The sequence below is a fragment of the Eutrema salsugineum genome, unplaced genomic scaffold (assembly GCF_000478725.1).
Source record: "Eutrema salsugineum unplaced genomic scaffold, Eutsalg1_0 scaffold_12, whole genome shotgun sequence".
Taxonomy (NCBI): domain Eukaryota; kingdom Viridiplantae; phylum Streptophyta; class Magnoliopsida; order Brassicales; family Brassicaceae; genus Eutrema; species Eutrema salsugineum.
Window position 1 is genome coordinate 5,917,239 of NW_006256895.1, and position 72,089 is coordinate 5,989,327.

Here is a 72,089-nt window from a genome sequence, read left to right on the forward strand (position 1 = left end):
GGCTCCTTATAACTTGGGTCCTTCTTGGTGCACATACTTACTGTTTCGTGCATTCTTTTGTTGCGTCCTTAAAGAATTTCGAATTGCTGCTTTCGTGGATTCATATTGTTCGTCTATATTCTCCATCTCTGCTTCATTCACTACGAAATCAGTGGAGCGGTGTAAAGCTTCTTGGATCGTCAATGGTGAATGCCATCTCCCTTTGAAATTCGGGCTTGTCATTGATAACACTATATTTTTACCGATTTTCAATCAGCATTTCTTATGCTATTTCAATGGTTTTAATTAGTTTTAATTATTTTTATAAAAAAAAACTAAGATCTTCTCACTGTGTGATCCAGCTCAAATTTGGAAAATTTCCAGAGGACCTAGCTGACTTTCGATTGCACTTGACGTGAGGACTATCTAACGGTTCAATCAAAAGATACATGAAGATGAAGATGTCTCGTCAACCAGCCTGACATTTAGCTGATCTGCCGCAAACACCTGTTTGGCTGCACCTCACGCCTCTCACCCAGTGGACATTCACTCCACCAGTCCCGGAAGACTCTCACCCGCGACAAAACCCATCTCGGCCCTGAGGCCCAACATCAAGCCCATTTCTTAATTCTCTTCAAAGAAAGCCATAAGGACGACCTAACAGACTTGAATTCCTATAGTTAGTTGTTTAAGCAGTCCTATTTTGGGTGTGTACTCTTGTAATGAGTTTTTGACGCACCAAACTTTTATTTCTTAGGTTTAGGTCTGGGAGATAGGAATTCTTCCCTTTAACCCATGTTTTCCTTTTTTGTATCTATCTATTTCAGTTATGCATTTATCCATTATGCATTTGTGTTTCTTGCATTGTGTTAAAGTAGTTTAGTAGTTGGGTTTAGAAGATCCATCGATGGGGATCAACATGTTCGATTAGTATTGTTATTTTCTTAGTCAAAGAATCTCTTCTAAGTTGTATTTAATGCATGGGATTAGAGTCATGAATTAATCTCTGAACCTAGGTTTAATCAGAGCCACAACAGTGATGTATCAGATTACCATAAATAGCTTCAAAAGAACATAGTTGTTGTAAGAAATGAAAACAACCTATAGAGAAGATGTGAGCATGATCTTAAGTTTAGTTAATGCATGATCTTACTCACGGCCGGAGACGAAAGCTACTGGTCGAGTTTGAGTTATTAGTTGGTTAGGGTGACGACATTTGGCTAGTCATATTAGTGTATTCTAATTCCATGCAGATACTTAGAAATTGAGTTGACATACAATCATAGGCTAATTATAAGTTACTTAAATATCCATAAGGAAATTTGGGAGTCGGTTAAATAAACCCCCCCCCTATGAGCTTGAAAACCTTACATTAATCGAGTATCCCCTAGATATCTTTGTCAGCCCAGTTTTTCTTTTATTTTTAAGCCCATATCAATTAGGTGTAGGAATATTCTTATTTTTGTTTTACTTTTTTTTTTTGTGACACCAAAAAAACCCTATAAAAACCCCCTGAGTTGATTATTACATTTACTAAGAACTACACCGCACAGCTGTGCGCTTGCAAGAAACTAGTGTTTAGACATTTAAAACTTCATCTGTGACCTATAACTCTATCAGCATCAGTGATAACACCGTATTTTTACCCATTTCATTAATGATTTCTTATGCTATTTCAAAAGTTTTAATTAGTTTTAAGTATTTTTTATTATGAATATTTTATATTTGTAGTTTCAAAATTCTTTCAGGTTACTTAGACAAAAACAATACAAATTTTGACGAGAAAGTTGTCAAACGTTTGACTAATCACATGGTCAAAATGGTTCGGTCAAAACTGGGTTAAACAGTTTAACCTATTTTGGAAAACTTGTTTTCAAATTTTTACCAAAGAAATAAAGGAAATAAATTATCAAAAAATAAAAATTACAATAGAAAATAGCTCCAAATTTATGAAAATTTGATTTAAAATTAAAATAGGCGAAATAAAATAAATATATGAAAACTTTTTTATATAAAAAAAAATTACCCATCCAAAAACACACAAGAAACATACACTATTCCTCAGCATCAGAATTATCATCAGATTGAGTAACTAAATCTGGAAATTGCTTGAATAATATATTCTCAAAAAGGTTGAGCTTTTTTGCCCGTTTAGCTTGATACTTTCGCCTCCTCAGCCAAGGACTTCTCCATCTCAGCAACTTTTAATTTTTACGGGTTAGCAACTCTTTCTTCAGTTCTCATCTATAGTAGAAACTATATAAATTAATATTCGATAAATTAATAAATATTATAAATTAATAATTTTTCATGCTCCTGAGTTGAGTTGAGTCAGTTCAAAATATGACACAATTCAATAAGATAATAAAATAATAATTTAAACAAAACTCTTATGTAAATATATGGTCTCATTAATAATTACTATAAATGTACACTACTCCTCTTACTAAAATAGGAGTTGAGTGATATTTTTTTATTCATTTTAAATTATATTTTTGTTGTAATTCATTTTTAATTTTAGAAACATTTTTTTTAAAAAAAAATATAATCTCTTAAAAAATTCTTTTAAAGTTAATAAGAAAATAATTAAAAAATTATATAAAATTAATAAATTAATAACTTTATAAATTAATAAAATATTAAAATCGTAACATTATTAATTTATAGAGTTTTTACTATAGAAGTGTCAGCAGAAGAAATGTCAAAGCCTTGAAGAGATCCGAGACCAAAACGACCTCCTTTTAACAAGTGGGACCTCCTTGAAGTTAAAAATAAATCAAATATGCTGAACAAAACACGTAAACATTATCAATAAGAACACAAAGAGGAAAATTTATCAGTCCGAAATGTTAGAAAAGAATAGTAGTAGTTACCTTCAAAAACAGCAAGTTCAGTTCGGTTTGAGAGAGAGAGAGTGAGACTCTACTGATTTATCTTGTGTCTCCTGTGAAAGTAAATTTTGGTCTATCTCTAACAACGTTTCGACAATTCCCTCAATCTTTTGTCCACAAACGCCTTTGGTTTTTTGCTTTCACTTATAAAAGCCACTCTTTTTGGAGGTTCTTCAGCTTCCTTTGTTAGGTGGAGGTTTTTCTTTTCAATTTTTTCAAAATTTTTTTTAATATTTTTATAAAAGTTAATACAATCATTATTTGTTACTTAATTACTTGTTAATATTTTCTTATAAAAAAATAAAATATTAATTTAAAATACATATTGAATAAAGTTTAATAATTTAAAATTATATTAAAATTAATAAATATTATTCAATATTTTAAATTAGTTATAACATAAATTTTTGTTTAACATTTCCACAAATATTAATTAATAGTCAATTAATAAAAAAATTAAAATTAATATAATCATCATTTCATTTGTTACTTGTTAGTATTTATTATAAATAATCTTAAAAAATAAATTTAAAATACATCTTGAATATTATTAAGTAATCTACAGTTATATAAAAACTAAATACATATTTATCAATATTTGTAATTAGTTATAACATAATTTTTTGTTTAATATTAATATAAATGTTAGTTAATAGTTAATTAATAAAACAAACTTTTCATATTGTTTAAGTGTTTTAAAATTTAATATTAAAATTTAATAATTAAAATTTAAGTGACACGTGTCAGCCTTTCCAATACTGATGTGTCAAGTATATGGAGAAAGTTGAGCAAGTTTATATATAAGATGATGGCAAAGTTACTCGACAATTCCGTCTGCCTTTTTGTCCACAAACGCCTTTGTTTTTTTTTGCTTTTGTGTGTTTCACTAATAAAAGCCACTATTTTTGGAGGCTCTCCAGCTTCCTTTGTCTACAAATTATGGCAAAATTACTAGGTGTTTTACTAATGACGTTAGACAAGAATGAAGATTATCAAATAATCAAATTAGATAATACCATTTCCTCAAAACCCGTTGCATAAGACTTGGAGCCTGTGGTGTGTGCAGCTTCCCCATCTCCTCCATCTGCTCCATGATCAGTTGGACTATTTTCCCTAAACGAATCAGTAACCATCTCAAAAGTATCAACGTTTTCCCTAGGTTGTTCAGACCTTTCCCCATATATTCACTACTTTTTGCCATATATCCACTACTTTCACCCATGTATGCACTAGTAATAGGTAAAGTATATGAATCTTCCTCATGCAAAAACCATACATAATAATTCAGCATAAACCCTCTATTATATATGTGATTCCATTCCATACTTCTGACACCTCTCAAAATTTTCTATTATTGCAACAAGTACGAGGAAAAATGATCTTACCAGATTCTAATGATAAGTCACGAGTTGTAGCAACTCGTATAAATTCGGTAAGCACTTCTCCAAACTCTTTTGTAACATTGCCGGTTTCTGGATCTCGATGTCTATACATCCATTCTCGAGAATTATGATAACTAGAAGACATTTTTGATGGGTTTTTTTGTTTCTACATTTAGATATTGAGGAGAATGGGAGATATATTTTTTTTAAAAAAATTGACTGATTTTGACTGGTCGTCAAGGAGAGCTAGTGTTTCTTGGGTATTTAGGTTTGACACAATTTTAAACCCAAAGCCCATGAGCTTATTTTCGTGGGTTGGAACAAGTTGATAGGATCCCCCATGGCCCTTTCTTCTGGCGGCATGGGGGGTAAAAAAGAGGCTCTCTTTTTTGTGGAAAACTCGTCAGTAATTTTGACCATTTTTCATCAGAAAAATATTGTCAAAAGTGTTTGACCAATAATCACCAAATATAGAATTGTTTAAATTTAGTCGAATATATCCAACAAATTTTTGACCAATATGAAACACCTACAAATAGTTATAAACGGCTCTATTATTCGTCAATAATTGGTCAGTAAATTCGATTAATTGTCATCCAATATAACTTGTCATAAAATATCAACTAATATTTGAGTTTGTCAATTGTCACAAAAAGGTTTTACCAAATATAAAGGGCTCTATTATTCGTCGATAATTGGTTAATAAATTTTGACTAATGTTCGTTGGAGAAAGGTTGTCGTAAATTATTGACTAATATTTGACCCAATTTGTGAACAGAAATAAAATGGTCAAAAAAGTTTGACCAAATATAAACGATATGTTTGGTCAAATTCAAATTTCGGACAGATTTTAGTCAAATGAAAAAAATATCAAAGTCAAAATTAGCTTTGTTTTCTTGTAGTGGTGTCTGTTTTCAGATTATACCAAGTAATATTTATCGTCTTCCGTATTCTCTAAGACTTTCTCATGACGCTGAAGTTATCTCTGTCTTGATCCTTGAGTAGTTTGTGTCTAGTGGTGGAGGCATGTATAAGGAGATTGGGGCAACTTCCCCCAATAAAAAAATCTGATTACTCTAAATTGCTAACAATAATAATAATTGCTCCCACACTAAACAATATATATATACTCCTATTATTTTTGCCTCTAATAGAAAAAATTTCTAGTTCCGCCACTGGTGTCTTGACTTTTGAGCAGTATGTGTCTTAACTCTTAAGGATTGATTTTAGTTTTGTCATTTGAGTTTCCTTCGATTAAATTTTTTTAAATTTTGGGTATATTAAAAAGCTGAAATTTTGAAATGTGCTTTTAAGTTTATGTTATACCTTATATATTTTGGTTCTGCTCTCTGAATTGTTTTCACTTCTCAGAGTTTGAAAATTTTGAATCTCAAGACAGCTTTGAAAACTGAAGTTTTGGTTATAACTTATCAGGTAATGTTTTTTTCCTTCACAATTTTTTATGAATTGTGTTTGATTGTTTAGAAACGTAATTTACTTGTTTGGTTCTAATAACTTACTTGATTAGTTTGAATTGTGTTTGATTGTTTTTCTTTGTCATTGTGTTTGATTGTCTGGCTAGTAGGTGTATAGTTTGTAGTTGACTATACTAGAGGTGTGTGTATAGTTGTTTATAATAGATGTATATAGTTGATTATACTAGAGGTGTATAGTTTACTATACTAAAGGTTGAATTGAGTTTGATTGTTTGTCGTTGTAGAAGTGTCAAAAGATAGTAAGTCAGTAAATATTGTCTCTCCTGTTGTATACAGGCAAGAAGACTTAGAACTGAGTTTGAAAGGAAGCCCGAATGAGATTCATGATTATTGATGTTCTTCCTTGTCTTTTGTTTTCAGTTTTTTGGATTTAGATTTGGAACTGATCTTGATGTTGAATATTTTGTTGTGGAGTCTATGTGTTTGTGTCTTGTACTTTGTCATACTTTCTATTTTGAGTGAGACACCCTAATCCCGGAAAATTTCTACCGAATAGCTTGACTTGCACTCTAATCCGTCTTTAAACCTTATCTAGAAAAGGAAGGAAAAAGGGGGTGAGTAACATAGTTACTCAGCGGCATGAGTACCCACGAGATTCATAATACGATATTTTATTTATTAAAAACATAATATGCTAGCCAAAAAAAAAATTTATATTTTTAATAAATAAATTCGAATGCTATATTAATTCACTCAAAAACTGACTCTTCACGTTCCTGAGGAACCACATCCAAGGTGCTCATTCTCTGCCACCACCCATAAATGACTTAACAACAATCCTTTGCCATCACCCACACAGGGTTTGACGGCCACAGCTGGGTAATATCATGCAGAACTCAAACAAGACCGACTCTTCACATTAACACATTCTCCAAGACCCTCATGTTCCAGATATTCATTCTCTGCCACCATCCATTCCAGTCTTGACAAGTTACCAGTGCCACCACCCTCAACATGGATTAACTATGGCTCGTCAGCCATTTCTCGATCACTACAACTTCATAATGTTCAGCCCATTCTCGATCAGTACAAGTCCATAATGTTCAGTCCCTTGTGGTAGGCTGTTAGAAACAATCATACAGTCACATTCCATCTATACTGATTAATTACTATCATTCCTCACTAGCTTCCATCTTAATTATTATGACTTTTCAAACATTACTTATTTCCATCTTAATAAATTCACATATTAATTTTTAATTCATAATATAAATAGAAATGAATAACCAATTATAAATGATGCACATGATCAACTACTTAGGCAACAAAAACGCAAGTACCGCCTATCATCACACATTCATTCAATGTACTAAACACCTTACGCGTATTAATAAATTAAATACAGTATTAAATGAATACTCAAAACAACTGCCCACATGGTGTGTCTCAAACCAGCGGATCGTGTCTTAATCTTTGTTGCATTGCGCCCCATCCTGAAGTTGATGTGTGACTTTAGAACTAAAAATGGAAAAAGAAAGAACTAGAAATAAAAATGAAGTCTCCAGAAATATAACTTTTCAAAAATATAAATTTCCAAAAATAAGAACTTTTCAAAAATAGAAATTTTCTAAAAATAGAAGTTTTCATAATTTTACTTTCCTAAAATCAATCAACATAAATGAATTTTCTTAATTAGATCATCATAAATGGCTTCCCATAAATGGATCGCCATAAATGGTTTTCCTTTTTCAGAAGAGGGAGGTTTCTTAGCCGGAAAGGAACATCAATAACATTTGAAGGTTATCTCAGAATCTGAATCTGAAAGTTGATCTGGAAATAAGAATCCGAGATCTACAGATTAGTATGTGGATCGCTATCTGGGTCCTTCTGGATCGATGGCAAAACCTCTCTCAAGTTAGCTCTACAAAACTGGAAATATCAAATTTACCAAAATAAATGATTTTTCGCTAACTTTCAGCTCACGTAAAAACGGAACTTACCTAGGATCTGCAAATCGCTATGGATTCCTTGCAGCTATATGTTTCCAGAGGTATGAAGATCAGCTCGATCTGAGTTGCTGGCAAATGACACAGCAAAACCCTCACTCAGACAAATATTAAATTGATGCTGCAGAGGTGTTTATAGAATTTCATTGCATTAACTCTGTGTCTCTCAAAAGAATGTGGCTGGCCTTTATATAGGGAGTGAGTCAAGCTCATTAGGTCTAGGATGAAGAAAAAATAACCAAATTACCCTTACTCACACTTAGGACTTTCCTTATAGTTTTTGTGCTGAACTTAGATAGTTGGGCCGAAAATTAGAGAGATGTTTTTAAGTGTTGGGCTGCTGGAAAAAAAATGAACATAAACTTAAACTTGGGATGTCACATTCAGGAACTTAGAATTTGGATTTCAACTTGTATTGTGTTTGATATCTTGGTTTATTTCAGATAATAGGTTTTTTTGGTTATTTAAGTAATTTTTATGAAACCCGAATAATAATTATTATTTTCTAGGTTTTTCAGGTTCTTCGATTTGTGAATTGAAATTTCTTTCAATCATAGAACCGACCTGAACCTGACAAGACCCTGACCAAATACTTCCTTCGATCCTATTTGGGTCTAGACCTCTCTACACGGAGGACTCGACCCCAATCCGAATTGTGGACCATAATGCCCATGCCAACCTCACCGTCTTCATAAATGTAACTGACATTAACATAACTTGTCAACTTTTTTATTTTTAATGGGTGTGACGTATCAAAAGACAGGCACACATAAAAGCATCTTCATCCCTCATTTTCTCATAGGGTTCTTAAGATTTTTAAAATAATAAATTTTCTGTCTCTTTCTCTCTCTAATTTTATGTCTCTCTCTAATTTCCATCTATCATTGGCCCAGAAAAACTTTTAAAACATACACCAATAAAACAAGGACAAGTGTCTTTAAAAACTCTTAAGGAGAGGTTCTTATTTTAGAAATCTAAGCAGCGGTTCTTAAAGATTTTAACCTTTTTGATTTATTTTAAATGCCACTTTAATACTAAGAACACCTCCAACAGCAGGATGAGGAGGGGTTCTAGTTTGAGTTTTATGTGAAAAAAAATATTTAATGGCTAATATTAGGAGAACCAGGTCAAATTTAGTGATCTGCAGAGCCTCACTAGAGACCCTAACGTGTCAAATGGTGATTGGTCATTGGGTTTTTGTTTTTATTTTGTTTTTTATTGAAACCCTCTACATGTTTTAGAGTCTTTGCATAAGAGAATTCATTTTGTCCGATATCTCCTTCTTCGATATCTCTGATGCTTTCCTTCGATATCTCCTCCTTCGATATTTCCGGCGGCGAGTCCTGTCCATTCATCGTAGGCGTCGTCTTCTGCTCCTCTCCAATTTTCCGAGACTGCGGCTTTACTTCTACAACTCGGCGGCGAGCAAATGATCGAGCAAATCGGCGGCTTTACTTTTACAAATCGGCGGCGGCTTTACTTCTTCAAAACGGCGGCGAGCAATTTTCTTATTGATGATCGACTTTACTTCTACAAATCGGCGGCTTTTGGTCTATATACAAGTGGTGGCGTGCAATTGATCGAGCAAGCAAACGTAAGAGTCAATTATCGACATATGATCGAGCAAACAAAGCAAAGTCGAGCAAGTGATCGAGCAAGCAAAATTTTTTTAGAGCTTTCTTAAGATTCCACTACTGGACACTAAAACAATGAAAAAATTTAAAAGATGTTCTAGTGCATTAAAGTGAACAAATTATTAGAATATAAGATTAGAATCCCTCATTATAGACTATGGTTGGAGGGGGTCTAAGAACCCCCTGCAAGATCATGGATGGAGATGTTCTTAGACTCATATAAAGCCAAGAAGACGGCTAAGACACATTATAAGAAAATATATATTTTGCCACCCTAGATAACTAATACACCTGTTTTAGAAATAACTCAAAGCGCACAGTTATTTCTATTATTTTGTTATATAAAAATTAGATTTTTATATGAAGACGAATTTGTATCAAGAATTGTGTTAAATCCAATTATCATACGGGAATGAAGTAATGCCCAACCCACTATCGCCGATGATAAACTCCGTTGCCGTGAAGTTAAACGCATCTTCATAATCCATAATGTGGTAACCCGACCAGTTGACCCGCTTACCCGTTTCAGAACCCGATCCGTTATTATTATACTCTCCATAATAAAGACTATCAATTTCTTACCCACCGTTCCATTTGGTCCAACCAAAACCGTCAATAAATGACTCCATTAGAACTGTTCTTGAATATTCTCTCCATGGGCGTCCCAAAAAGCTTTTAACTCTATTGGAGCTGTTAAATAGATCCTCTGTTGCAAGGATGGAGTAGTTCTGAATCGAGATCCCGGTGTCTTCGTTCGGACTATCTCGTGACTGTGCTGTTATAACTTAGAATTGTCCCGGCATAGGCAACTTTGAAACAATGTTGCAGCCTTGGAAACATTCTTTTTGAGAGAATCTTCTAAAATCGGGTCGTACTCGTCATACCCGTCACTGGAATCCTCTAAAAACCTGCGATCTTTTTGAGAGACCTAGTCGGGAAACCCAAGTAACCAGCGGTTTTTAGTCTTGTTGCTACCGTTGGCTTTTCTCTGTTTCGGAAGAGCAGACAGAGAGTTGCTTACGTGTTTGCAAGTGGTCGTGAAGGAGGTCACGAGCTTCGTCTTTAGTGGACCAGAGGTAGATTCAAGACCATCGAAGCAAGTATTTTTTGTTGGTGAGAGCGGCGCTCAAGTAAGCTCTAGCGTCTGCTAGCTTTCGTGAATCCTTAGAACTATTTTTTTGATCAAAACCCTAAAGTGTTAACCATAAAACTTGTCGCCGAAAAAACCATAATCATAGCTTATTGAAAAAGAAATCCATAGCTTGCAAAGCCCAAGAGTGAAAGAAAGTATTTAAGCTAATTGTTAAGAGTTTCTGAAGCCTCTAGAGCCTAATTTTCGTGGCCCTGATATAAGGAGAAGGAAAACCCAATGTTAGAAGCCCAATCGGATCAATAAGGGCAATTCTGACTTTCTGTGAGCAGACATAGGGTTCTCTTTTTTTACTTTATAAATAGGTGTGAGCTCGTGATAGTGCAGAAGGGAGAGAGTTTCTGCTGCGAAGCCCTGTTGAAATCATTTTCGATCATCCACCATCAAACACCTCGAAGGAGAAGCCATTGCAGGCACTAGAAGATAGATCAGACCAGTCATGGCGCAGAAGAGAAACGAACAGTCAAACAAAATTGGATCGACCTAAAAATTGGTTCGAATGTTCCTGACCCTTATATCTAGCTATAGCCCAAAGCCGTTTATTATTTGGAGCTACGGTTTGAAAGTCATGAGTGTTTTCCCGAGTCATACCTGTGCAGATCCGATCCGCGAGCAGCCAAATTGCGATGCGTTTTGCCGGCGATCTAGGAAGTTCCAGAGGACGATCTACATACCGGCGTGAAGATCTTTAACCCATCTTTCCATATCAGTCTTCAGATATCTATTCCGAGCTGTGACCAGAAAGTTATGACCATTTTTCTGCCACATATCAAATCTATCCGAATGTGAACTGAGTTTGCTAATCTTCTTCAAATGGCAAAGGTGAGGACAAATTTGTAGATTTCTAAGATATATTAGTTGATTTAGTAATGTGTGTATGCTTAGTGTAGTAAACATGATTGATGATGGGTATTTGATAATGGTGTTTGATATGTGTTATTGATTGGTTATTGTTGATAATTAATAATGAGAAGTACAGGAATATGATAACAATAAAATTTATTTGGTTACAATATTGTTTGACGGCCTACAACGAAAAACTGAGATTGTGAAGTTGTAGTGATTGATAAATTGTTTGACGGCCTACAGTGAAGGACTGAATATTGTGAAGCTGTAGTGATCGAGAAATGGCTGACGAGCCATAGTCAACTCTGTTGAGGGTGGTGGCACCGGTAACTTGTCAAGCCCAGAACGGGTGGTAGCAGAAATGAGTACCATTGACGGAAGTTCTTTGGGAATGTGTTAGAGAATCTCTAGGTTGATTGATTGGAATGGTTAAATGATTGGATTTATTTATTAATATTAGAATCATATATATTATATAATAATATTAGTTATTCTAGGTTGATTGTTGCTTGAGTTTGATGTCTATATTATGTATATACATTATTGCTTATTTTAAATAATATGTCAAATAATCTTGTGTGTTCTAAGAACACACCCTCACTAAGTATTTTTTCCCGAATACTAATCCCTCTCTTCTTTTTCAGGTGAGATCAAAGAGTAGTACTTGTGGCAGTTGTTGTGGTGTTATGTTCGGGAGTCAAAGGCGCATTTTGTAATTATTTTTAAGAATAATTTTAATTAAATTATTTCTAGTTTCTCCAAATATTTAAGATTTTTTTATATTTATATTTTTAATAAAAGATTTTTGATAATAAATGATTATTTAATGTGTTTTTATTCTTTTAAAAAAGCTGTTAAATGAGTGTACGAGCAAATGGAAGGAGTGAAGAGGAGAAAATGGAAGGAGTGAAGAGGAGAAAATGGAAGGAGTGAAGAGGAGAAAGAATAAAACAGAGAAATTTAGAGAGGAGAGAGCCACTGGAGAAGAACAAAGTTGAAACAAGTGGAGAAGAGAGTGGTATGTTTTTAAATGTTGAGAGGAATGGGTATGTACTTCGAGTCTTCTCAAAGCGACAAATCAAATATCTTTAACTTAGGCATTTTTCGATACAATTGTGGTTAAATAATGTGAAGAATACAAAAAAAAAATGATGTGTCTGATTGCCATTTAATTTGTGGATATATTTTGTTAGAAATCAATTATCATATACCATCGGTTACTACTTTAATAAAATCAGTAGTCCTGGAATAATCTCTCTGATATAGAATTTTTTTTTTATGAGGGAGAGCATTTTGAATAAAAAACATATTTCTTTTATAATAAGAGACAATTTTTCTATAAAGTTATTAAAATAATATATTAAATCATATTTATTTAGGTTATTAAATTAATATATTAAAAAATATTTATTTAGGTTTTATTATAAACCCCATACCGGGACACCTGCATCCGCCTGCTAATACCAACAATATTTACGAGGAATTACAGCTCAAATTCAATGGAAAGGCTTATCGAAAATACTCAACCTAGATTTTAAACAGTATATTTTAACGTGCATACTTATGACTATTATGTAGTGCATATTTTAAAACGAACTAAGTAGTAACAATCACTTTGGACGGGATGAGATATTTATAAAGTATTTTGGTTGATATTTTTTATTAATTCAAGAGATGAAAATAATTTAACAGGTTTTAGGTATAACCTACATAGTTGTGATTAGATTTGAAAAGCTTAATTTAATATGACTTGAATTTGAATATGCAAAATAATCGAATCTCAAAACAATTTAATCTATTTTGAATTCAGATATGCAATTCATACAAAAAATTTTTACAATGATTACGTCTTTTGTTTGATATTTTTTGAGGAAATTTTCATACACATTCATCTTTAGAAGGCTTCATCGCGAGTAGCAAACCACTCTGTAAGTGCTTCCTCGTATTCGTGAAACCCTACTGTGCAAAGGATAAGATATGGTTGCACGGAATCTTGTGAGAGAATGAGCACAACGATGGTGAATTTTCTGTGTGTCTTATTGAGATGAAACCTTACAATATATATACAATCAAAACGATCGCTTAATCTAAACGCAGACCAATAACTCTCTTATCAATTGCTATTTTAAATTACCAAAACAGAGTATAATAATATATACAGATATACAGGTCGTATTACTCACATCTCTGTAAGATATTCCCCCCCCCCCGCGCTGAAGTGTTCCCAACTTGGACATGAGTAACCTAAACCGAAGGGACCCCATGTCCGAATGACATCTAGGTTTTTAGGAAGAGGATTTCAATTTTTAACATGATTCTCCCATTCATCCAAATCTCAAAGCGGTAATTCTGGATTGATCACCCAGAATCTGATCCTAGGTTTAATCCAAGCCACAAGAGTCTTGTATCTGGGTTGCCTGAACTAGATCTTATGGACGTCACCGTCGTAGGAGACGAAAGCTACCTACGGAGAATACGTAGGTCGAGATGGATTCCGATCTACAAAGCATGATCTTGTTCTGGCATGAGAGCGAGAGTTAATTAATGGTGAAAAGCGGTCAAAATCGGGTGTTATCAACTCCCGGAGACTTAAGCCTTTGTTTGTCCTCAAACAAAACAAGATCAAATATGGAAAAATATTATTCAACAAAAATGAGAGGGAACTCAAAATTATCAGCAACCATACTTCTAGACATTAATTATGGACAATGCATCAATCAGATCAAATCTAGAAAATTGTCACCAAAATTCAAACATAACTAGTCCGTTAATCCATCATGCGAAATCCACACACTTAGAACTAACTTCCAGTCAACTAGCTCTTAACATTCATTAAAGGTTTCAGTGATTCTCATTAAAAGGATATTAAACAAGGCATTCAAGGTTAGGTATCAAAAGGCTTTCTAATGGTAAGGCTTGATGTGTTTAGGTTACCTTTTTCTGGAGAGACAGGACATTATGCAAAACAGCAAGAGATGATGGAACTGTAAATGCACCCACAGTTTCAGTCACATTCTTCTTGCTTCAAGATTTCTGATCTCATTTCTTCAGGTTTTCCTTATAGTTCCCCCAGACTTGGATTTTTGTCTAGGTTGTAATCCATAACTTCTTAAGTGAATACCTAATGCCTTTGTTCTAGTGTTTTCAGCTTCTAAGACTCTTTTAGGCTTTTAGTTTCCTTTCCTTTCTTTCGTTTTCTCTTTTTTTTGTTTTTTTTTTTCGTTTTAGAAAAGGGGAAACTGCCTTTTGATTTGGAGTCTTAGGGAGCACGAAATTTACCTTTTAGAATGAGCTTTTCTGAGGCATCATATGATTTCTGACCCACTCCCTTCTGGTCTCTTTCAGTCTTTCTCTTGAGTGACTGAAAACTATGTTGTTCCTCCCTCTCCGGCGTTTTTGCAGATATCTGTCAATTTAGACTTAAAAGAATGCAGGAGGTTAGAACATAAAGTTTTGGGTTAAGGGTGTGGTACCAGCTAAAGATGAACTGGCCATCTAGGACAACAAAGAGTGATAACAATAAGGTAAAGATGTCCTATATGTATATCATGATGCCTTCTTAAAACCATTGATAAGAAAATTAGATGAGTCACAAAGATTGCGTGAGACGATGCCTTTACAGTCTGATTTAGTTGCCGGGGCCCTTCATCAAGATTCAAGGTTTTTGAGTTTTCTTTCTATAACATCTGAGGTCGTCCAGTTTGGAGCTATGTGCAGCAAGATACCGTCTCCGGAGTGAACACTGGTCCAAGAGCTTCTTTTTGATCGTTTCAATGCACTGCAGAGATGAGCCGTCCGGGGAACCTTCCACTCACCGAGCACCAAAGGTTTCTTCAGAAAATTTCGATCTTGATGAGTCATATTTCTCGTGGACTTTGTTTGGTCTCATTTGGAGTTGTGAGCTGTGAGTTCCGGAAGGCGGAAAATAGACATGTCAATCAGGCGTTTAAGAGTTGAAATTACGCTAAGTGTCATACTCTGACACGGTCCTAATGCCACGGTCCATACTTGACCGTGGCAATGCTTTGCCAACCTTCGGCGATTGAGACGGAGAGAATGCCACGGTCAACACCAGACCGTGGAAAGGTATTACTTCTGAGTGCCAACCTTCGGGAATTGACATGGTCTTGAGACACGGTCCATGCTTGACCACGGCAAACACTAAAGACCTTTGACACGACCATGATGCCACGACCAGTCATCAGGCCGTGGCAATCACCGAATGCTCAACACTTTGCCACGCTCAACATGACACGGTCAAGACAAGGCCGTGGCAAACCAAGCAGCTTATGATCCAAACCCAGAAAGGAAGAGGCACGGCCATGCATCACGGTCCAAATCAAGCCATGGCAACCTTGTTCTTGAAGAATCTGCTCTTGATCTTTGACACGGTTCGAATGACACGGTCTGTCCAAGGACCATCTAAATCCTTTCCTTAGTTAGCTGCTCTTAAAGCTAGATCCTTGAGAATCACTTGGGTCTAGATCATAGGCATTTCATGCACAAAAAGTGTTTGATGAAATGCCTGAAAGAGCTAACTTAAGGGTTTATGCCTTTTTCATCATGAGAGTGATAGTTAAACGCATGAATAACATATTAGAACTGTTTCTTAATGCTCATTAATTCATATTTCACAAATGATGATTTGGTTTGAAAATGGATTAGTGTAGAGGTTAATGCCTTCATGAGAGGATTAGTCTAGATTAGAGTTCTAAGTTGAAATATTTTGAGATCATGTGATTGCTTGCTATGTCTTTCTGTATAAGATTCAGTATTTCTTTGTAGAGATTGTTTGGTCACTTATTGGGCTTGGTACATTATGCTTGTTGATTGCTTGGTTATATCTAATGGTTGTTAGACTTGATTAAGTGATTGCAAAGGGATTTCTGTCATAAGAGTGGGTTAATCTGATTAAGAAGCCTAGACTAAAGAGTAGCAAGTGTTGCATTATGTTCTTAGCATCATAAAGCAATATCTAAAGCACCCTAATCAATGACCACATCTAGAGGTTTATCTTTCATCATTTGCTTTATCATCATCTTGTTTGTTTGCTTGCTTGTTTAGTAGTTAATCATCTTGCTTTGCTTGTTTCTTGTTTCATGCTTTCTTGTTTCTTGTCACCAGAAATCTTTCTCGTCTCACTTGACTTGAGAACTTGTCACATAAACTAGTGCATAACTACCACACATTTGGATTGATACACTTTATGCTGCAACATCAAAGGGATTGATAACCCTTTAAGAACCTAAAAAATTCTTAGTTATCAATTGGCGTTGTTAACATATTGTGTGGAGATTGTTAGCATTAATTTCTGATATAGTTTTTGAGATCAAGTTTATTTTGTTATACTGATCACCTTTCAAGTTCTGTCTTTGTTTTCAGGTTTATGATCACAAGAAGCCAAGCAAGAAGACAGAGAGAAAGAGCAGTTCACTTGGAAAGGTTAGGAATGGATCAGCAAGTTGGGAATGAGCATCAGGCTAAAGAAGCTGATCACGGTCAAAGAGCTGGTAATGGGATTAGAATTCAGGTTCAACAAGCTCAGGTCCATCAGGGACAAGCTCAGGGTAACCAGAACCAAGACCAACCTCAGGTTAATCCACCACAGCCCCACCCAAACCCACCCAGACATCTTCAGACACAACCGGTCTATGTTGGAGAGAATGACCAAGCCAATGCACATCAGCATCGTGTAGGAATTCAAGTTCCACCGGTTGAAGCCAAAAACTTTGAGGTTAAGGCATCACTCCACACCATGGTTCAAAACTCTAAATGTCATGGAGTCCTCATGGAAGATCCACTTGATCATCTAGAGCAGTTTGATAGGGTGTGCAACTTAACTAAGATAAATGGAGTCTCTGAAGATGGTTTCAAGCTAAGGCTGTTTCCTTTTAGCTTGGGAGACAAAGCTCATCAGTGGGAGAAGAATCTACCTCCAGGTTCAATCCACACTTGGGAACAATGCAAGCAGGAATTTGTCTCTAAGTTCTTCTCCACTTCAAGGACTGCCAAGCTAAGGAACCAGATTTCAAGCTTCACTCAGCTTTCTAATGAAACCTTTGGAGAAGCTTGGGACAGGTTTAGAAGCTACACAAATCAGTGTCCACGTAATGGCTTTTCAAAAGCCTCTTTCCTTAGAACTTTGTATAGAGGAGCTGCTCCCAAGATCAGGAATCAGTTGGACACAGCATCAAATGGGAATTTCTTGGCAAAAGAAATCAATGCAGCTATGGAATTTGTTGAGAACTTAGCAATGAGCCAAGACACCTATGGAGAGGACTTTGATAAAGCTTACAGATGTGAGGCCTCTAGTACACAACAAAGCGTGGAAGAGAATATCAAAGCGCTGCATATCAAGCTTGACAAAGCCCTAGTTGCCATTCAAAAGCCTATAAACTATTTGAGCGAGGAGAAGGGATGCTTTACCAATATCAATGAAGAGGGTTTCCCTCAAGAGGAGTTGCACTTCATTGGGAATCAGAACAATTTCAATGGGTACAACAACTTTAACAAACACCAGAACTTATCCTATAGGAGCAACAATATGGCCAACACCCAAGACCAAGTCTACCCTCCTCAAAGCCTTGTTCAACAGAATCAGTACCAAGGTCACTTCCAAGGTCAACAGGGTTTTCAGCTACTAGCGGTTCAGTATCAAGGGAATAGTTTCACAAATCAAGTCAGCTTACAGCCAAAGGCTCCTCCACCAGGTTTTGGTCCACCACCTGTTCAACAAAGTCCTGATCTCAATGTTATTCACCAACAGCTCTTATTAGGACAACAGAAGATGGAATCCAAGTGTCTTGAACTGAGTTCTGAACTTAAGACACTAAGATCTGATATTAAGACTCTTCAGAAGAACAAGGGCATTTGCATTTCAGAACCTCAAGGCTCTCTTCCTGGTAAAGCTGTTCAAAACCCAAAGAATTATTGCAATGCCATCTACTCCAATGATGACCATTCAGCAGCTGTGCAAGATATTGAAGACCTTCTTTATAGTCCAGTTTCTAGTGAAACTGCACAAACTCATGTGGATGAGGACGCCATTATAGATGATTTCATGGGCTTCTTACATGAATTCAATGAGGACATTGAGGAACAAAGTGTGGGGGCAGCCAGTTCAGTTTTTTCTGTTCAGCAAGGGAATGCTTCAAGGTCTATTGCAACAACAGAGCTGCCAAGTGGTCAAGCAAAGCCAACAGATAGTGCCTCCACCTCTGAATCAACTCAGATAAAGCCCAACTCCCTCACAAAGCTAGGCAACCCAGGGAAGTTCACCATCTCTTGCACTCTTGGCAACTTTAAAGTGGAGAATGCTTTGTGTGACTCAGGGTCAAGTGTTAGCATAATGTCGAAGGACATGATGGAGAAGCTGTCAAGTCTATAACGTCCTACCCTTCTTCTATCACCTTGGAGATTCCTACTCCAAGAAACCATATGGGTTTTTGGAAAACTATCCACTACAGGTTGGTGAATGTGTAATTCCCACTGATTTTGGGATCATGAAGATGAAGAAGACCAAAGAGCTCTCCCTATTGCTTGGAACTTCATTGCTCAACACCACTGGTGCAATGATTGACTTTGATACACAAAGAGTGGTTCTCACAAAGGTGGATAAAGATGTCTCTTACCCAGTTACACCTCCTTTGGCTGAATTTTGTGGATCAGTTGTTCAAGAGATAGAACCGCCTAAGGTACTTGAGATGTAGTATGTGGGCACTGCTGGAATTCTAGGTGGATGCCAATCTCTTTCAGCTTTGGAAAAGGAGAAAGACACTCACCCCAATGGTTATAAGTATGAGACTGGAGGGCCATTGATCAGAGAAGAAGACATCTTGCTCTGATGGTCTCCTACACTTGATGATCTAAAGCTGATGAACACCATGAGTGATGGCTCAACATCAAAAGACAAGAGCATTGAATCTGATCCTTCTTCTCAAGAATTTTCTGTGACTCCTTGGGCTGATGATGATGGATCTCTGAAGTATAAGCTTGATTGCAATGGGAAATCAGGACTGTTTGCTGAGGTCAGGGCAGGTCTCACAAAGGCAATACTTGATAAGGACCCAGATGGTATTCAGGAGCTGGTGAACAAAGTCTGAGAAAGGGAGTTCAGGCCAAGCAAAACCCATCTCTAGTGATGTCTAGCCTCATCTGGTGCAGATACTCACTCCACCTTTTCATAAGAACCACACCAGGTATCACTCCAAACACTTGTAAATGAGCATTCAGCATTTTTCATTTGTCATTTGCATTTTGAATTTGATTTTTCCTCTTTCTCATGCTTTTATAACACAGGGGACTGTGTTATCTAAGGGTGGGGGAGAGGTTTTGTGTTTACTAATCATGTTTTGTCTTGTTCTTATTTTGATTTGAATCTTGAGTCTGCATCTAACTGCATATGAAAACCAAAAAAATAAAAAAATCAGAAAATTTTTCACAAAAAATGTTCATTCTAGTTGCATTTCACATTTTTAGATTGAGTCTAGTTGCATCATATAGCTTGCATCTTGCAGGGAGTAATGATAGGTTTTTTCCTTGAGAGTACATCACTTTGAGAATTTGGATGAAATATGCTTTTGAAATGACTTATGTGCTTGCAAGGCTTGAAATGATTTGAATCTGAGAAGCAAGTTTGAATTGAACTCAACTCTAATAGGTGAAAACCTTGAACTTGACCTGAAATTATATTTTCATGCATTGTTTGAATAAGCTTGTGGATACCAATATACATATTTGAGCTAGAATCCTGTTTTTACCACCTTCTTCCTTAGCTCAAATAGCTGAATCCGCATCAGGATCAGTTTTCCTCACCCTGAACCCATCCTTCCTTCAAGCCAATTGTTTGTGTGTGATTGAAAGGCCTCCTTGGATCAAACTTAGTTGAAAGTGTTAGGTTTAGAGCGACAAGGGCAAGTCTCATTAAGTGTTAAGTTCCATCATCAAGGAGCTGAGAGATTTGGAAAGGACTAAGTGTGGGGGAGTGCTTGTTGGTTAGTGGAAAAAGGAGAGATGTGAAAACTAGGGGATAGAAAAGAAAAGAAATCAGTCTTGGAGTTTTGAGTTAAAGAATGTGAGCTCAAATGTTTTAAAAAGAAAGAAAAAGAGGCCAGAGGTTTTAAAAGAAAAAGAGCTGTGTAAAGTTTGAACTCCAAGACTTGAGTGTGAAAATAAAAAGTAAATTCCCCTAGTGAGAGGAAAATGAGTGTGAAAAGTGAGGTTCTTGAAAGAGTGAGCAAGTGAGAAAGCTTTGAGTAGAGTGTGGGGTGAGATGAGTCCTAGCCCTTGTATGCATAAGTTGCTTTTTACCTTTAGCATTCTGCCAAAGTTTGATCATTTCATAGAGAGATCCCCTTCCTGCATTGAACACACTCAGGCATCAATGAGATCATTTTAATCTCATATCCTCTCCCTAGCCAAACCTGCTTGTTTAAACATTGCATCATTTGAGCCACTTGGTTGAAAGCTTAATGAATGTCAAAGAGTTGAGGAATAGGAGAACTTGTGGAGATACTGTTGAGTTGATACATCAGAGTATGGTCTTGCATTGCATATTGAGCATGAACTTGAATTCTCTTAGTGGTCACTTCTCTCTTTCAATGGAAATATGAACTCCCAATGCATTCAACCTCTTTCTCTCATTTTTCTTTTTGCTTGAGGACAAGCAAATGACAAGTGTGGGGGAGTTGATATATTCAAAAATTCTTAGTAGATCGTCTTATGTCCAAAATCTCTGTTTCTGGATGTATCGAGTGATAATTTGTATTTTGGTTGCAAACATCTGTAAAATGTGCTCAGCAGGCTTGATCCAGGAAATCCATGGTGAGGGCAGTCACGTTCATACTCTTTAAAACGCTCTCGGGCTTCATAAAAAGGTTCAGCCGGTGAAAACTTGAGATCTTGGTTCTTAGTAAGTTCGACCTTGTTTTAGTATAGAAGTGGTTCAGGAAAGCGGTTTTACATTCTTCCCAATTAGTGATCGATCCTGCAGGCAAAGATTTCAACCAACGGTGAGCTTTATCTGCTAATGAAAAAGGGAACAAATTACACTTTAGATAGTCTGCTGGAACTTGGTTTGTCCTCATCATGCTGCAGATTTCTTCAAAGAGTTCAATGTGATCCATTGGATGTTCGGAAGGAACTCCATGGAACTGGTTTTGTTTCACCAAAGAGATGATTTGAGGCTTGACTTCAAACTCATTCCAGTTCGGGGATGGTACTTGGATTGCAGATCGATTTTGAAAATTCTGAGTAGGTGCGTCGAAATCAGCTATGCGATGGTGCCTGGCTTCTCTCCGGTGTTGATTTGTTTGCTAAACAGGGCGGTTATTGCGCCCATTCGGCTGCATCTCCTGGTTGTTACCGTTGGCTGCTTTGATAGGTGCATCGAGGTCTTCACATTCTTCTCCCTCTCGGTTTTGAGGATTTCTTGGAGGGATCTCATTCTCTTCTCCATCTTGTCGAGCATGATCACCTTCTCTGTGATCATCTTCTCCTTTTTCACCATGTTCGGACCCATCTTGGTCCATGTGTAAATTTCGGTTAACAGGATCTCCAGGCTGGTCGTCATCGGCCATTCCTTGCATTCGTTTAAGTCTTCGAAGTTCTCTTTCATGTCCGTCTATCTCGTATAGAATTGGAATGTTTTCTACAGGTCTGCGCATGGTATTCATGCAATTCAGAGAAAAGACAAAAGAATGGAAATATAATTCAGCAACTTAAGAAGGAACTAGAGATCAGATGTCTTGAACAGAAATTAGAAAGAGAAAAATAATCCCCGGCAACGGCGCCAAAAAACTTGATGTGTTACGAGGTGAGGGAACAAGTTTTACTCTTAATAAAAACAAATGAAAGCCGCAAGTGCACAGCTAATCAGTTGTAGTACTTAGGGATCGAATCCACAGGGATTTGTGTGCCTAGTATTTTTCCACGGTTTCTAAGTTTATGTCTAGACTAAATCGGTTTTAAGGGTTGTTATTTGTCACGGATTAAACTAAAACTAAAGGAAGCAAATGAATCTATCCTAGAAAGCAAGTAGGAAATCGAATGGAAGCAAATGAAGCAAGTATAAATTCGAACTAAAGCAAATAATATGCAGATGGTAACTAAAGTTTTTAAAGCCTTAGATGGGTTATCAATCCCCTTGTCAAAGTAGTATAAGGGGTGTCAATCCATATGTGTGGTAGTTAGGCACTAGTTTATGTGATAGGTTCTTAAGTCAAGTTATCAAAGATGAGTTTTGTGAAACCAGCAACAAGAAAGCATAAAACAAGAAACAAACAAGCTATGATTAATGAACTAAGCAAGCAAACAAAACAAGATGATGGTGATTAAGCAAATGATAAAAACTAAACCTCTAGATGTGATCATTGATTAGGGTGCTTTAGATATTGAATCATGATGCTAAGAACATAATGCAACACTTGCTACTCTTTAGTCTAGGCTTCTTAATCAGATTAATTCATTCCCATGACAATAATCCCTTTGCAAATCACTTAATCAAGTCTAACAACCATTAGATATAATCAAGCAATCAGCAAGCATAATGCATCAAGCCTAATAAGTGACCAAACAATCTCTCAACCAAGAAGACTGAATCTTATACAGAAAGACATAACAAGCAATCACATGATCTCAAACATTTCAACTTAGAACTCTAATCTAGACTAATCCTCTCATGAAGGCATTAATCTCTACACTAATCCACTTTCAAACCAAATCATCATTTGTGAAATATGAATCAATGAGCATTAAGAAACAGTTCTAATATGTCATTCATGCATTTAACAAATCATTCCCATGATGAAAAAGGCATAAACCCTTAAGTTAGCTCATTCAGGCATTTCATCAAACACTTTTGGTGCATGAAATGCCTATGAACCCAGATTTCACTTTCCCAAGGAAATCTGGCATTAGGAGCAACTAACTAAGGAAATGGAATGAGAATCTAAACCCTAAACATCACCAATCAAACATCTAAGCACCCTAATCTACACACCTAGAAGTTTAAAAGATGACTACTCACTAATCATGAAGAACACATCTAATCTTTTGCAAGAGATGATGTTAATCATGATTAGAAGCAGAAATGAGATGATGAGATGATGAGAAACAGACTTAGATTGATTAAATCCTTGAGATCTCTCTTAATCAAAAACGTTTTTACACTAAAAAGGAAAGAAAACTAGAGAGAAAACTAAGAGAGAAGATAACATACTTGGGTTTTTCTCCCAAAAAACTATATATACCTAGTGCTAATGGACCGGGTCAGCCCAGGACAAACTGGGTACTGACCCGGCTCAGTTGGGTCAAGTGGAAATCCTGCGGGTCAGTCCAGTATGTCCCAGGTCGCACACCTAAGTCGCAGTAGATGAAGACTTGTCTTGTGAAGCCTGAATCGCCTTGTCTTAGCCGCACGCCTAAGTAGGAGTGTTTTGCGAGTGTTGCTGCGGCTTGGTCTCCTTCCTCTCCAACTCGCAGGGCTAAGGCGGTTTCTGGGGAATGTACAAACTGTGCGGGTTGGTCTCTATTGCACCTAGGTCGCAGGCTCAAGTCGGAGTGATTTGCGAGTGTTGCTGCGGCTTGGTCTCCTTCCTCTCCAACTCGCAGCATCCAGAGCAGCTTAGACCACTTCGCATTCCGGAGAGTGTAACTCCTATGAGACTTGTCCGAATTGAATGATTTCGGTTGCAGAAGACAGATGACTCATTTATCTCCAACTTTTGTGAAGAAAGCTTCGGTGCTTGGGAAGTGTAAGGCTTCCTGGAGGGCACATCTTTGCAGTGCATGTACACGACCAGAGAGAGGCGTCTAGACATGTGTTCATTCCGGAGACTGTATCTTTCTGCTCATAGATCCGAATTGAATGATCTTGGACGTTCTGGAAAGAAGGCTCAAATGTCTATGGTTCTCATGAAGGACCCGGAAACTAAATCGGCCTGGAAGTGCACCGTCCTTCGCATCCTTCAGAACTGATCTGCTCGGTCCGGAACACCTGCGAGATAGGGGTTTCTTCCGACGAGCTTATCTCTCTGCTCACGCGTCCGAATTCCACGATTCTACTTGCTAAGAGACCGTGATGCAAGGCTCTCCAACTTCTATGAAGCACCCGCCGTCTGAATCGGACCGGAAGGCTCCCCGGACAGGCGATCATTCAGGGGTATCGGATTGCTCCGGAATGAGTGCGAGACCTGTTCGTCTTCCGATTACCATATCTTTCAGTTCTGTGGTCCAAATGCCTTGATTCCAACTGTTATGAACTCTTCACTCAATTATCTCCAACCTTTATGAAGACTCCGATAGCTGAATCTGACCGGAAGGTTCCCCGGACGGGCGATTTCGGAAACGTGTCTGCACCCGGAGATTTTGGCCGAGAGACTTGATTCGCGGTACATGAAAATGGCCGGTAAAGCTTCCCGCGGTACATGGAAGTGGCCGGTAAAACCTTCCTGGCCAGCGAGAATGGCCGGTAATCTCCCAGGACCCAATTTTCCACTTTTTTCAAGCTTTGCTCACCATTCCACCTCCTGGATTCATCTTTTCAGCTCCATATTCACCTGATAGACACTCAAAACATGCAATATACTCATTGGGACCTAATGCATCTCCTAAGTTCTAAAACAAACCCTAAGGACCTAAAATGCATGAAATAAAACATAATTTGGAATGATTTATGCAACCTAAATGATGCAAATTATGAACATATCAGCAGATCTAAGAAAGCAATTAAATAGCGATTGGTTTGTAAACAGTGATTAAAAACGCTGGACTTTCGGGAACTCTACAGGGATCATAATCGGTTTCAACACTAGGGATTTAAGATTGGAATTGACGGATATCGAAATTTTAGGGTTCTAGAGCTAGAGTTCAACGGTATGCATACATGCATTAAATCAGATACGAGGTGATCAATCAAGCATACATGCAGTAAAGATGAGAATAAACAGAGAACATAGTTAAAATTCCAGATCTAAAAACCTAGATGTCTTAATCGATTATAAAAGCCCCTTTCGGGAACCCTATGCCCAACTCGGTATCTATTCAGCGCTGGCTGAGGTCGACATCACCATTGGTTATAATAGAACCAATCAAAAACAGTAAAGAATAGACATGAAAGAAAGCTTCTCTATTGATGAACTCAGAGTTGAACAATCCTCTCTAAACATCGCATAAACGGCTGGGAAAAAGGGTTTTTCTAAAAGTATGAAAGGTGATGTCTAAAAACGACCTAAATGACAAGTATTTATAATCTTCAATACTCCAAGGCTTCTAGGGTTCCGGAATTGAGGCTGGGAAATTACTTGCGCTTCAAAAATGGGCTTTTAAGTCGGAGATGTCTGGCCGCGGTCGCGTGAGCTGTGACCGTGGGGAATGAAGGCTTGGCCGCGGTCGCATGGCTTGCCAGCCATCTTCGAATGTCTCTGGGGAAAATAGAATATCTTGAGATCCAACCGTAGGAATGTTTCCAGATCAAATGCATTTGAAAGCTTGTTGAGTCTTCTATTAATTTTCCATCTTTGAGGGTGATCAGACGGTGAGAAGGTCATCGTCTCTCCATGAGAGGTTTGACGGTCTTAATTTATCCAAAAGAGTTTTGACGGTCTGAATATCTTCAGCTGTGACTGTTGGGAATGAAGGCTTGGCCGCGGTCGCGTGGCTTGCCAGCCATCTTCGAATGTCTCTGGGGCAAATGGAATATCTTGAGATCCAACCGTAGGAATGTTTCCAGATCAAATGCATTTGAAAGCTGGTTGAGTCTTCTATTAATTGTCCAATTTTGAGGGTGATCAGAAAGTGAGAAGGTCCTCGTCTCTCCATGAGAGTTTTGACGGTCTGAATTTATCCAAAATAGTCTTTTTGTTCCAATTTGCACATCTTTCTCCCAAATTACATGAAAAGTCTTTTAAAATCTGAAAACATAGAAATCCTTTGAAAACCTTTGAAAATGGAGTAAAAACACCTGCAAAAGATATTAAACTGATCGGCATGCCAAGGCTCGCCAATACCCTCCACAGCGGTGACTACTGTGGGCTCCTATAGGCACCACCTAGCCCGAGCAAACAAGCCCGCGCCACAGGGGTTGTCTATGTTGGGTACCTAACTCGATACTATTTCAAGCTATGCCGCTTTACTCATACCAAAGAAACATTCATTTAGGTTAAAAATTCGCACACCGGAGGATAACAACTTCTACTACTAAGATTGAAAAATCATAGAGTTAATCACCAATCCTCAATCACCAATAAAAGGTCATAACTCCACAACAACACAACCCATCAACAAACTTAATAGATTTGGTTTAAGAATAGTCTAATCATATCATAAAATATAGTATGAAGGATAATGATATGTAATAGCCCTCACATTGGCTCTAGAGGAGGCGGAGGTGATGGAAGATGATGCCGTGGCGTGAATGGTTTGTCCTCGTAGGAGCTAGGAGATGGTGGTCACGGCTAGAACATATCATGGCTACTTGGTGGCTTCACGGTGAGGAGGAGACATGCGGAGGCAGAGAGGAGTCATCACGGCTGATCACGGGTGCATGAGGAAGCTTTACGGCAAGGGAGGGATGGTGAGAGGAAGCAGCAGCAGTGGAGAAAACTCGGAGCCGAGAGGCTTCACCCCGAGAGTAGGAGCAGAGAGAGAGAGAGAAATATATATATACTGAGAGAGAAGAAGAAGGCGTGGCGAGGAGAGAGGGTCACGCGACCAAGAGGGAGGAAGAGGAAGAAGGTGGTCACAACAGAGAGAGAAGGAGAGAGAGATCACAAGGGAGAGAGAGAGAAAAGAGACTAGGGTTTCTTTATTTCTTCTGTAGAGATTCTAGGTGGCTAGATTTAGAAGAAAGGAATTAGAAGAGTACTTATAGGGAGTTTTATCTAGGGATTTTGCGGTTAAATTAGGAAACTGATGAAACCAGGAAAACGAAATATACCGATTTCGAAACCAGAAATTGGAATATCTCATATTATTGTTTTATTATAAACTATGAAAATTATTACATTATATTCTTTTAAATTGTTTCCATTGATCTATATAAATGATGATTAATTGCATTTATAAGTTTCGAAGCATACATCGTATAAAAGTATTAGTGAACTTTTGATCAATAATTAGACCAAGTAGGTTTCTATATTTCTGGGTGATTTATGTGACTAGGGGATGAACTCCATGCTTCGCACGAACTTATTTATATCCATGTTTTATATATTTTATTATATGTTATTTTTTAGAAAACAATTAGTTTTTTTTTTTTGTCAATGTATTTCATTCCATCATAAAATTACAACGGCCACTTGAGTACATGAGTTTGTATCATTCTTCTAGCTTGTTTTGCCAATCTATCTCCAACAGTATTAACATTGCGCCTAATCTTCTTAAAAGTGAAACCATGTCTAGATGCAACCCTTCGTATATCATTTAAGAACTATTGCTAAGGGAAGACGTCGTTGCTCCTTTGGTTCCACAAGGACTCGATCATGTTGAAGAGGGCCATATACATCTGCTGAGTCTCCAAAAAGTTGAATGTTCCTATAACCAAGCCTTCCCAGATCAATGATTGCAATACGTAGGGCTTCAACTTCAGCATCATGCGATGATTGGATTGGCGGTATGGCCGATGATCCCTCCAGAGTTATCCTTCCCCCATTATCATGTAATACCCAAACCACTCCAGCTTCTTGAGCACAAGAGATCCAGGAAGCATCTGTGAAGCAACAATATTGGCTTTCTTCTTGAGTTGTTTGCTGCTTGATAGACAAGACTTTTTAGGGTCTCAGGGCTATCAATCCCCTTGTCAAAGTAGCACAAAGAGGTTAATCATCCAAGAATGTGGTGATAGACACTAAACTATGTGATCAAGTTCTTAATTCAAGCAAACAAGAGTGATTTTGGTTAACTAATGACAACTAACAACTTAAACAGGTTTAAAGACAAATGACAATGACAAATGGTGTGAATATGATATGATGGAGGCATGAGATTCTAGACATGATAGATGGTTAGGGTGCTTTGGTGTTAAACTAGAAATGCTAATGACAATGATGAGACATGATTCAAGTGATTAAGAACTCTAGTCTAGGTTAATCCTCTCATGAAGGTATTAACCCCTATACTAATCCATTTTCAAACCAAATTCCCATTTGTGAAATATGAATCAATATGCATTAATAAACAGTTCTCAATGATCATTCAAGCATTTAACAAATCATTCCCATGATGAAAATTTACTTAAACCTCTAACACAACTCTTTCAAGAATTTCATCAAACACTTTTGGTGCATGAAATTCCCAGAATCTAGATCTCAAGTGATTATCAAGGATCTAGCATAGAGAACAGTTGTTTAGAGAGATGAACCAATGAATCTAGCCCTAAGCACTCCTAATCTAACACTTTAGCACCCTAACCTACACATCTAGAACCTCATTAAGGTAACTACTCACTAATCATGATCAACATACTAGATCCTTTGCAAGATGTGTTGTTAATCATGATTAGAAGTTGATTTTGATGAATAGAAATGATGAACAAGATGGAAAGAAACTTCAAAACGATTTCAAACTCTCTAAAACAAAGTGTATTAAGTGGTTTTTCACAAAAGGGGAAAGGAAGTCTAAAACTAGATTAAGTCTTCTCCACAAATTAGGTCTAAAAACCTTATAAAGGAGGCTTGGGCGAACCGGGTCAACCAGGAACAAACCGGGTACTGACCCGGCCTTGATGGGCAAAGAAGGGTTTGCCACGGTCTGGTGCATCCTTGGTGTGACCGTGGCATTCCTGACCGTGTCAAAGTCTTTACTTGTGTTCTTGGTTCCTTTTGATGCCACGGTCTGATCAAGCTTCATCTGGGACTCGTGGCAAGTTAACCGTGTCAAAAGCCGAAGATGTGTAAAGGTTGCCACGGTCAAGCCCCCAGACCGTGGCATTCAGACCGTGCCAAAACCCGCATGCATGTGAAGACCTTCCCAGCCAAGTATATGCTTGCCACGGCCAAGTCTCAGGCCGTGGCATTGAGATCGTGTCAAAGGCCGAAACTGTGTAAAAGTTATCTCCAGCCACTTGCTCATTTGCCACGGTCAAATCCCAGACCGTGGCATTAAGCTCGTGCCAATCGCCGAAGGTTTCAAGATGTTGCCACGGCCAAGCCTCATACCGTGGCATTTAGGCCGTGTCAATCGCCGAACGGTTGCTAAGTTCCTCTCAGCCAAGTGTGTGTTTGCCACGGTCAAATGTAGACCATGGCATGAAGATCGTGTCATTGGCCGAGGGTGCACAAAAGTTGCCACGGCCAAGTGTGGACCGTGGCATTGAAATCGCGGCATGTTTAACTTAGTCATCCTGGGCTGTCTGGACCATCTCGCATTCCGGAGAGTGTAAGTTCCTGGAGACCTGTCCGAATTGAGTGATTCCGGTTGAAGAAGACAGAGAACTCATTTATCTCCAACTTTGCTGAAGGAAGTTTCAGTGCTTGGGAAGTGTAAGGTTTCCTGGAGGGCATATCTTTGAAGTACATTTACACGACCAGAGAGAGGCGTCTAAACATGTGTCCATTCCGGAGACCGTATCTTTCTGCTCAAAGCTCCGAATTGACTGATCTCGAATGTTCTGGAAAGAAGACTCAAATGTCTCTGGTTCTCATGAAGGACCCGGAAACTAAATCGGCCTGGAAGTGCACCGTCCTTCGCATCCTTTAGGACTGATCTGCTCGGTCCGGAATACCTACGAGACTGGGGTTCCTTCCGACAAGCTTATCTCTCTGCTCACGCGTCCGAATTCCACGATTCCACTTGCTAAGAGACCGTGATGCAATGCTCTCCAACTTCTATGAAGCACCCGCCGTCTGAATCGGACCGGAAGGCTCCCCGGACAGGCGATTTCTGAGACACGTTCATACCCGGAGATTTTGGCCGATACACTTCATTCGCGGTACATGAAAATGGCCGGTAAAGCTTCCCGCGGTACATGGAAATGGCCGGTAAAACCTTCCTGGCCAGCGAGAATGGCCGATAATCTCCCAGGACCCAATTTTTCCACTTTTTCAAGCTTTGCTCACCATTCCACCTCCTGGATTCATCTTTTCAGCTCCACATTCACCTGATAGACACTCAAAACATGCAATAGACTGATTGGGACCTAATGCATCTCCTAAGTTCTAAAACAACCCTAAGGACCTAAAATGCATGAAATAAAACATGATTTGGAATGATTTATGCAACCTAAATGATGCAAATTATGAACATATCAACTCCCCCACACTTGTCTTTTGCTTGTCCTCAAGCAAAAAGAGCAAATGAGAGAAAGAGGTTGTATGCAATGAGAGTTCACATTTTCTTTTTCAGAGAAGTGATCACAATGAGAACTCAAGTTCATGCTCAATTATGCAATGCAAAGTCATACTCAGATATATGTCAACTCAGCAAGGAATCTCCACAAGTTCTTCTCTCTCTCAACCCTTTCACATTCATTAAGCTTTTATCAGGTGGATCTCATGATGCAAGGTTTAAACAAGCTGGTTTGGATAGGGAGAGGCTATGAGATTAAAATGATCTCAATCAGTGGGTTTAATGCAGCAAAGGGATCTCTCTATGAATGATCAAACTTTGGCAGAATGCTAAAGGTAAAAAGCAACCTATGCATACAAGGGCAAAGACTCATCACACCCCACCCTCTACTCAAAGCTTCCTCACTTGCTCAAAAATCCTCACTTTTCACTCTCATTTTCCTCTCACTAGGGGATTTACTTTTCACTTTTCCTCTCAAGTCTTGGAACTCAAACTTTACACAGCTCTTTTTCTTTTACAACTTCTAGCCTCTTCTTTCTTTCTTAACAAAACATTTGAGCCTTTGGCTTCTTTTCTTCCCTTTTTTTTTTTTTTTTTACTTAGAGGCTAGACTCTTTCTTTTCAACAAACCAGAGCTCACTTTCTCAAAACACCAAGACTGATTTCTTTTTCTTTCATTCCCCTAGCTATTTTCCCTCTCTCTTTCCCACTCATCTCACCTTTTTCCACTCACCAAAAGGTCTTTTCCCCCACACTTATTCCTCGCCAAAACTCTCAGTTCCTTGATGTTGGAACACAACACTCAATGAGACCTGCCCTTGTCGCTCTAAACCTAACACTTTCTGCTAAGTTTGATCCAAGGTGGCCTTTCAATTCACACACAAACATTGGCTTGAAAGAAGGATGGGTTCAAGGTGTGGGAACTGATCCATGATGTGGATTCAGCTACTTGAGCTAAGGAAAAGAGTGGTAAAAACATTGGTTCTAGCTCAAGTATGTATATTGGTATCCACAAGCTTTTTCAAACAATGCATCACAAGATATTTACAAGTCAAGTTCAAGGTTCCCACTTAATTAGAGTTGAGTTCAATTCAAACTTGCTTCTCAGATTCAAATCATTTCAGACTTTGCAAGCACAGAAAAAGATTCACAAGCATATTCAATTCAAATTCTCAAAGTGATGTACTCTCTAGAAAACCTATCATTACTCCTTGCAAGATGCAACCTACATGCAAATGCAATCTAGACTCAATCCTAAAAATGAGAATGCAACTACATGATCATTTTTTTTTTTTTTTTTTTTTGTGTAAAATTTTCAGATTTTTCCATTTTTTTGGTTTTTATATGCACTTAGATGAATATGCAACTAGAATGTGACTCAAGACTCAAAGTGTAAAATAGGAAAATAGAAAACATGATTAGTAAAGGATAAAACTCTTCCCCCACACTTAAATAACACAGTCCCTTGTGTTATAAAAGTATGAGAAAGAAGTGAAACCAAAGCAAACAGGCAAAATGCAAAAGAAAAAGAAAGTCTACATGCTATTTACAAGGTTTTGAGTGTTTACCTCAATCGCTGAGGTCTGATCCCAAGTAATGGGATGGATTGGAGGTTGAACATGATGGGGTGGAATATCTGGGTGGGCTGCTCTCAGGTGAGTCTGGTTGGAACGCTGTGGCCGGATTCACCCAATCTTCTTTTCCTGGTGGTAGCACAAGGTCATTGGCAGCTGAGCTTTCTCCCACCTCTTCTCTTGTATCTCGTTTGGGTGAGGTGGCTGGAGCTGTGAGCTTTTTAACCTTCTTCTTAAGCTGCCTAACACAGTCAACCAGCTTGTGGATCGTTTTGTCTTGCCATTTGCACCATTTCTGAAGGGTGTTAACTCTGGAATACAGCTTCCTTGTGTGATAGTCAGGCTCACCCCAAAAGTAAGGATCAAAGTGATACCTGCCTGCACCCATCCTTCTTTCAAAATCTCTTGGCCCCTCATTCTCACAACCAGCGGTCTTAGTTATGTCTTCCTCTTCAACTGGCTCTTTACCCTTAGAACTGATTGGCTTCTTACATTTGGGGATTGGAGGGTGAATGGCTGAGTTGTAGAGATGATCTTTTAGGACAATAAAGGAGACATTGTGCCTTTCTGTGAGAGTGGTGATGGCTGGGTTTGGCAGCAGAACATGAACTTTTTCATCTTGCAAGAGCTTGAAAGTGTACAAGAAGTGTACACCATTGCTTTCTTTTAGAAACCCAACCTTGGTGAGGGTGACTTCATCAATCAACCCAGGTCTGACTGCAACATTATCAAAGACAAAACCTCTTGCTTTCAGAATCCTTGTCACTAGCCATCCATTGTGCAACTTAGTGAGCTTCTTTCTTTTACCCTCACTCCAAGCAATGTCCTTGTAAATCAGCATTTGGCGTGCCAAGAATGCACCACTAGAAGGGATGTAATGTGGAAGGTGAAACTCTCTCTTGCTCTTCAAGTGACTGATGAGAGGATGAAGACCCATACCCAATAGCTCCATGTCAGCTAGATGCACCACTCCATCATTGTGCTTGGTAAAGAACATTTGGCAAAGCACCTTGTGAGCATAGCGGATTGCTGGGTTTCTTATCCATGAACTCTTGCATCTTCCTCCTCTGAAGCTCCCAAAAGCAATTGTATCCCACAAGTCAGTGATCATGTGATCAGGGTATGTGAACTTCACTGTCTCTTCTTGTGCAGGTCTTGTAAAAGCAAAGATCTCATCAAGTTCTTTGAAGCTTACATGGTGTTGTGCACCATCTATTGTGAATTCTATGTGCCCAAGACCATTGCCCTCTTTGATTCTTGCATCTCTTGGGCCATATCCACAAACTTGAAGGGATGCAAGAAATTCTTGTGTAACACCATCATGAGCCACATCTCTAATCTCAAAGAATCCACCAAACCCCATGTTGTTGAAAATGAGCTGAACTTCTTCAAGAATACCCATCTTCCTCAGCAGCTCCATATCAGGGAACTTGGTTTGCTGCACTTTTGCATCTCTGAACATGTCAAAGTAGTCATCAAAAGTTGGCTCTCTTTCCTCAGAACCCGGCTTTGCTTTCTTGGCCCGCTTCAATGCTGTTTCAGGGTCACTCTCTGTTCCTTCTTCATCCTCAGCCACAACCACCTCTTTTCCTGCTCTGTGAACGACCTCAACCAATGCCAGCTCTGTACCAGAAGTTTTTGAAGTGGAGGCCTTTGTTTTCTTTGGTGCAGCAATCTTCTTTGTTTTCTTCTCAGCTGAATCCTTTGGCTTTCTCCTCCTTTTCTGTTTCTCGAAAACTTTGTGCCCAAAAGGCAAAATCTGCTCCTCTGATTTCTCTTTTTTAGATTTCTCCATGGCTGCTTGTCTTTTTGTTCCTCCCATCCTGCATTTTCTCAAACCGTTGTAAGCACCAAAGCAAGAGAACAACAAAAGTTTTTCAAAAATTCACCAAGTTCATGAGCAGCACCAGTCGATTTTTCTTTAAAAGAAGGTATTGCAAGCTGATTAAAAACTCATTAAACTCAAAGCAATGGCAAGAAGCAATGCACACAAAGAGTTCAGCTTGAAACACAATTTCTTAAAAAAAATCTATTCACATGGTGATTTTCAAGAAAATTTCTCAAAAATTCCAAGAACAGGTCATTCTCAAGCAAGATTCATGAAATCCCTATCCATTCTACTTGCACAACACTCACAAAATGATTCCAAGGTATCAAGAAACCCATTAAAATCGATTCCATTTGTTTTTCTCTGTTCATGAACAGTACTCTAAAGCATGGAAAAGGTGAGTTTTAACAGATTAAATACCTTAGAATCTTCAAGTTTCGAGTGTAAAACGGATGTGCAACAAGAAACTAGACAGGATTACGAGTTCAATGCAGTTGGAATCACTCAATTTGATGCAGCAACGAGAGAGATATGAAAGTTTAGAGTTCAAGAATGGAGAAGAGAGAGCAAACTCGCGATGAAGAAGAAAGAGTGGTGGGGAACAGCTGGCCTGGCGCGTCTGTTGACCGGTCAACGTCCGTACAGTCAACTGGAATTCAAATTTTGGATCGCGCCTCTTTGACCGTGTCACATGCCCGTGTCTACCACTCGAGGATGCTGCCTCTTTGCCGCGGTCTCGACTTGGTCGTGTCTTCAGGCCGTGGCAAACCCCGAGCATTGTCCTTCTTCTTTCTTCCTGCCACGGTATGATTGTGTCCCCGTGGCAAACCCCTCGTGGCTGTGCTCACTCTTCGGTCAAACCCTCAAAAACTTTGCCACGGTCAGGCTTTTAGCCCGTGTCTTGTAGACCGTGGCAAACAACGAACCTTGGCCGCTTCACTTTTGCTTTGCCACGGCCTAGTCTTTATCCCGTGGCACTCCTCTCGTGGCAACCTAATCGTGGCATTGTCCGAATGTTGCCTGGTCCCCTTATGTTCTTGCCTCGGCCTTGGTGTGTCTTGTGTCATTCCCACCGTGGCAATCACCGAACGTTTGTGATTTTTGTGTACTTTGCCAGGGCCTGACTCCTTCCCGTGGCAACCCCAACCGTGGCATTGTCCGAGCCTAGTCCCTTCTTCTTTTCTCTTTTGCCACGGCCGCTTAGGTTCCATGTTACAAGGCCGTGGCATTCACCGAACATATGCCTCCTTTGCCACGGTCTGGCCTTGAGACCGTGATTATCTCCCCGTGGCAGCACAAAGAGACTTGCCATGCCTTGTTTTTGACCGCGGCCGGCCCCCATGTCAAAGGCTGAGCACGAGCTTGTCTCCATTCCTTCATCTCTGTTCATTCTGCATTCACTTTCCAAAGGTTCAGACTCACACCTAACACCTGTAAACACTCAACAGACCCATCAAAACATCCTAAAACATATTTACCAGAATCAGAAGATCAAAAGCATATTTACAAAGGATAAGCTTGGGGTGTCTCCCAAGAGCACTTTCTTTAATGTCTATAAGTTTGACTTTGGGAACCTGATTAACAGGCTGGTGGATCAAGAAGGGGAACTGATGTAGCTTCCTCCTTCCCTTGTGAAACTAAGTAATGCTTGATTCTCTGTCCATTCACCACAAATTCCTGACCATTCTTCCCTTCCAAGACAATGGCACCATAAGGCCTCACTTCAAGAACTTTGAAAGGTCCAGACCACCTAGACTTAAGCTTTCCTGGAAACAACTTAAGTCTGGAGTTGAAAAGCAAGACCAAATCACCAGACTTGAACTCCCTTTTTAGAATCTTCTGGTCATGCAGGGCCTTGGTCTTCTCCTTATAGATTTTTGAGCTTTCAAAAGCTTCAAGCCTGATCTCCTCAAGTTCATGAAGTTGCATGATCCTTTTCTCTTGAGCTGTCTTGATATCAAAGTTTAGAAACTTCACAGCCCACATAGCTTTGTACTCCAACTCAACAGGAAGGTGACAGCTCTTCCCATATAGCAAACTGAATGGTGATGTTCCAATTGGAGTTTTAAAGGCAGTCCTGTAAGCCCATAATGCATCATCTAGCCTTTTGCTCCAATCTTTTCTGCTTGAGCTAACAGTCCTCTCAAGAATGGCCTTGATCTGTCTATTGGATACTTCAACCTGGCCACTAGTTTGAGGATGATATGGAGTAGCTATCTTGTGTTTAACTCCATGCTTTCTCAATAAACCTTCCAGAGTCTTGTTCAAAAAATGGGATCCTCCATCAGAGATGACAACCCTTGGAACTCCAAACCTTGGGAAGATGATGCTCTTGAACAGCTTCACTACAACCTTGGAATCATTGGTAGGGGAAGCAATGGCCTCAACCCATTTGGACACATAGTCCACAGCAACAAGTATGTACTGATTTCCATAGGATGAAATGAAAGGTCCCATAAAGTCAATTCCCCAGCAATCAAAGATCTCAACTTCTAAAATGGGGTTTTGAGGCATCTCACTTCTCTTAGATATGTTACCATGCCTCTGACAGGCATCACATGCTGAAACTACCAACTGGGCATCCTTGAACATTGTAGGCCACCAAAACCCACTTTGAAGAACCTTTGCCACAGTTTTGAATGCCCCCATGTGGCCTCCAAAAGCAGAACCATGACATTCTTGCAACACAGGTTGCATCTCCTCTTCAGCAAGGCATCTTCTATATAGCTGATCCTTGTTCAGAACATAGAGGTAGGGCTCATCCCAATAGTATCTCTGGACATCTCTGAAGAACTTTTTCCTCTTGTAAGCATCCAATTCAGGAGGCTCCACCCCACATGCAAGATAGTTCACTATGTCTGCAAACCAAGGCATCCTCCTTTCTTGAATGCTCTCTACTTCCTCAAATTCCAAGTAGGAATGGAGCACCATCAGAGACTCTTCAGGCAAAGCATCATCTATGGGGACTTTTTCTTCAATCCTCAGCCTTGAGAGATGGTCTGCAGCACCATTCTCAATCCCCTTTTTATCAAGCACCTCCATATCAAACTCTTGGAGCAATAAAACCCATCTCAACAGCCTTGGCTTGGCATCTTTCTTGGTCATCAAGTACCTGAGGGCTGCATGATCAGTATACACAATGACCTTTGATCCCACCAGGTAGCTTCTGAACTTATCAAAGGCAAAAACTATTGCCAGCATTTCCTTTTCAGTTGTAGCATACTTTTCCTGGGCAGAGTCAAGTGTTCTACTGGCATAGTAGATCACATGCAGCTTCTTGTCTTTCTTTTGTCCAAGTACTGCTCCAACAGCAAAGTCAGAAGCATCTGTCATGACCTCAAAAGGTAGAGACCAGTCTGGTGCCTGAACTATTGGTGCACTAACCAATGCCTCCTTGATCAACTTGAAGGCTTCTTCACATTCAGCATCAAAGATGAAATCCACTTCCTTACACAACAGTTTTGTTAAAGGCCTGGCAATCCTTGAGAAGTCCTTTATGAATCTTCTATAAAACCCTGCATGACCCAGGAAGCTCCTTATCCCCTTAACAGAAGTGGGGGTTTGCAGATTCACCATCACTTCCACCTTTGCCTTATCAACCTCAATACCCTTTTCAGAGATCTTGTGCCCAAGAACAATTCCTTCTTGCACCATGAAATGACACTTCTCCCAGTTCGGCACCAAGTTGTGCTGCTCACATCTCTCCAACACCTGTGTCAAATTAGAGAGACAATCCGAGAAGGAGGAGCCATAGACACTAAAGTCATCCATGAACACCTCAACTTTCTCTTCAATAATGTCAGAGAAAATGTGCATCATACATCTTTGAAAAGTGGCTGGTGCATTACATAAACCGAAGGGCATTCTCCTATAAGCATAAGTGCCATAAGGGCATGTGAATGTTGTTTTCTCTTGATCTCTTGGACCTATGGGAATTTGAAAAAATCCAGAGTACCCATCGAGAAAACAAAAATAAGGATGATTAGCTAACCTTTCAAGCATTTGATCAATGAATGGTAAAGGGAAATGATCTTTTCTAGAAGCAGAATTCAATTTCCTATAGTCAATGCACATGCGATGGCCAGTTATGGTTCTTTGAGCTATGAGTTCATCCTTATCGTTTTTCACCACTGTGATCCCACCTTTCTTGGGCACAACGTGAACAGGAGACACCCATCTTGAGTCAGAGATTGGGTAAATTATCCCTGCCTCAAGAAGCTTTAGTATCTCCTTCTTAACCACTTCCCTAAGGTTGGGGTTAAGTCTACGTTGGTGCTCAATAGAGGACATGGCTTGGTCCTCCAGGTGGATCCTGTGGGTGCATATATCAGGAGAGATTCCTCTAATATCTGCCAAGGAATACCCTATGGCTCTCCTGAATTTCCTTATTTCACTAAGTAATGCACGTTCCTCATGCTCCAGCAAGTTATCATTTATGATCACGGGAAAAGTAGAGTTTAGGCCTAAGAATGCATACCTGAGCCTTGTTGGTAGAGGCTTGAGCTCAACAGAGGGTGCATCCGCCTCATTCCAGTCCTGGTCCAGGTTGCTTTGGCTGGTGACTGATTCCTTGATAGCAAAGACTTCAGAGCCTCTTTGTTCCAGCTCCAAAAACCTTGTTTCAGGACCCAGCTCTCTTGCATTGTCCAGATACAGCTTATACCCTTCACTTGCTTCAGCCAAGAGCTCATTCTCTCCTTGTTCTTGAGTTAGAGCAGCTTGAAGAGGATCCTCAGTGTTCAGCTCCTCAAGCAGCTCATCAGCCAACTGGTCCATTGTCTCCACATAGAAACATTGACCTTCAATGGTGGGTTTCTTCATCATCTCATTCACATCAAACTTGAGCCTTTCAGACCCAAGTTGAAGCTCTATTATCCACCTCTCACATCAATGATGGCTCCTGCAGTTGCTAAGAATGGCCTGCCCAAGATGAGAGGATCTACTGGTTCCTCATCCATTTCCAGCACAACAAAATCTGTTGGAACCTCAAAACCACCTATCTTGACAGGTAGATCTTCCAACATACCAACAGGCAATCTAACTGATCTATCTGCAAGGATAAGAGAAATCTTTGAAGGTTTGAAAACTCTAAAGCCCAGCTTCTGTGCTATGGAGAATGGCATCAAGCTGACTGATGCTCCTAAATCACAAAGACATCCAGAGAATAGAAGAGGTCCAATGGCACAAGGGAGTGTGAAGCTCCCTGGATCAGTTAACTTCCTTGGAATGGACTTCCTCTGAATGATAGCACTGCATTCATGACTTAGTACTACCATGCCTTGAAGCTCTTTTGTCTTGTTCAGAATTGCATCCTTCAAGAACTTCCCCATCTTTGGCATCATGAAGAATGCATCAATGAGAGGCATTGTGAGTGGTGTCTCTTTGAGTGCCTTCTCAAATACAGCTCTTGCCTTGTTCACTAGTTGCTTCTTAAATCTCCCTGGAAATGGGAGCTTGGGTTGGTATGGAGGTGGTGGCATATACTTCTTCTCTGGTTCTGGTTCCTTTGCTACCTCTTTACCCTTTTCTGTCCTTGGTTTCTCAGCAACTTGATCATCCTTTAAGGCTGCCTCCCCCTCAGGTTGATCATTGTCCTCAATGATCACTTTGTTGTTCTCAATACCAGGTAACTCCTTGCCACTCCTCAGTGTAATGGCCTTGGCATATTCCTTGGGGTTGGGTTCTGGTTTTCCAGGTAGGTGACCTTGGTTCCTTGAGCTTGATGCCTGGTTTTGCTTCAGTTCCTTGATTTCCTGCTGCATAGTCTGTTGACCCTGAAGTAGTTGTTGCAGAATACCAACCATATCTGTACCCATCTGTGGCTGCTGTTGAACCATTGGTGGCTGAAACTGTTGTTGAACCGGCGCCTGCTGTTGGAACTGTGGTGGACCAAACCCTGGTGGTGCCTTTGGCTGCTGTGAAGTGTAACCAGTGCCCTGAAATGGTTGCTGTTGCTGACCAAAACTCTGATTCTGACCAAATTGATTCTTGGGTTGGAATGACCCTTGAAAGTTGTTCTTGGGAACAAAGTTCTTTGGAGCTTGAGAATTGGGATAGACCTGGTCTTGTGGGTTAGCTACATTGGTGTTCCTGTAAGAGAGGTTTGGATTGGCATTACCATACTGATATCTTTGGAACCTCTGATTCCCAATGTAGTTGAGCTCCTCTTGGGTAAGACCTTCTTCACTTATGTTCTCAAAAATTTGAGAAGGTTCCTCATACTCTCCGACAAAATGCATTGGCTTCTGAGTGGTGAATTTCAGCTTGTCCAATTCACTCCTCAACTCCTTAACTTCTCTGATGAGCCTCTGTTCTGAGCTTGAACCTTCAGATCTATTTGATCTGTCATAGTCTTCACCATAAGTGTCATTGCTCAATGCTAAGTTCTCCACTAGCTCTAAAGCAGCATGTATCTCTTTACCCAGAAAGTTCCCATTGGAAGCAGTATCCAGCTGGTTTCTAATCTTGGGAAGAGCTCCCCTATAAAGTGTGCTGAGAAGAGAAGCCTCACTAAACCCATGGTGTGGGCATTGGTTTGTGTAGCTCCTGAATCTCTCATATGCTTCACCAAAACTTTCATTGCTGTGCTGAATGAAGCTAGAGATTTGGTTCCTCAGTTTTGCAGTTCTTGAGGTGGAGAAGAACTTAGATAAGAAGGCTTGCTTGCATTGCTCCCAGGTTTGAATGGAGCCTCTTGGAAGATTCTTCTCCCATTGATGAGCTTTATCACCAAGACTGAATGGGAATAGTCTTAGCTTAAAGCTGTCTTCTGAAACTCCATTGATCTTGGTCAGATCACACACCTTATCAAACTGGTCCAAGTGTTCCAAGGGATCTTCCATTGCTAACCCATGGAACTTTGAGTTCTGGACCATATTCAGCAATGATGCTTTCACTTCAAAGTTGTTGTTTTGCACAGGTGGTGCCTGAATACCAGCTCCATACTGATGAGCATTGGCCCTGTCATTCTCTCCAACATAGACTTGGGGTTGCTCATATCTTCTTTGCTGTGGTTGGAAAGGGTGGGGTTGGTGGTGCACCTGGTGTCTTTGCTGAACATTGGCCTGAGGCCTCTGTTGATGAGCTTGAGCTTGTCCCTGGTGGACATAAGCTTGTTGATGGTGCACCTGTTCCTGCTGAACATTACCCTGGTGAAGCCCTTGACCAACTCCAATACCAGCTCCATGACCTTGAGCCTGTTGCTCCTGAACTGGTTGTTCTATATCTACTACGTGATCTCCTTGTTCTGCCATCTCAGTCTGATCAATTTGTCTACCACGTCTGTCTCTTCTCCTCCTTGGTACCAAAAGGTTGATGTTGTCGTTTAGAGGAAAAGGAGGACCACAGCTTCTTGATCTAGACCTGGTGTTCATACACCTGAAATCACAAACAGAACTTGAAAGGAATCAGTAAAAACAAGAAAGTAAGCACTTGATCTCAAGAACAGATCAGAGCTTAATGCTAATCAAACCACAATCTGGCAACGGCGCCAATTGATAGACAAGACTTTTTAGGGTCTCAGGGCTATCAATCCCCTTGTCAAAGTAGCACAAAGAGGTTAATCAATCCAAGAATGTGGTGATAGACACTAAACTATGTGATCAAGTTCTTAATTCAAGCAAACAAGAGTGATTTTGGTTAACTAATGACAACTAACAACTTAAACAGGTTTAAAGACAAATGACAATGACAAATGGTGTGAATATGATATGATGGAGGCATGAGATTCTAGACATGATAGATGGTTAGGGTGCTTTGGTGTTAAACTAGAAATGCTAATGACAATGATGAGACATGATTCAAGTGATTAAGAACTCTAGTCTAGGTTAATCCTCTCATGAAGGTATTAACCCCTATACTAATCTATTTTCAAACCAAATTCCCATTTGTGAAATATGAATCAATATGCATGAATAAACAGTTCTCAATGATCATTCAAGCATTTAACAAATCATTCCCATGATGAAAATTTACTTAAACCTCTAACACAACTCTTTCAGGAATTTCATCAAACACTTTTGGTGCATGAAATTCCCAGAATCTAGATCTCAAGTGATTATCAAGGATCTAGCATAGAGAACAGTTGTTTAGAGAGATGAACCAATGAATCTAGCCCTAAGCACTCCTAATCTAACACTTTAGCACCCTAACCTACACATCTAGAACCTCATTAAGGTAACTACTCACTAATCATGATCAACACACTAGATCCTTTGCAAGATGTGTTGTTAATCATGATTAGAAGTTGATTTTGATGAATAGAAATGATGAACAAGATGGAAAGAAACTTCAAAACGATTTCAAACTCTCTAAAACAAAGTGTATTAAGTGGTTTTTCACAAAAGGGGAAAGGAAGTCTAAAAGTAGATTAAGTCTTCTCCACAAATTAGGTCTAAAAACCTTATAAAGGAGGCTTGGGCGAACCGGGTCAACCCGGAACAAACCGGGTACTGACCCGGCCTTGATGGGCAAAGAAGGGTTTGCCACGGTCTGGTGCATCCTTGGTGTGACCGTGGCATTCCTGACCGTGTCAAAGTCTTTACTTGTGTTCTTGGTTCCTTTTGATGCCACGGTCTGATCAAGCTTCATCTGGGACTCGTGGCAAGTTAACCGTGTCAAACGCCGAAGATGTGTAAAGGTTGCCACGGTCAAGCCCCCAGACCGTGGCATTCAGACCGTGCCAAAACCCGCATGCATGTGATGACCTTCCCAGCCAAGTATATGCTTGCCACGGCCAAGTCTCAGGCCGTGGCATTGAGATCGTGTCAAAGGCCGAAACTGTGTAGAAGTTATCTCCAGCCACTTGCTCATTTGCCACGGTCAAATCCCAGACCGTGGCATTAAGCTCGTGCCAATCGCCGAAGGTTTCAAGATGTTGCCACGGCCAAGCCTCATACCGTGGCATTTAGGTCGTGTCAATCGCCGAACGGTTGCTAAGTTCCTCTCAGCCAAGTGTGTGTTTGCCACGGTCAAGTGTAGACCATGGCATGAAGATCGTGTCATTGGCCGAGGGTGCACAAAAGTTGCCACGGCCAAGTGTGGACCGTGGCATTGAAATCGCGGCATGTTTAACTTAGTCATCCTGGGCTGTCTGGACCATCTCGCATTCCGGAGATTGTAACTTCCTGGAGGCCTGTCTGAATTGAGTGATTCCGGTTGAAGAAGACAGAGGACTAATTTATCTCCAACTTTGATGAAGGAAGTTTCAGTGCTTGGGAAGTGTAAGGTTTCCTGGAGGGCATATCTTTGAAGTGCATTTACACGACCAGAGAGAGGCGTCTAAACATGTGTCCATTCCGGAGACCGTATCTTTCTGCTCAAAGCTCCGAATTGACTGATCTCGGATGTTCTGGAAAGAAGACTCAAATGTCTCTGGTTCTCATGAAGGACCCGGAAACTAAATCGGCCTGGAAGTGCACCGTCCTTCGCATCCTTTAGGACTGATCTGCTCGGTCCGGAATACCTGCGAGACTGGGGTTCCTTCCGACAAGCGTATCTCTCTGCTCACGCGTCCGAATTCCACGATTCCACTTTCTAAGAGACCGTGATGCAATGCTCTCCAACTTCTATGAAGCACCCGCCGTCTGAATCGGACCGGAAGGCTCCCTGGACAGGTAATTTCTGAGACACGTTCATACCCGGAGATTTTGGCCGATACACTTCATTCGCGGTACATGAAAATGGCCGGTAAAGCTTCCCGCGGTACATGGAAATGGCCGGTAAAACCTTCCTGGCCAGCGAGAATGGCCGATAATCTCCCAGGACCCAATTTTTCCACTTTTTCAAGCTTTGCTCACCATTCCACCTCCTGGATTCATCTTTTCAGCTCCACATTCACCTGATAGACACTCAAAACATGCAATAGACTGATTGGGACCTAATGCATCTCCTAAGTTCTAAAACAACCCTAAGGACCTAAAATGCATGAAATAAAACATGATTTGGAATGATTTATGCAACCTAAATGATGCAAATTATGAACATATCACTGCTCTGTGTGTTGCTGCGAAGATCTGGAACGAACCTCATCTATAGCTAAATCGTTGTTATTACTCTCAATTGATTCCTGCCATAATTTAAGATCAATCAGAGCCTTGTTGATAATGTCTGGAATAAGCCATTTACGGGCATTAAATTTTAAATTATTGCGGTTCTAACAAAGCCTCCAACCTAAAATATGAAATAGAATTAACCGGGCTGGATCCTAACCATTCAATTCTTTCAAAGTACAACTATTATCATGCAAATCATGAAAAGCCAAATACTCGAGCAATGGTGTGTGTATTGATAACACCGTATTTTGACCACTTTTATGGATTATAATAAAGTCTTATGCAGGTGTTTTAACTCTTTTTTCAAAATTTTTAAAGTGTTTTCAATGTTTTAGGGTTTCAAAAGACTTTACAGGAAACTTGGGCAAAAGATATGCAATTTGGAACAAACTAGCAATTTTGGAAAACTGCAGACCATCAGAAGTAAGACAAGCGATGAAGACCTTCTCACCGTCTGATCACCACCGAAATTTGAGAAAACATAGAGGATCCAGCCAGCTTTCTAATGAACTTGGTTTGGAGACAATCCAACGGTTAGATCTTCAGATACTCCCGATGCAAGAATGACAGAAAATGCAGTTCCAGAAGAGAGCCACGAGCTGGGACCTCGGCCAACACCTATTTCCCCGCGGGTAGGACCATCACGACCGCGGCCAGAAAACGTTCACTTTCAAGACGACTTAATTAATGCCCAGATCAATTCCTTTCGTTATTTTTGAAGCCCTAAGTGTCCAGGACAACTCCATAAGCTATAAATACCCTCTTTAGGTCATTCTAAAGAGAGAGACCAATGGAGACCAAAATATAGAAAAACCTAGAGAGAGAGGGAGATTTTGTGTGGAACCCTAGAGAGGAGGCCGCCATTTCAAGGAGAAGGAGCCGCCGCAGGAGTGCATCATCGCTCCTCCACCGTCGCTTCCGTTCTTCGTTCTTCTTCCCTGTTTTCTTTAATTTTCTGCAATTTTCAATACTCTGTGATGATTGTTTACAATATATTTTGAGTAGTTCCCCAGTTGGGTTTAAAGGGATTTTTAAAGGGAATTTCGTGTGTCTTTGCTTATGAATCGATAGAGTTAGGATTTATAATCTTCTAGATGTTCTTCTTTTGCCTTTGATTTTACTTCGTGATTCATTGCTGGCCACTTAGAAGCCGATCTGATATGATATGTTGCGAAAGTTTTCATTGATTTTCTGAACTAGGGTGAAACGAGCAATTATTCTATAGGAGTGGAAACCTACATGTAGTTGAGTTGTGAATGTTGATGAGTCTTGTTCTGCTCTCGCATCTTCTCCCTTCCAGGATCAGAGTGGAAACCTACTGATCAGGGTTGCGAGAGATAGTTGTTTAGTGCTGCGAAAGTAGGCTATTCATACTTCCGTTCCTCAAGTTCTAGAACATACTTAGCTGATTACCTTTATCACTTGTTTAAAATCGACATAGCCTAGTCCATGAATCCCTGCGAAACCCCTTGAGCCCAGCGTCCGTTTTCGTTGCTTACAACCTTCGATTTTATTTGCTTTCTTTTGCTTATTACCTGCTTTCATTCGCTTTTGTTTAATCGCTTATTACTTGCTTTCATTTGCTTTCGTTTTTTAATTGTTTTTAATTGCTTTCTAGTTTAGATTTAATGACAACCAAAACCCAAACCTCTTTAGTTCTAGTCTGATTAAAGCATTGCCGTGACTTCTTACTGAAACAACTAAGTCTCTGTGGATCGATACCCTAAGTACTACAGCGCACATCTGTGCACTTGCAGACGTTTAGGGGTTATAAATTTTAAACCTGAATCTTAGTAAAATCGACCAACCCCGTTTACAATTGCATCAAGTTTTTGGCGCCGTTGCCGGGGACTTTGATTGGTTTCGTTGCGAATCCCAGCTTAAATCCATTAGAACACTTGTTCACTTTTACTTTTTCTTTTGAAATTTTCAGGTTTCTCTGCGATGGGAGACCGGGAACATTTTCCCGGGACTCTTGGTGATCCACCATATCGTGTGGATGGTGATCCAAGCGATGATGACCTGACTGATGATGAGTTTGAAGAACCGATCTATGATGACAATGAGCTAGTCGGATCGGTAAGACATGAAGACGATGATGAACTGATTGGAAGTTTCAATTCACTCGAGAAACTCATGGGATATCGAAGAGCTATTCAACCAGCCTTACCAGAGGATGGCAAAACCGAAATTAAGGTACCCTATATCCATTTAGTTCAACAAAATCAGTACCATAATTATTCATCCGAACACCCAATGGACCATATCAAGACGTTCGAAGAATTATCTGCAACCATTACAGCAAATGGGGATTACCACAAGTGTAGTCTTTTCCCATTCTCTCTGAGAGACAATGCCAGCAAATGGCTAAAATCTTTAGAACCTGCTTCACTAAAAATGTGGGCAGCGTGTAGAAAGGCTTTTCTAAATCGTTTTTACACTAGAAATCATTCAAATCTCTTAAGGAACAAGATTAGAACTTTTAAACAAAAAGAAGATGAAGATCTTTTAGATACTTGTGAGAGATTTAGGGAATACCAAAGAGATTCTCCACATCACGGATATACCGACGAATACCTGATGGGTATCTTCTATAGAGGCATAACTCCAGAGTTACAACACTCTTTCGACACAGCAAGTAATGGAGTCTTCTCAACTAGATCTGTAGAAGATGCTCGTGTTTTCATCAACAATTTTGCAAACAACATCCGTAATCAAGCAACCTTTGGCAATTCTGCACTTCTTGAGAAGAAAGAAGAGATTTCGGAAGTTATGAAGTGTCTCCATCGCATAATGAGTCAACTTGGATTGGAACAACCAAACAAGGCACACAATACGTGTAACTTTGATGGTTGGGACAACCCAATGGATTCTTATGATCAAGAGATGATGAACACTGCAGAAGTCTATCAAATTCAAGATTTTCCCTTCGTTCCTGATCCCTGTGGGTCCATTCATTCGGACCGCCGGAAAACACACTTCCGCCACGGTTGTGACGTCCCTGACCACGGCCAAGACCTGTTTCACCGCAATCGCGAGGCATACGACCGCGGGAAACCGTTTTCCGACTTGTCTGGAAACCACCTTCTGAACCTATATGGGCTATTCAAGCTAATTCCAATCCCTATCCCAAGTTTTCCCTCTTCTGAAGCTGAAAATCTAAACAAAATAATTCTAGAGCTTGAAAAATCTAGGTCTGAAGAAATTAGTGATCTTAGATCTGAAATAAAAACGATGAAAGAAGATTTCAATGAAAGATTGACCACCCTCCTTAGCCTGATGATCAAAACTAATTCTAAAAACATAGATAATTCAGAGGAGGAGCCAAGTGAATATTCTTTCGAGAGCTCAAGTGAAGCAGATTCCTCCGATCATGTGAAAGCTATCACACTTAGGAGTGGATTAGCTTACAAAGAGCCTGAATTTCCTATAGATCTCGAAGACGAGGAAAAGGGTAATGAAAAGGAAAAAGAAAGAGAAAGACTCACGGTTGAAGATGTTGAAAAAGAAGTGGTAGGAGAGAATGATGGAGAAGAAGTAAGAGAAGATACATCCTGGGAAATTCTCGGAGAATACCCAATTCCCCCTCCACCAACTCGTGTCTATAAACCCAAACCTCCATATCCTAGAGCCTTAAGAGCCCCGAAGAAGGAGAAAGAAAAATCCAAGCTGAAAGAGTTGATCGATCAATTAAATGTGAGATTACCTTTCGTAGAAGCTTGTGCTATGATTCACTCTTTAAGAAAATACATGAAGGGTATTCTAACAAATTCTTTAACTCTTGAAGAAAGCGTTATGATGATAACCCATGAATGTAGTTCTATCTTGCAAAGCCGAATCCCTGAAAAGAAAAACGATCCTAGAAGCTTCGTACTTTCATGCACCATCAATGATTAGCTTTTGAGCGTGCTCTCTGTGATTTAGGATCTAGCATAAACATGATGCCTCTTTCAGTAGGAAAACGTTTAGGACACCACACTTTCCAGCCCACTAAAATTTCCTTAGTATTAGCTGATCGTTCTGTTGGACAACCCGTACGTATCTTAATAGATGTTCCAGTCGAAATCGAAAAATGTTCCATACCAACCGATTTCGTAGTTCTAGAGCTAGAAAGAGAACCTAAGGATCCCCTTATTCATGGAAAACCATTCTTATATACAGCTGGAGCCATAATCAATGTCCCAGTAGGAAAAATCGACCTTCATCTAGCCAGTCTAGTTATGCAATTTGACATGAAAAAAAGTTTCGATAAACCAACTTTGGATGGCAAAATTTGTTGGATTGATGAGTTAGACGGAATTACTGAGGAAGTCTATGAAGATCTGCTTCTAGACCCTTTAAGTGTCACGCTTTCACCCGCAAAAGACGAACGCAATTTCCTTCAAGAAATTTCTAGTGAATGCACGTGTATGCTTGATACGTCCAAAGCTTATAGGAAACCTCTAAACTATCTATATCTTAAGCACCAAACAAACATTCCTACACCTCCTAAAGACACTGCTGCAGCAATTAAGGATCCTTGGAGCGAGCTTAAAGCCCCTAAAGTCGAGCTTAAACCTCTTCCCGTCGGACTTAAGTACGCTTTGGTTGGACCAAATTCTACTTTTCATATCATTATAAACTCTGGTTTGACGGAAGAAGAAACCACAACGCTGTTGACTGAGCTGAGAAAGCATAGAAAAGCCTTAGGATATTCACTTGATGACATACCTGGAATTTCTCCAGATCTCTGTATGCACAAGATTAATCTAGAGGATAATGCTAAAAACTCAATCAAAAGTCAAAGGAGACTGAACCCTAAGCTCATGGATGTTTTCAAGAAGGAGATTATGAAGCTTTTAGAAGCTGGAATAATCTTTTCTATCTCAGATAGCACTTGGGTTAGCCCAGGTCATGCTGTTCCAAATAAAGGATGAGTCACTGTCATTAAAAACGATAAAGACGAAATGATCGCTACAAGAGCAGTCACTGGACATCGTATGTGCATCGATTACCGAAAACTGAATGCCGCAACTAGGAAAGATCATTTTCCACTTCCCTTCATAGATCAAATGCTAGAAAGGTTAGCTAATCACCCCTACTATTGCTTCCTCGATGGCTACTCCGGATTTTTTCCAAATTCCTATTCGACCGGAGGATCAAGAAAAAACGACATTCACTTGTCCATATGGCATGTGCGCTTACCGACGTATGTCTTTTGGATTGTGTAATGCACCTGCTACCTTCCAGCGGTGCATGATGTCAATCTTCATAGACTTTATTGAAGATTTCATGTGAAGTATTCATGGACGATTTCTCGGTCTATGGATCTTCTTTTGAAAAATGCCTAGGCAACCTTGGTAAAGCTCTGCAAAGATGTAACGATAAGCACTTAGTATTAAATTGGGAAAAATGTCACTTCATGGTACGAGACGGAATCGTGCTTGGGCACAGGATTTCAGGAAAAGGAATTGCAGTTGACAAAGCTAAAATCGAAGTCATGACAAGCCTACAACCCCCTACAAACGTAAAAGGCATCCGTAATTTCATAGGACACACAGGATTCTTTAGGCGATTCATAATATATTTTCTCAAATAGCTAGACCTCTTACGCATTTGCTTTGCAAAGAAACGAACTTCGAGTTTGATGATGAGTGCTTAGCCGCGTTTCATAAGATCAAAGAAGTCATTGTTTCCGCTCCTGTCGTGCAAGCACCTGATTGGGAACTCTCATTCGAAATCATGTGCGATGCAAGTGACTAGGCAGTCGGAGCAGTGCTTGGTCAACGAAAAGATAAGAAACTGCACGTGATCTACTACGCAAGCAGAACTCTTGACGAAGTTCAATGCAATTATGCAACAACAGAGAAAGAACTTCTAGCTGTCGTATTTGCATTTGAGAAATTCTGTTATTTTCTCATAGGATCTAAGGTTATAGTTCATACTGATCATGCTGCAATCAAGTATTTAATGTCTAAGAAAGACGCTAAACCGAGGTTGATAAGATGGATCCTCCTACTGCAAGAATTCGACATCGAAATTCGAGATCGAAAAGGTGCAGGTAATGGGGTTGGAGACCATCTTTCACGAATTCAAGTTGAAGAAAGATTGCCTTTAAATGATAGTTTGCCAGAAGAAAACATCGATGCAATAGATACTACTCCCACCAATTCCAATACAGCACCGCCAAGGCAACTCATGCGAAGATCATATGCTTTCAACACCCCCATGGTTTAGGCACATAGCGAACTACCTAGCAGCTGATGTAGAACCACCACAATTCTTTGAGTATAGGAAGAAAAAATTTATGAAGGACGTAAGACATTATTTTGTGATGAACCCTATCTCTATAAGAGATGTGCTGATGGGTTATTCCAAAGATGCGTGGCTGAAGAAGAGATGGAAGGAATTTTATTTGGATGCCATAGCTCGTCTTATGCAGGACATTTCGCAACTTTCAAAACTGCTTCAAAGATCTTACAAGCAGGTTTTTGGTAGCCTACCTTATTCAAAGATACTCAAGCTTATATATCGCGATGCAATAAATGCCAAAAGATGGATAACATAAGTAAAAGGAATGAGATGCCTCAAAATTTTATTCTCGAAGTCCAATTTTCGATGTGTGGGGAATAGATTTTATGGGACCATTTCCTGCTTCTTTTGGAAATAAGTACATCTTAGTAGCAGTAGACTACATCTCTAAGTGGGTTGAAGCAGTCACTAGCCCCACCAAAGATGCGAAAGTCATCATGAAGCTGTTTAAATCTGTTATATTCCCGTGTTTTGGAGTTCCTAGAATTGTGATAAGCAATGGAGGATCGCACTTCATCAACAGAGTTTTCGAGAATCTTCTTAGAAAGAATGGAGTTACGCATAAAGTTGCTTCTCCATACCATCCCAAACCAGCAGTCAAGTAGAAATCTCAAATAGAGAAATCAAGTTGATTTTGCAGAAAACAACTGCAGTTCATCGCAAGGATTGGTCTACAAAGCTTGACAATGCATTGTGGGCATATCGAACAGCATTCAAAACACCATTAGGAACAACACCATTAAAACTAGTTTATGGAAAAGCATGTCACCTTCCAGTAGAACTTGAGTATAAAGCGCAATGGGCTATCAAGGAGATGAATATGAACTTGAAAACAGCTGGAGAAAGAAGACTACTTCAACTTCACGAGTTAGAAGAAATCCGACACAATGCTTACCAAAACACAAAGATCTGCAAGGAGAAAACTAAAGCATATCATGATAAGAAGATTATTCATAGAACTTTTGCTCCTAATGATAAAATTCTTCTTTTCAATTCTCGTCTTAAGCTTTTTCCAGGAAAATTACGTTCAAGATGGTCAGGACCCTTCACGATAAAGGAAGTCAAGCCATACGGAGCCATCGTCCTGTGGGACAAAACTGGAAACTCATTTACGGTGACTGGAAAGCGTGTAAAGCCATATCTGGCTGAAGAAAGAGAAGACGAGAGAGAAGTGATGTTTTTAATTGATCCATCCTCGGCGAAGGAAGAGATCAAGGAGTGTCACGACCCCGGTTAAGTTTAATCGAGCAACAATGTCAAGCTAACGACTTGAAACAAATGCATAGTAGGAGGCAACCTACTTGGTATTTTATTTATTTCCCTTTGACATTTATTTTCTATTTCTATTGCTTTGTTTCTGTTTCATTTAATTTCAGATTTTTAATAAGGAAGAACAAACTCAAAAGACGAGCAGCACTCTCCAGCATGATAAACACTCTTAAACATTTCAACTGTTCTATTTTCTTTACCATTCTTTCCAAAATTTATCACACTGGGGACAGTGTGAAATAAGTCTGGGGGGGGGGGGATGCTCACCCATTACTAATGAAATTTGATTTGTTTTGAGTTTGTTTTGGACAAATGAAATTTTTCAAAAACTTTTACATAAAATATTTTTCCTTCAACTTTTTCATAAAATTTTTCAAAAATCGTTTTCAAAATGTTTTTCAAAAAGTTTTTAAACCAGGAACACAATAAACAATACTATGATGATTTAGACTAGTGTGCTTCTACGTTATTTCCTCTTTTTTGCTCTTTTTGTGATTTAGGCCTAGACTAGGCGGTAGCTAGAATACTTGCATTACGAACTCCCATCAGAGGACTTCTATTCATGGAGATTCTTTCTAACAGGATATACTAGCTCATTTTATCTGGAATTAATTTTGACTTAATTTTCTCATTAAAGCATTAAATAAGGGAAACGAATCATACATTCAGGACTCCTTTATATTTTTGCCACCCTTTGTTGATCCTGAATGGCTAGTTTATCTTTAGCTAGTTCCCCACCACACCTAACCTCTTTCAAACCACATGCATTCTTGTTTTTCATTGTCCTATATGCAGATATGTGCAAAAACGTCGGAGAGAAACATGATCAATGCGGTTTTCCGTCACTGAAGACGGAGACCAGCGATTTCATTGGAATGATTCAACAAAACGAGAAAACTCAGTTTGCCTTGGAAAAAAATTAAAACCTTGGTGCAATTTTGTCCCTTAGACTCTCTCTCTATAAAAAGTTGTTTCCCCTTTCGAAACAAATTAAAAAATAAAAAAATAAAAAAATAAAAAATAAGAAAGGAAAGGAAATTTAAAACCTTAGAGAGTCTAGGAGGATTGAATTTTATCCTTAAGGAAAGCTAGAGTCTTTTTATTTAGAGTTTTGGAGATTATCTTTATGATTCCTCGAAAAGATCTAAGTCTGGGGGAACAGCTGTTACAACAAAGGAGGAAGATTATGCAACAACATTTTGCAAAGAAGAAGTGACTGAAAATCTGCGGACATTGACAGGTCCTTCTCTCTCTTGCGGTTTTGCATAATATCTTGCATCCTCCAAAATCTTCAGGTAATCTGAAACACTTAAGCTCCAGCACTTAAATAGCTTTTAATACCAAACACCGTCTACCCTGAATAATGTCTTTGATGAGAATTCACTACTACACTTAATGAATGTAGAGAGATAGTTGACTGGAAGTTAGATCCCAGTGTGTAGATTTTCGCATGACGGATTAACGGACTAGTTTACTTGTATTTTGGTGAGAATTTTCTAGACTAGATCCAAATAGATGTTTTACGATAAGTTATGGTTTAGTGATATGTCTATATTTTACATCATTTAGAGTGCATTTTAGAGTCCTCATTATGTGTTTTCCCCATGTAAATTGAGTCTTCAGGCATGAAAATAGGATTTAGGGCTTGCATTAGGTCCCAAAGAGTTTTGCATGTTTTGAAGTCCTTATCAGGTGCTTTGGGAGTCATTTGGAGCCTAAGAAGAGGAGCAGAGAAGAAGACGGTGAAGAAAAAGGTCAAAAATGGTGAAAACCGCTTGGAGGAATTTCTCGGCCAAATCGCGTACCGGACGGACAGAAACCTCGGCCAAAATCCTTACCGATCGTTCAACCTCGACCAAAAAGCTTACCGATCGCTCAGCACCGACCAAAGTCCGTACCGATCGACCAAAGTCAGCCTGGGTCGAAGATCAGGTGTAAATACCGCGGGTTGAGTTTTTGGCCAAGGCGAAGGAATTTTTACGACCAAAAAAAAAAGCTTACCGCGTTACACAGGCCTCGGCCATTTTCCTTACCGCGGGAAGCTTTTCTCGACCAAAATTTGTCCTTGTCCGCGCGTTTCAAAGATCAGCAATCCGGGGAACCTTCCGGTCCGAACCAGTTGGCGGGGTCTTCAGCAAAGTTGGAGATAATCAAACAAAGATCCCAGAACAGTTGGAATCATCCAATTCCGACCAGTGGGGAGAAAGATATAGCTTCCGGAAGATGCACCAACATTACGCGCATCCGAGAACCGAACGGTGGAGTACAAAGATCACGGCGGACGGAACCTTTCCGGACCGAACCAGCTTGCCCGGTCTTCATCAAAGTTTGAGATCTTTGAAAGACCTTTTCAGAACGGTTGGGATCGCTAAATTCGGACGAGTGGTTTGAAAGATAAAGTCTCCGGAGTTCACATCGGTCCAAACTGCTTATTTTCCGGTGATTCCAATGCGGTTCAAAGATGTGAAATCCAGGAAGCCTTCCACTTCCCAAGCTCCGACGGTTTCTTCACCAAAGTTCGAGCTTATTGAGTCATCTTGACTATGGAACTGGTCTCAGAGCATTTGGAGTCGTGGGTTGAAAGTTACTGTTTCCGGGAGGTGACATGGTCGATACGAACCCAAATATGTTGCGGTACGCGCTAAGTGTTTTCTCAGGGCTCGACATCGTTACCTCGACATCGGCCAAGTCAAGGCTCATATTTTGGGAGTATTCTGAACTAGGCCTCGTGCTGACGCCTCGGCACGTTGGAATCAAGGCATGCACACGTAAAAAATGAAGCTGGAAACGACTAAGTGTTGAACGTGCACCTCGGCGCAATGACCTCGGCGTGCATGCCGGCCCCTGTTCGCTCAAACCCCTCGACTACCAAGCGCCTCGGCATTTCATGCCGAGGTCCATTGTCACGAACCCAGAATCAAGAACAAAGCTGCCCAAGAACACACACATGAAGATGGATCGAAGACTAGGGTTCATGCATGTTTTTGACGTGTTCTTCACGAGATCTTCATTTGGATCTGGACTCACGTGCACTCCTCGACATGAAGACCTCGGCTTCACTCTCCGACACACCGTGGCACTCGCCCATCAACCCAAGAACGCGGTTCAGTACCCGGTTTGTTCCGGGCTGACCCGCAACACTTTACCTTTGCTATATATACATTTTGAGACTAAAAACCTAATCATCTTATCTCTTATCTGTTTTTAGCTTTAAGAACTTGCCTCTTTGGTAAAACTTGATCATTCTAATCCGATATCTCGCTTTTGCATGAGAAATCTTGTTCCTTCTTTATTTCTTTGATCATCTAACATTAAACTCCTCATCATGACCAACTACACGTCTTGCAAAAGACTTAGTGAGCTCGTTATGATTAGTGAGTAGTCGTTTAAGCGGCTTTAGACGAGTAGATTAGGGTGCTTTCAAGGTAGATTAGTGGGTTTAGTTGTCTAGTCTTGCATGTTTCATTCTTTAACTGACGAGATCTCTAGGCTGGATCCAAGCACATCACTTGAGGTTCAGATCTGAGACATATATCGCATCAAAAGTGTTTGTAGAAATGTCTGAACCACTCGGTTATGGGTTTAAGAGTCTTTCATCGCGAGAGTGATAGCTTGTTCTCTTAAATGACATTTTTGAACTGAATCTTATTGCTGATTGATTCGACGCTTCTCAAAAGACATTTTTGGTATGAAGGAGGATCAATTTAGATGCTTAATACTTTCATGAGAAGATTAACATGCCTTGAGTTCAAAGTTAAATGAAACCGCTTGATGTTTTGATTCATTAACCCACTAGATGAACTTGGAAGCACCCGAGTCAAGTATCTCGTCTAAAGTCTCTTGCTTTATTACATATTATCATCATCTGAATCGCTTAGTTATCATTTGCATCTTTGCCTTGTTTGATTCTCATCATTTACTTTACTTACATGTTTAATCGTTGTTATTTAGCTTAGCAAAACCTTCACTCTTTTTATCTTGACTTAAATAAACAAACAACATAGACTAGTGTCTCGTTGACAAGTCTGGATTGACACCTCTTAGTACTACTTTGACAAGGGGATTGATAGCCCTGAGACCTAAAAAGTCTTATCTATCAATTGGCGCCGTTGCCAACTTGTCGGAGCATTAGTCTTTTGTTTGTTCTTGAGCTCAAGATTTTAACTTTCTTTGTTTTACTAACTTCTTTGCAAGTTCAAGTGTTGCTTTCAGGTGCATGAAAACCAGGTCTCGGAGCACCGAACCGCCTTTACCGTACGACGACAACATCAACCGGATTGAGAGGCGAGCTCGCGAGAGGGAACGGCATTTTGAACGAATTGGAATGGCAGAACAGCAAAGAATCGAGCAACAGGCTCAAGAAGCCGAACACCAGGCTCATGCTAATCAGGCGCAGGCAGGCAGGAATGAACAACAAGCTTATGTTAACCAACAACAGGCTCAGAGGAACGAAAGGCTTGCTCAGCAAAACCAACAACAAGCTAATAGAAACGAGCAACAAGCCCACCACGTTCATCCGCCACCGCCACAAGCTCAGAGACAACCTCATCCGGTCTTTGTTGGAGAGAACGACCGAGCTAATGCGCACCAATACCGAGCTGGGATTCAAGCTCCACCGGTTCAAAATAACAACTTTGAAGTTAAAGCTTCCCTCCTCAACATGGTGCAGAACTCAAAGTTCCACGGTCTAGCCGGAGAAGACCCTCTTGAGCATCTAGATCAGTTTGATCGGGTTTGCGACCTAATTAAGATCAATGGTGTCTCGGAAGATAGCTTCAAGCTACGCTTGTTCCCATTCAGCCTCGGTGATAAAGCTCACCAGTGGGAAAAGAACCTCCCGAGGGGTTCTATACAAACCTGGGAGCAGTGTAAACTGGCGTTCTTATCAAAGTTCTTTTCCACATCACGCACGGCTAAGCTCAGAAACCAGATCTCAAGCTTCACGCAGCACAATAACGAGAGCTTTAGCGAAGCTTGGGAACGGTTTAGAAGCTACACTAACCAATGCCCCCACCACGGCTTCTCAGAGGCGTCCCTCTTGAGTACTTTATACCGAGGTGCACTCCCCAAGATCAGAAACCAACTCGATACAGCTTCAAATGGAAATTTTCTTGGGAAGGAGATCAATGCGGCAATGGAACTAGTCGAAAACCTAGCCATGTCTAATGATACTTATGGCGACGACTTTGATAGAGTAAACCGTACAGAGGGCTCCAATGAAGAACAGCGTATGAAAAAGGATATAAGAGAGCTTCAGAGCAAGCTTGACAAGGTTCTGATGGTGACACAAAAGCCAATACACTTTGTAGGCGAGTTTGATAAGCAAGAGCCAAGTTTTGACAATGTTAATGAAGATGGTCTAACTCAAGAGGAGCTGAACTACATAGGGAATCAGCAGAGGTATCAGCGGTTTAACAACTACAACAGTAACCCAAACCTCTCATACAGAAACCCGAATGTAGCTAATCCTCAAGACCAAGTGTACCCTGCTCAGCAACAACAACAAAGCTATGCTCCAAAAGCTCCTTTTCAGAATACCTTCCAGCCCAAACAACAGTTCAGTGGGCAACAGCACGGCTACACTCATCAGAATCAAGCGGCTCAGGGTAACAACTTCACCAGCCAACCGCAACATCACAAGTTTCCACCAGGGTTCAATCCGCAGCCGATGGGTAATCAGCGACAGCATCAGGGAACGGGTCAGAATCAGATGGGAAACGACGTCTGTGGGATATTACAGCAACTGTTACAGGGTCAGCAGAGAGTTGAGAGCCAGCACACGACAATGCAGCAAGATATCAGAGAGCTTAGGCAGAATCAAGCCTCTACATCATCCCGAGGCCCGGCTTTACCAGGTAAACCGGAGCCCAACCCCAAGGAATACGTGAACGCCATAACATTGAGGAGTGGCAAGGAACTACAAGCTCCGAAGCCTAAGACTAAGCTCATTGAGGCCAATGAGCAATTAGAGGGGGAGGCAGCCTCAGGTGATGCGTGTAAAGAAGCGGATTTTGAGAAAGAACCGATCAAGGACAAAGGAAAAGAGGTGGAAAAGACAACTGAGCCTGAAAAGCCATACGTTCCACCACCACCTTACCAACCCAAGATACCGTTCCCAGGGCGTTTCAAAAAGAAAATCTTAGACAAAGCCAAAGCGGTCTTTGAGAAACACTTGGAGAACACGCAACTCACCTTACCCATTATAGATGCTTTCTTAGCTATACCACAGCTTGGGAAGTTTCTAAAAGATGCGATCCTCAACAAGACAAAGGAGCTCCAGGGTATGGTAATACTGAGTCATGAATGCAGCGCCATAATACAAAGGAGGTCTATACCAAGGAAGCTATCCGATCCGGGCAGCTTTACCTTACCGTGTGCTTTAGGTCACTTGAAGTTCTCAAACTGCTTGTGTGATCTAGGAGCTTCTGTGAGCCTAATGCCATACACGGTGGCGAAGAGATTGGGATACAAGAGTTACAAGCCGGCCAAGATCTCTCTTATACTAGCTGATAGATCGGTTCGCTTACCGGTGGGTTTGCTTGAGGATTTACCTTTAATGATCGGTGAGATAGAAATCCCCACGGACTTCATAGTTCTTGAGATGGACGAGGAACCATTGGACCCTATCATCTTGGGCCGACTGTTCCTAGCGACCGCAGGAGCCATTATAGATGTGAGAGGAGGAATGATTGAACTACACATCGGTTCCGAGCATATGAAGTTCAATGTAAAAGAGATGATGAAGAAACCGACCATTGGAGGTCAGGTTTTCTATGTGGAAGTGATGGAGGAGCTAGCTGATGAGCTCCTGGAAGAGTTGAACGCAGAGGATCCGTTACAAGTGGTCCTTAAACATGAACAAAGCGAGCACGGGTACTTGAATGAGGAGAGCGAGGTGTACAAGCAACTTTTAGACCAACCGAAGGAACTTGGAGCTGAGGCTAGGTTTTTGGAGCTCAGGAAGAGTGGCCTCGACATCTTAGAAAGCGAGGGGTCCATGGGAACAGAGGAGACACCTCGGGATATCATGGCCGTGGCAACTCATATCGAGGCCGATGATAATCCGCGCGAGAACAAGGAAAAGGCCGAGGAAGCTGTTCCGGGCCAATGTAGCTTTGATACCGATTGGAATGAGGCAGACGCTCCCCCTGTTGAGCTCAAGCCTCTACCAACAGGGCTCAGGTATGCGTTCTTAGGCTTGAACTCCACTTTCCCTGTGATCATAAACGATAGTTTGCTTGAACATGAAGAACGTGCATTGCTTAATGAAATCAAGAAATTCAGGAGAGCAATAGGGTATTCCTTGGCCGACATAAGAGGAATCTCTCCTGATATATGCACTCACCGGATCCACCTGGAGGACCAAGCCATGTCCTCTATTGAGCACCAACGTCGCCTTAACCCGAACCTCAAAGAGGTGTTTAAGAAGGAGATACTAAAGCTCCTTGAGGCAGGGATCATATATCCAATCTCTGACTCTCGGTGGGTATCTCCTGTGCACGTTGTGCCCAAGAAAGGTGGTATCACGGTGGTAAAAAATGATAAGGATGAACTCATAGCCCAAAGAACTATAACCGGCCATCGCATGTGCATTGACTATAGGAAATTGAATTCTGCATCAAGAAAAGATCATTTCCCTTTACCATTCATTGATCAAATGCTTGAACGGTTAGCCAATCATCCTTATTTCTGTTTTCTCGATGGATACTCTGGATTCTTCCAAATACCAATAGATCCAAGAGACCAAGAGAAAACGACATTCACTTGCCCTTATGGCACTTATGCTTATAGGAGAATGCCTTTCGGTTTGTGTAATGCACCGGCCACTTTTCAAAGATGTATGATGCACATTTTCTCTGATCTAATTGAAGAGAAAGTCGAGGTGTTTATGGATGATTTCTCCGTATACGGCTCCTCTTTCTCCGAATGTCTTGTGATATGTCTATATTTTACATCATTTAGAGTGCATTTTAGAGTCCTCATCATGTGTTTTCCCATGTAAATTGAGTCTTTAGGCATGAAAATAGGATTTAGGGCTTGCATTAGGTCCCAAAGAGTTTTGCATGTTTTGAAGTCCTTATCAGGTGCTTTGGGAGTCATTTGGAGCCTAAGAAGAGGAGCAGAGAAGAAGACGGTGAAGAAAAAAGGTCAAAAATGGTGAAAACCGCTTGGAGGAATTTCTCGGCCAAATCGCGTACCGGACGGACAGAAACCTCGGCCAAAATCCTTACCGATCGTTCAACCTCGACCAAAAAGCTTACCGATCGCTCAGCACCGACCAAAGTCCGTACCGATCGACCAAAGTCAGCCTGGGTCGAAGATCAGGTGTAAATACCGCGGGTTGAGTTTTTGGCCGAGGCGAAGGAATTTTTACGACCAAAAAGCTTACCGCGGTACACAGCCCTCGGCCATTTTCCTTACCGCGGGAATCATCAAAGTTTGAGATCTTTGAAAGACCTTTTCAGAACGGTTGGGATCGCTAAATTCGGACGAGTGGTTTGAAAGATAAAGTCTCCGGAGTTCACATCGGTCCAAACAGCTTATTTCCCGGTGATTCCAATGCGGTTCAAAGATGTGAAATCCAGGAAGCCTTCCACTTCCCAAGCTCCGACGGTTTCTTCACCAAAGTTCGAGCTTATTGAGTCATCTTGACTATGGAACTGGTCTCAGAGCATTTGGGAGTCGTGGGTTGAAAGTTACTGTTTCCGGGAGGTGACATGGTCGATACGAACCCAAATATGTTGCGGTACGCGCTAAGTGTTTTCTCAGGGCTCGGCATCGTTACCTCGACATCGGCCAAGTCAAGGCTCATATTTTGGGAGTATTCTGAACTAGGCCTCGTGCTGACGCCTCGGCACGTTGGAATCAAGGCATGCACACGTAAAAAAATGAAGCTGGAAACGACTAAGTGTTGAACGTGCACCTCGGCGCAATGACCTCGGCGTGCATGCCGGCCCCTGTTCGCTCAAACCCCTCGACTACCAAGCGCCTCGGCATTTCATGCCGAGGTCCATTGTCACGAACCCAGAATCAAGAACAAAGCTGCCCAAGAACACACACATGAAGATGGATCGAAGACTAGGGTTCATGCATGTTTTTGACGTGTTCTTCACGAGATCTTCATTTGGATCTGGACTCACGTGCACTCCTCGACATGAAGACCTCGGCTTCACTCTCCGACACACCGTGGCACTCACCCATCAACCCAAGAACGCGGTTCAGTACCCGGTTTGTTCCGGGCTGACCCGCAACACTTTACCTTTGCTATATATACATTTTGAGACTAAAAACCTAATCATCTTATCTCTTATCTGTTTTTGGCTTTAAGAACTTACCTCTTTTGTGAAACTTGATCAGTCTAAACCGATATCTCGTTTTTGCATCAGAAATCTTGTTCTTTCTTTATTTTCTTTTGTCATCTATCATTAAACTCCTCATCATGACTAGCTACACGTATTGCAAAAGACTTAATGAGCTCGTTATGATTAGTGAGTAGTCGTTTAAGCGGCTTTAGATGAGTAGATTAGGGTGCTTTCAAGGTAGATTAGTGGGTTTAGGTGTCTAGTCTTGCATGTTTCATTCCTTAACCGACGAGATCTCTAGGCTGGATCCAAGCACATCACTTGAGGTTCAGATCTGAGACATATCTCGCATCAAAAGTGTTTGTAGAAATGTCTGAACCACTCGGTTAATGGTTTAAGAGTCTTTCATCGCGGGGGTGATAGTTTGTTCTCTTAAATGACATTTTTGAACTGATTCTTATTGCTGATTGATTCGATGCTTCTCAAAAGACATTTTTGGTATGAAGGAGAATCAGTTTAGATGCTTAATACTTTCATGAGAAGATTAACATGCCTTGAGTTCAAAGTTAAATGAAACCGCTTGATGTTTTGACTCATTAACCAACTAGTTGAACTTGGAAGCACCCGAGTCAAGTATCTCGTCTAAAGTCCCTTGCTTTATTGCATATTATCATCATCTGAATCGTTTAGTTATTATTTGCATCCTGTCTCTGTCTAGATCTAATCATTTGCTTTACCTTTCATGCTTAGTCGTTTGTTACGTAGCTTAGTTCAAAACCTTCACCTTTTGTCTTGACTTAAATGAACAAACATCATAGTCTAGTGTCTCGTTGACTTGTCTGGATTGATACCTCTTTGTGCTACTTCGACAAAGGGGATTGATAGCCCTGAGACCTAAAAAGTCTTATCTATCATCTTGCTAATCTTTCTCAGGTTCTAAAGAGATGTGAGGAGCATAGGCTTGTATTGAACTGGGAGAAGTGTCATTTCATGGTACAAGAAGGCATTGTCTTGGGGCCAAGGTATCAGAGAAGGGAATTGAGGTGGACAAGGCCAAAATCGAGGTAATGGTGAACCTACAAGCTCCGAATTCTGTAAAAGGGATAAGAAGCTTTCTTGGGCACGCTGGGTTCTATAGGCGGTTCATTAAGGATTTCTCCAAGATAGCTAGGCCTTTAACTAGGCTATTGTGCAAAGAGGTGGAGTTTATCTTTGATGAAGAGTGTGATGACTGATGCATCTGACTATGCCGTGGGAGCTGTCTTGGGGGAGAAGAAAGATAAGAAACTCCATGTGATTTACTATGCCAGCCGCACCTTGGACTCAGCTCAAGAAAAGTAATCAACCACCGAGAAGGAAATGCTTGCCATTGTGTTTGCATTTGACAAATTCAGGAGTTATCTAGTGGGATCAAAAGTCACGGTTTACAAAGATCACGCGGCCTTGAGGTACTTGATGTCTAAGAAGGACGCTAAGCCGAGACTTTTGAGATGGGTCCTATTGCTCCAAGAGTTCGACATGGAGATACTTGACAGGAAAGGCATAGAAAATGGGGCCGCAGATCATCTCTCAAGGCTGAGGATTGAAGAAAAGGTCCCTATAGATGATGCTTTACCAGAGGAACATCTGATGCTGGTCCGGTCTTACTTAGAGGTGGAAGAGGCCAACACAATCAAAGAAAGAAGCCTCCCATGGTTCGCGGATCTTGTGAACTACCTGTCTTGCGGTTTAGAGCCACCGGATCTTGATGCCTATCGGAGGAAAAAGTTCTTTAGAGATGTGATGAGATATCATTGGGATGAGCCGTATCTTTACGTGCTTAACAAGGACCATCTCTATAGGCGATGCTTGGCCGAAGAAGAGATCCATCCGGTGCTACAAGAATGCCACGGTTCAGCGTACGGTGGTCACTTAGGTGCATTCAAGACGGTTGCCAAAGTTTTGCAAAGCGGCTTCTGGTGGCCGACTATGTTCAAGGACGCTCAAGATGTGGTATCGAGATGCGAGGCTTGTCAAAGGCACGGTAACATATCCAAGAGGAATGAGATGCCCCAAAACCCAATCTTTGAAGTCGAGGTCTTCGACTGTTGGGGCATTGACTTCATGGGTCCCTTTGTGAGTTCATACGGAAATCAGTACATCCTTGTCGCGGTGGACTATGTGAGTAAGTGGGTCGAGGCTGTTGCATCCCCAACCAACGATTCAACAGTGGTGGTAAAGCTTTTTAAAAGTATCATTTTCCCACGGTTTGGAGTTCCAAGAGTAGTAATCAGTGATGGGGGAAGCCACTTTATCAATAAGACTCTTGAGAGTCTTTTGAAGAAGCATGGGGTAAAGCACAAGGTGGCCACACCTTATCATCCGCAGACTAGTGGTCAAGTGGAGGTCTCTAACCGACAGATAAAGGCTATTTTGGAGAGGACCGTGAGCTCATCTAGAAAGGATTGGAGCAAGAAACTTGATGATGCTTTGTGGGCTTACAGAACCGCGTACAAGACCCCCATTGGAACCTCACCGTTTAACTTGCTCTATGGGAAAAGCTGTCATCTACCGGTTGAGTTGGAATACAAAGCATTGTGGGCAGTGAAACTTCTTAACTTTGACATCAAGACTGCACAAGAGAAGAGGGTTTTACAACTTCATGAGCTTGAGGAAATCCGGTTAGATGCTTTTGAGAGCTCTAAGATCTACAAAGAAAGGACTAAAGCGCTTCATGACAAGAAGATACACAAGAGAGAGTTCAAAGAAGGGGACCAAGTTCTGTTGTTTAACTCGAGGCTTAAGCTATTCCCTGGGAAGCTGAGATCCAGATGGTCCGGTCCATTCGAAATTCTTGAAGTAAGGCCTTATGGAGCGGTTGTTCTAAAAGGAAAAGATGGACAAGGCTTTGTGGTAAACGGTCAGAGGGTAAAGCACTACCTGGCATCAGAAACAAGAGAGGGAGCTACCTCAGTTCCTCTTCTTGAACCAGAATCAGCCTGAAAAGGTATGAAAAGTCAAACTTAGTGACGTTAAACAAAGTGCTCTTGGGAGACACCCCAAGCTTATCCTTGTACATATTTCGCTTTTCATCTTCTTTTTCTTTTTACTTGAAGCTTTTTGAAGGGTTTGTTAAGTGTTTCAGGAGTTAGATGGTGAATCTTGATGATGAGAATAAGAAAAAGCTCGAAAATGACACGGCCTGATGAATAAAGTCCTAGAGTGTACGTAGCCTCGGTATCGACCCTTGGTATATACATACCGCGGTCACCTTTACCGAGTAAAGCCTGAGAACCTCGGCTAGACTCCTCGACTCGATTTCATCATAGCCGTGTCCGAGAAGGGTCATAGTGAAATGACTAAGTGTGGGGGAGGGCCACGGTGTAAACACCTCGGTATAATTATACCGAGGGGCAAAGTTCACTTAAAACGGTCTAAAACCTCGATCCGAGACCGCGACCAGTTTACACCAGGGCCGGACCGTTTAAACCCCCTGCACCAAGTGTTTCTTTGTTAAAAACAAGTGACCTCGGCATGATACCCTCGTGGTGGAGCATACCGAGGTGCCCAGTTTCAAGAATGATCAACAACATAAACACTTTGGACACTTGAGTCAAAGAAGAAGGTTTGCGCGGACTAAGGAAAAGATTTGAAGGCCGCGGGGAAATTCTTGTTAACTTGAGCTTGGCCCACTCGGCTTAGTGCCCTCGGGGTAGAACAAGTCGAGGCCGCTCAAGAGAACACGAGAAAAACCACTCTAGTCCGTACGGCTCACGTCATTCCCAAGTCGCGCCATTTGGAAGCTTTGCGCGGTAATTTGAATTTAAACGACTGGTCAAAGCTGTTTTGGCGCGGGTCAACAGTCGCAGCTGGAGGAGAAGGGGGGACCAGTCCCACTACAGTCCAAACGCCAGCTGGAAAGCGCGACACCCCCCATACCAGCCTCCATCCCGAGCCAAAACCGAGAGTTCGCCTTCTTCTCTCTTTTCTCTGCATTTCACGAGCACATCTCTCTCATTTCTCATCCATTTCTTGTGATTCCAAGCGTTCTAGACTCGTTAGGGTGTTGTATATTCATCATAAGCATTCCACTAAGCTTGAATCTTGGATTCCCAAAGGTATTTGCATCTTAAAGAACTCATCTTTTTCCTTCATTCTTTGCGAGCTTTATTGTTTGTGAAATGTGGAATCGATTCTTTTAGAACATGTCGGCCTTTGGGAACAATTTTAAAAATTCCATCAAGATAGATAACATAAGAAAAACCTTGAGAAAATGCGCTTGGAATCGGTCTTAATGATGCTTTGAGATGTTGAGCTGAACTGTTTAGATATCGTGTCTCTCTTTGCTTGTTCTGGCTTGTTCTTACTTCCTTTGATGTTTGGAAAAAGCTATAACCCTGGTCTTGTTAGAGAAAAAGCTCTGTTCTTGCTATCTTTAGAGACATGTGCTTGTTGATGTACATGATTCTAACGGTTTCTTTGAGGATCTGCCTTGCAGATGACCGGCGACCGAGCTGTCCCCACTCATGAGACGAACAAAAACGAGGTCCAGAGGAGGATTACAAAAGGGAAAGCCGTGGCCGTGGCACGCAATGGTGGAACAAGCAAGAAACCCTCCGTGAGATCCGATGGTGAGCCAGCCGCCAAGCGAGCAAGGAACGCCGAGCTCACTCTGGTTCCAACCCTTGAACCAAAACGGAATGGGGAGCAGGCAGCCACTGAGAACGATGGAGACGAGCTGAGAGCCATAGTCCCTCATGAACCCGATTGTGGCAAGAAGGCCAAGAAGGAACCAAAGCCCGAGCCCGAGGAGGAACATTTCCCGACTACTGAGGAGTACTTGGACCACTTTAACTCTATAAGAGTAGCTCAAGGTCGGTTCCCTGATATGGAGCTGTTGAAGAAGCTTGAGATACTCGATGATGTTACACTCATCTTTCAAAACATGGGCTTGGCCGAATTCTTCATGATGAGCGATGTTGCTTACGAGGGGATCACACAACAGTTTCTTGCCACTTTGGAGGTTGTCATCTACCCCAAGAGAGATCCCAAGCGTCTACATGGCAAAGGGTTCGGACACATTGAGTTTGACATAGAAGACGTGCACTACAAGGTCAGTTTCAAGGAGCTTGATGAGATATTTGGATTTGAAAGGAATGGAAGCTCGCTTGACAAATTTGTGTACCCTCGTGATGAGTTGGCCGCGTTGTGGGAAACGATATCTTTTGGGCCTTACTTGGGAGGCAAGAGCAAGACAAGCTGCATCAGGAACCCTGCGATCAGATACACCAACCGGGTCCTGGCCTCTACGTTCTTCTCTACATACAACCCTGGTGTGATTCACACGGCAGAGCTTGAACTGTTGGGACTTGGACTTAAACCGCTCATCACTCAAATGAAGAACAAAAAGGAGTTCCAAGGGCCAATGCATGTACCGTCTTTAGGAGCGTTCTTTGCGATTCAAATGCTCACCTATAGACACAATGTGTGGTGTGACCGAAAGAAGAAGGGAGCAAGGAGGCTTCAGAACGGTTGGATTGTCACTAAAATCTTGAGAGCTCAAGGGTTCATCTTCCCTGATTCACCATCGAGGCCGAGTCTCATTAATGAGCAATACCTAAGTAAAAGTGGTTTCTTTGGAGGCAAGTCAGGGGATAGATGGGTTTACAACTTCACGCTGATGCACAGGGACGGTACACAAGTTCTACTGCCTAACCGAGGCCTCACCATGCTTGATAAGCAGTGTAACGTCTCCTTCTATGTCCTCAAGGATCAGTTGTACAACCCATCTCTCGGCCCACCAATGCGCAAGTGCACCAAAGCCATACCTAACAAGCCTCAGAACGAGAACGGCCCAGCCGGAGGTGAGAATGAAGAAGAACGGCACGCTGAGAGAAGGATGGGGGCAGGCCGATATCATTTTGATCCATACGTGTGGGGTGAGCCTGAATACCACACCAAGAAGCTGTATTTGCGAGTGAACACTCTCCAAAAGTGGTGTAAGTGGCAAGACAAGACCATTCATGCCTTGGTGGACTGTGTAAGGCACCTGAAGAAGAAGGTCAAGCAGCTCACACGGCCATCTTCTCCGGACAAGAACTCGGGGACCTCAACCACACCAATTACACAAGAAGAGGTTGGGGAAAGCTCAAACGCAAGGAACCCGGAGTTTCCACCAGGCAAAGAGGATTGGATCGACCCTGCCTTGGCATTCTTACCTGAACCCTCGGATAGCAGCCCACCACGTCAGTCCACACCTTCCTGCTCAACATCAAATCCCTCGTACTACTTGGGATCAGACCTCTCCGACTAAGGTATCGACTTCAAATTCTTGTACATATGCATCTTGTGTATATCATCCTGCATTCGCTTAGTTTGTCTTTTTACTTCTCTCACACGCTTTTATAACACACGGGACTGTGTTATTCAAGTGTGGGGGAGGAGCTTTGTGTTTTCTGATCTTGTTTCCTTTGTTCTTATTTGACTTTTGCATGATTGAGTCTCATTTAGCTTTGTACATATGATAAAACCGCATCATTAACATTCTAGTTGCATCTCGCATTCTAAGATCGAGTCTAGTTGCATCATTTAGGACTGCATCAGTGCAAGGAGCAATGATAGATTTTTTCCTAGAGAGTAAATCACTTGAGAACTTGAACTAAATATGCTTGTGAAACTCATTCTGTGCTTGTAAAGCTTGAAACGATTTGAATCTGTGAAGCAAGTCTAAATTACACTCAACTCTAGTTAAGTGATAACCCTGAACTTGAATTATAAATATCTTTTGATGCATTGCTTGAATTGGCTTGTGGATACCGATATACATACTTGAGCTAGAATCATTGTTTTTACCACCCTCTTTCCTTAGCTCAAGTAGCTGAATCCGCATCATGGATCAGTTCCCTCACCTTGAACCCAACTTTCTTTCTAGCCAATGTTTGTGCGTGAATTGTAAGGCCACCTTGGACCGAACTTAGCAGAAAGTGTTAGGTTTAGAGCGACAAGGGCATGTCTCATTGAGTGCTATGTTCCAACATCAGGGAACTAAGAGTATTGGCGAGAAATAAGTGTGGGGGAAAAGATCTATTGGTGAGTGGAAAAAGGCGAGCTGAGTGGAAAAGAGAGTGTGGAGATAGCTAGGGGAATGAAAGAAAAAGAATCGAGTCTTGAATTGAAAAAGATAAGCTCTGTTGTTCTAAAAAGTAAAGTATAGTCTCTGAAATGAAAAGAAGCCAAAAAAGCTCAAGTGTTCTAAGAAAAAAAAGAAAAGAAAAGAGGGTAATCGCTGTAAAAGAAAAGAGCTGTGTGAATAGGTAAACACGAAGACTTGGAAATCAAAACAAAAGTGAGTCCCCTAGTGAAAAGAAAGCAATTGAGAGAGTGAGGATCTTGAGAGGGTGAGCAAGTGAGAAAAGCTTTGAGTGGAGTGTGGGGTGTGATGAGTCCTGCCCTTGTATGCATCGGTTGCTTTTTACCTTTAGCATTCTGCCAAAGTTTGGTCGTTCATTGAGTGATCCCATTGTTGCATCGCACCCGCTTGAATATTGATGAGATCATTTTTTATCTCATAACCTTACCCTAGCCAAGCCAGCCTATTTGAACATTGCATCATTTGATTCACCGGTTACTAGCTTAATGAATGTGAAAGAGTTGAATGTGATAATGACTTGTGGAGATTCCGTGCTTTAGTTGGAAAATGTCCGAGTATAGCTTTACATTGCATATCTGAGCATGAATCCTAGTCCTCTTTGTGATCACTTCTCTCTAAAAAGGAAATATGAGCTCCATCTGCATTACAACCTCTTCTTCTCATTTGTTCTCTTCGCTTGAGGACAAGCAAAGGACAAGTGTGGGGGAGTTGATATGTCTATATTTTACATCATTTAGAGTGCATTTTAGAGTCCTCATTATGTGTTTTCCCCATGTAAATTGAGTCTTTAGGCATGAAAATAGGATTTAGGGCTTGCATTAGGTCCCAAAGAGTTTTGCATGTTTTGAAGTCCTTATCAGGTGCTTTGGGAGTCATTTGGAGCCTAAGAAGAGGAGCAGAGAAGAAGACGGTGAAGAAAAAGGTCAAAAATGGTGAAAACCGCTTGGAGGAATTTCTCGGCCAAATCGCGTACCGGACGGACAGAAACCTCGGCCAAAATCCTTACCGATCGTTCAACCTCGACCAAAAAGCTTACCGATCGCTCAGCACCGACCAAAGTCCGTACCGATCGACCAAAGTCAGCCTGGGTCGAAGATCAGGTGTAAATACCGCGGGTTGAGTTTTTGGCCGAGGCGAAGGAATTTTTACGACCAAAAAAAAAAGCTTACCGCGGTACACAGGCCTCGGCCATTTTCCTTACCGCGGGAAGCTTTTCTCGACCAAAATTTGTCCTTGTCCGCGCGTTTCAAAGATCAGCAATCCGGGGAACCTTCCGGTCCGAACCAGTTGGCGGGGTCTTCAGCAAAGTTGGAGATAATCAAACAAAGATCCCAGAACAGTTAGAATCATCCAATTCGGACCAGTGGGGAGAAAGATATAGCTTCCGGAAGATGCACCAACATTACGCGCATCCGAGAACCGAACGGTGGAGTACAAAGATCACGGCGGACGGAACCTTTCCGGACCGAACCAGCTTGCCCGGTCTTCCTCAAAGTTTGAGATCTTTGAAAGACCTTTTCAGAACGGTTGGGATCGCTAAATTCGGACGAGTGGTTTGAAAGATAAAGTCTCCGGAGTTCATATCGGTCCAAACTGCTTATTTTCCGGTGATTCCAATGCGGTTCAAAGATGTGAAATCCAGGAAGCCTTCCACTTCCCAAGCTCCGACGGTTTCTTCACCAAAGTTCGAGCTTATTGAGTCATCTTGACTATGGAACTAGTCTCAGAGCATTTGGAGTCGTGGGTTGAAAGTTACTGTTTCCGGGAGGTGACATGGTCGATACGAACCCAAATATGTTGCGGTACGCGCTAAGTGTTTTCTCAGGGCTCGGCATCGTTACCTCGACATCGGCCAAGTCAAGGCTCATATTTTGGGAGTATTCTGAACTAGGCCTCGTGCTGACGCCTCGGCACGTTGGAATCAAGGCATGCACACGTAAAAAATGAAGCTGGAAACGACTAAGTGTTGAACGTGCACCTCGGCGCAATGACCTCGGCGTACATGCCGGCCCCTGTTCGCTCAAACCCCTCGACTACCAAGCGCCTCGGCATTTCATGCCGAGGTCCATTGTCACGAAGCCAGAATCAAGAACAAAGCTGCCCAAGAACACACACATGAAGATGGATCGAAGACTAGGGTTCATGCATGTTTTTGACGTGTTCTTCACGAGATCTTCATTTGGATCTGGACTCACGTGCACTCCTCGACATGAAGACCTCGGCTTCACTCTCCGGCACACCGTGGCACTCGCCCATCAACCCAAGAACGCGGTTCAGTACCCGGTTTGTTCCGGGCTGACCCGCAACACTTTACCTTTGCTATATATACATTTTGAGACTAAAAACCTAATCATCTTATCTCTTATCTGTTTTTAGCTTTAAGAACTTGCCTCTTTGGTAAAACTTGATCATTCTAATCCGATATCTCGCTTTTGCATGAGAAATCTTGTTCCTTCTTTATTTCTTTGATCATCTAACATTAAACTCCTCATCATGACCAACTACACGTCTTGCAAAAGACTTAGTGAGCTCGTTATGATTAGTGAGTAGTCGTTTAAGCGGCTTTAGACGAGTAGATTAGGGTGCTTTCAAGGTAGATTAGTGGGTTTAGGTGTCTAGTCTTGCATGTTTCATTCTTTAACCGACGAGATCTCTAGGCTGGATCCAAGCACATCACTTGAGGTTCAGATCTGAGACATATCTCGCATCAAAAGTGTTTGTAGAAATGTCTGAACCACTCGGTTATGGGTTTAAGAGTCTTTCATCGCGAGAGTGATAGCTTGTTCTCTTAAATGACATTTTTGAACTGAATCTTATTGCTGATTGATTCGACGCTTCTCAAAAGACATTTTTGGTATGAAGGAGGATCAATTTAGATGCTTAATACTTTCATGAGAAGATTAACATGCCTTGAGTTCAAAGTTAAATGAAACCGCTTGATGTTTTGATTCATTAACCCACTAGTTGAACTTGGAAGCACCCGAGTCAAGTATCTCGTCTAAAGTCTCTTGCTTTATTACATATTATCATCATCTGAATCGCTTAGTTATCATTTGCATCTTTGCCTTGTTTGATTCTCATCATTTACTTTACTTACATGTTTAATCGTTGTTATTTAGCTTAGCAAAACCTTCACTCTTTTTATCTTGACTTAAATAAACAAACAACATAGACTAGTGTCTCGTTGACAAGTCTGGATTGACACCTCTTAGTACTACTTTGACAAGGGGATTGATAGCCCTGAGACCTAAAAAGTCTTATCTATCATTTAGCAGGACAGTCACTGAGATATTGTTTAGTTCCTGCGATTTTTAAAAATTCTTTCCTGACTTGATCTGAGTTTGTTTGAGGACAAACAAAAAGGTAAGTCTGGGGGAGTTGATAACACCGTATTTTGACCATTTTTATGGATCATAATTATGTCTTATGTAGGTGTTTTAACTCTGTTTTCAATGTTTTTAAATTGTTTTCAATATTTTAGAGTTTCAAAAGAATTTACAGTAAACTTGGGCAAAAGATATGCAATTTGGAACAAACGAGCAATTTTGGATAAATGCAGACCTTCAGAAGTAAGACAAGCGATGAAGACCTTCTCACCGTTTGATAACCCCCAAAATTTGAGACAACATAGTGGATCCAGCTAGCTTTCTAATGCACTTGGTTTGGAGACAATCCAACGGTTAGATCTTTAGATACTCCCGATGCAAGAATCATAGAAAATGCAGTTCCAGAAGAGAGTCACGAGCTGGGACCGCGGCCAACACCTATTTCCCCGCGGGTAGGACCATCACGACCGCGGGCAGACAACGTTCACTTTCCAGACGACTTAATTAAAGCCCAGATCAATTCCTTTCGTTATTTTTGAAGCCCTAAGTGTCGAGGAGAAGTCTAGAAGCTATAAATGCCCTCTTTAGGTCATTCTAAAGAGAGAGACCAATGGAGGCCGAAATATAGAAAAACCTAGAGAGAGAGAGAGAGATTTCGTGTGGAACCCTAGAGAGGAGGCCGCCGTTTTAAGGAGAAGGAGCCGCCGCAGGAG

General features: G+C 40.8%; 1 long non-coding RNA gene, 4 other non-coding genes and 1 pseudogene across 5 annotated transcripts; 3 read left to right on the forward strand and 3 right to left on the reverse strand.

Moving 5' to 3' along the window:
• The first annotated feature begins 10,818 nt into the window (after positions 1-10,818).
• On the forward strand, positions 10,819-12,455 carry LOC112089246. The gene is made up of 3 exons (XR_002900917.1): positions 10,819-11,300; positions 11,969-12,036; positions 12,176-12,455. It is a non-coding gene; the product is annotated as an uncharacterized LOC112089246 (long non-coding RNA).
• A 4,879-nt stretch (positions 12,456-17,334) lies between these two features.
• On the reverse strand, positions 17,335-17,441 carry LOC112089560. Its single transcript, XR_002901196.1, has one exon. It is a non-coding gene; the product is annotated as a small nucleolar RNA R71 (small nucleolar RNA).
• Positions 17,442-21,138: 3,697 nt separating this feature from the next.
• LOC112089601 lies at positions 21,139-21,238 on the forward strand (annotated as a pseudogene).
• Positions 21,239-40,520: 19,282 nt separating this feature from the next.
• On the forward strand, positions 40,521-40,627 carry LOC112089402. Its single transcript, XR_002901040.1, has one exon. It is a non-coding gene; the product is annotated as a small nucleolar RNA R71 (small nucleolar RNA).
• A 5,888-nt stretch (positions 40,628-46,515) lies between these two features.
• LOC112089610 lies at positions 46,516-46,623 on the reverse strand. Its single transcript, XR_002901240.1, has one exon. It is a non-coding gene; the product is annotated as a small nucleolar RNA R71 (small nucleolar RNA).
• Positions 46,624-56,534: 9,911 nt separating this feature from the next.
• LOC112089354 lies at positions 56,535-56,641 on the reverse strand. Its single transcript, XR_002900991.1, has one exon. It is a non-coding gene; the product is annotated as a small nucleolar RNA R71 (small nucleolar RNA).
• Positions 56,642-72,089: the final 15,448 nt, after the last annotated feature.